The sequence below is a fragment of the Uloborus diversus genome, chromosome 2 (genome assembly GCF_026930045.1).
Source record: "Uloborus diversus isolate 005 chromosome 2, Udiv.v.3.1, whole genome shotgun sequence".
Taxonomy (NCBI): Eukaryota; Metazoa; Arthropoda; class Arachnida; order Araneae; family Uloboridae; genus Uloborus; species Uloborus diversus.
In genome coordinates, this window is record NC_072732.1 from 19,747,334 (window position 1) to 19,819,422 (window position 72,089).

At 35.0% G+C, this 72,089-nt stretch overlaps 1 protein-coding gene across 1 annotated transcript; it reads right to left on the reverse strand.

Annotated features, from left to right (window-relative positions):
• Positions 1–8,852: 8,852 nt before the first annotated feature.
• LOC129235099 (uncharacterized) lies at positions 8,853–50,862 on the reverse strand. The gene is given in 9 exon segments (XM_054868784.1): positions 8,853–8,956; positions 18,307–18,421; positions 22,769–24,795; positions 28,357–28,462; positions 28,464–28,539; positions 29,453–29,592; positions 30,104–30,502; positions 37,211–37,342; positions 47,470–50,862. Coding segments are annotated over 9 exon segments (6,492 nt in total).
• Between the last annotated feature and the right edge of the window lie 21,227 nt (positions 50,863–72,089).

A 72,089-nucleotide genomic window follows, 5' to 3' on the forward strand; every position in this document is an offset into this window, starting at 1 on the left:
AGTTTCAAATTATCTCTTTTGTCTGTTGATTATCATTCCTAGTCTTCTTAGCTTCAGAAAAAATCATTCAAGTTAAGTAGATTGATTTTTTACTTTTTTTCTCGATCACATTGTTAAAACGAAAATCCTCTCATGTTGCGATCAAGTTGAATTGCCGAAGAATATGAAGATGTATGGTTGGCGTAAAAATGTAATTTCTGTTAATTTTTTAATCATCAACTTTCATTTAATCCAATGCTTGTATAAATTATAAATTGGGTTTCATACACGAAAATTAGCTTTTATTTTAATGTTTTAGGATACTTTTATGAAAAAATAAGATCGTTTCCATGTATCGAAATTTCTATATATCGAATTTTTTTCCGGCAATTTGCTACTTCGATATATGGAGGTCCGACTGTATTTAAGGAGGGTGCCGAAGGGGCCTGGCCCCCTTTGAAATAAACTACTCATTGTAAGGATTTTAAAACAGTTGGCTCTCTGTTTAACGACTTTCAAGGGGCCACAAAAAATCGTCCTTAAGTAGAAAGCGTCCTTAAATAGAATGCTTTTAACACTACAGTGGACCATCTGGGACCGTGAAAAGCCGTCATTAAATAGAGAATGTCGTTAGATAACAAGGGTATATTTAAGGAGGGTGCCGAAGGGGCCTAGCCCCCCTTGAAATAAATTAAAAACTACTCACTGTAAGGATTTTAATACAGTTGGGTCTCTGTTTAACGACTTTCAAGGGGCCACAAAAAATCGTCCTTAAGTAGAAAGCGTCCTTAAATAGAATGCTTTTAACACTACAGTGGACCATCTGGGACCGTGAAAAGCCGTCATTAAATAGAGGATGTCGTTAAATAGAGTGTCGTTAAACAGAGAGCCAACTGCATTTTCAAACTTAAATTTGACAATTCTTATAACATTTGGCTCTTCCCCAAATAATTTTCTATATACACTCCTGAGTAAGAAAACATTACAATTTGAACTGCAAGCTAGTTCAGTTGGATCCTATTTTATCATGTGAGCTTAATACAAAAAGTGGATATTTATGTTGTATAGAATAAGGGCATGTAATATCTCGTCAAATACGGCAATACAACAATTTTTAATGATAGTTTCCTACCCACATGAAGCAACTTTCATAAAGGACTCAAACTTAACAAATGACAGATTTTTACACTTGTAATTTCTCAGTGTAAAGCTGAGATGCTGAATCACTAAATAATTGTTTTAAAAATAACCAGTGCAATAACAAAATTTGCTTTCTCTCCACTTCATATGTATCAACAGTTTTTTTACATGGAAATTTTTTAACAAGTACACAAAATTTATCGAGGTACTGGTTGCCTTTAAAATAAAGATGAAATTTTAAAATCAATCTTGAGGTACTATGTAATAGTCAATTCCATAACTTGAACCAACGTGAATGAATATGTATAAAATAAAAAGAAAATATTAAAAGGTCTAACTGTACTATTTTGCAGGTTACTGCAGACAAAGTTACTTTACTTCTGATTTTAAAATTAATTTATGTGGTTGAGTCACTTTTCCCTGATCTTTTAGTCTCATGCTTCTGAACCAAATATTTTTTGGAATCAGTTTTGGGTAAATAGTTATTTATAATTCAAAAATATTTTTACAGTACATTTTTATTACGTATAGGGGAAAAGGGGGTACATGTGAACATTTTTTTTCATTTCTTAATATCTCAAACAATATTATCAACTAGCGGTACCCGCACGGCTTTGCCCGTAATAGAAAAATCAAAAGGTCTTTTGGTTCGCCTGTATATTTACAAATAATGTATGGTGAATTTTCTCGCCAATTGGCTTGTGCCCATGTGACGGTTCCACGTTATGATGATTTCGTAATTTACTCGTCCATCTTGTGATAGTTTTGTTCTTAAAATTGGAATAGAAAAAGAACCACATCGAATTTTCGAAAACTCGCTTCGAGGTGCACACTCCCGTGCTACAAACTAACTTTGTGCCAAATGTCATGAAAATCGGCCGAACGGTCTAGGCGCTATGCACGTCACAGAGATCCTGACAGACAGAGAGACTTTCAGCTTTATTATTAGTAAAGATAAAGATTTATCAGAGCAAAAGTGTCTCTTTGATTAAATAGCCTTTTCTTTGAACTCTGGAATTTTTTCAGAAAAATATTTTATTACCTTATGTAATTTAAAAGATATACATATTCAATTGTTCACATGGGCTCCTATAAGTGGGCACAAATGAACACGAATGAAAAATACAGGACAGGCATCCAGTTTCAACGAAAGACTCTTTAATATGAAACATATACATATATACCAATTACACTGAAGGGTTTGTAACCAAGTATCAGTTTAAATTAATCAGTTGTGTCAGTTTAAATTGAACAGCAACTGGCAATAAAAAAAAATGTTTTCAAAATATATATAACTCTGCTTACTATCAATTTTTAAAGTTTTGTAGCATGTTCTTAATTACAGGATCGACAGGAAAGAAACTTATAAAACTAAGCAATACAAAGAAGACTGGATTATGTAAAGTTCATTCTGTTTAAGGTTCATACAGAATATGATGATGAGTAGCGATTGCAATATAGGTATACCAAATTTCGTGCTGTTTTGCAATTTCCTCATACCGGTATTAGCCGAGGTGAAATACCGATATTTTCGGTATTAGCCGAAAATGTTTTTAATTTAAGAATTTTCAGTTTCACTTATTAAATATCTGCTCTTATTTTTAACGAATATTTCTCTTTTGATGAGACAGTACCATAATCAATCCATTGATGTACAGATTTCGCTTCAAAAGCATGGACTTGTAGAATATCCATTTAAAAAAGTAGTGGAAAGATTACTAAATGATGATTTCATCACTGAATGCCAATGGTGTGATGCATCGAATTAAAATATGTTTTCACTTGAAGAAGACAGCAATAAAATTACATACAACACCAGCTAAAACAAAGAAGTTGTCAGCACAAAAACATAAACTGAGTCATTGTTCCAAAAGTTTTACCAAGAATTATGACTAGTACTGCCATTACTTGAGAATTTTTCAAGATTTTTTGCTTGACGTTGTCCTGGTAAAACATACCATGTTCACATGGTGTCCCCTTTTCCCCTACAACTTAATTCACACTATTACATAACGTTTTCTCTTAACATAATAACTATTATTCAAGAAATAGATTAAAGCAAAAAGAAATTTGTTTGATTTCATATTTTCACTACCACAAATATGAGCTTAAAATTTAAAAAAATAAAAAGGAATGATTTTTTTTTTTCAAATCTAATTTATTTTTACAAAAACTAAAGATTCTACCAGAGTTGTAGTTCTCGAAATTCCATGCTTTTTTCTTTGATCAATGGACACCTTGAATTTTTGAAGTGCTATTTTAAAGTTCAATTAAAAGCAATAAATGTTTCTCCAATTTTACTCTAATGACAACCAGAACCCAGATAAATCACGCATGAAATTGTAAAATGGAAACAGTCCTACACAGTGTAATGTTGTTAGTCTAACAGAGAGGCTAAATCTAGAACAGGAAGTAACAATAAGAACAGTGATAAAGTATGGTAAAATGATCCTAGTTTGTAGTTTGTAAAAACATGTTCTCTTTATTCTTTGAAAGAAACAATATGACATCAATAATTTAAAAAGTTTTTTCTGACATAGAACAGAACAACTAAAGCTCTCACTTTTAAATTCTTACAGACACAATATGCTGGTGCTTCACAGTTTCGTATTACCTAAGTTGATCTAATCCAATGTTTAATCTTCTTTTAAGGAAGGAGTTTTATTTTTTCATTAATTTTTTTAATGCCTTAAATCCAATCTAGTTGATAATCAAGATTAAACTGAATAAATGTCAAATTTCCTTTTTTTTAAAATGATTAAACCTAATGCCAGTGGCATATCCAGGAGGGAGGGATTTAAGGACGTTTTCCTCTGCAAAACCAAGAAATTTTCCTTTTTATGAAAGAAAAGGACTAAAACTAGCCATCTCCTTTCAGAGATTTAATCATGTCCCACCTTGGAAAAAAAAAAAAGAAAAAGAAAATTGTAAAAATAATGAATTGAAAAGTAAGAAATTTTCCTTTTTTGAAAGGAAAGGGACTAAAACTAGCCAATCCCCCTTCAGAGATTTAATCATGTCCCACTTTGAAAAAAAAAAAATGAAAATTGTAGAAATTTTTCTTTTTTGAAAGGAAAGGACTAAAACTAGCCATCTCCCTTTAGAGATTTAATCATGTCCCACTTTGAAAAAAAAAAAAAAATGAAAATTGTAGAAATTTTCCTTTTTTGAAAGGAAAGGACTAAAACTAGCCATCTCCCTTTAGAGATTTAATCATGTCCCACCTTGGAAAAAAAAAAAAAATGAAAATTGTAAAAAGAATGAATTGAAAAGTAAGAAATTTTCCTTTTTTGAAAGGAAAGGACTAAAACTAGCCATCTCCCTTCAGAGATTTAATCATGTCCCACTTTGAAAAAAAAAAAAAAAATGAAAATTGTAGAAATTTTTCTTTTTTGAAAGGAAAGGACTAAAACTAGCCATCTCCCTTTAGAGATTTAATCATGTCCCACTTTGAAAAAAAAAAAAAAAAAATGAAAATTGTAGAAATTTTCCTTTTTTGAAAGGAAAGGACTAAAACTAGCCATCTCCCTTTAGAGATTTAATCATGTCCCACCTTGGAAAAAAAAAAATGAAAATTGTAAAAAGAATGAATTGAAAAGTAAGAAATTTTCCTTTTTTGAAAGGAAAGGACTAAAACTAGCCATCTCCCTTCAGAGATTTAATCATGTCCCACTTTAAAAAAAATATAAAAATAAAAATTGTAGAAATTTTCCCTTTTTGAAAGGAAAGGACTAAAACTAGCCCTCTGAAATTTAACCATGTTCCGCATTGAATAAATATTCTGGCTATGCCACTGCCTAATGCAAGTTTTAACATCCTTTTGAAAAAGTAATCTTTCTTTTTGTGTTTTGATTCATTTTAATTGATAATCAAAGCATAAGACCGAATTAAAAGCCCAAGTTATGCTGATTAGCGATTCAAAATACTGGGGCATTTGGTATGATAAATAATTTCCCTGCTATTGTTAACCAGAATTGCAATCAACTACAATACAGCTTCTTGTTGTTTGGCTCCAAAAACTGCAATGTTTTGGGCTCATCAGTCTGAAATAGCCCATAACAAAGCTGAAGGTAAAAAAAAAAAAAAAACCCTCATATGGAAGCTGAGTATCTTCACACTGGTAGCTATAAAAATATTTCAGTGCAACAATCACTTAAACTGTAACAAGCTGTTGGGTAGTTGCCTGCACCTCTAGCAGACTTTAGAGAGGGAAAACAATGTTAACATAAGCTTGAGACTGCTGCTGAATTAGAAACCAGATTCCACAGTTTTGGTTTCACAATTTGTACCTTAAGTGAAACTGTGGTTGAAAATTTTATCAGTACAAATTTTGAAAAAGCTACAAAAATTGTCAAAACGAGAAGTAACAAATATCTTGGTATTTTTTTCTTAAAAAGAAATAATCCCCTTTCATATTTTAAAGTATTAAAACAATTGATTAACATTATTTTCTTCTCATAACAGATGAAAATGTTAATTTACAATCCTCATATATATAATAGCGAATTCACTGATTGAGTAACGCTCCTGACGTCATCAACAATGAAACTCGCGCCACAGCATGATAATTTGATAACATTTTCTTTCAATGTTCGACAATCAGGGAAAATGCTTTATTTTGACAAGGGCTGAACTAGATCCGAGATTTTACTGAGAGGACTAATTTTAGGAGAATGAAGAAACTAAGAAGTGGTAATGTGACCAGATTTTTCAAGCTAAAAATCAGGACACATGACGGGGGGGGGGGGGGGGGGGGGTAGAGTAGTTTTTTTTTTCTCCACAGGCTTAATATTTTATGTAACAGAAAAACAACTCAAATGTACCAATAAATAATTCAAGTAGAAAGTAATTTAATAGTATTGATGTAAAGAATATTGCATCTCACAACAAATTTATTAATCAAAATTATTATTTTCAGTTGTACTTGCTGTTAGAAGAAATTTTAAGAAGCAAATTCTTGTTGCCTTTCAGAAAATCAAGGAATTCTTTGCATGAATAAGAAAAGTTAATTTTAGTTAAAAGAAGACTTTTTAAAGTGGCAACTGATAATTGCGTTTTTCAGATGTCCCAAATTTTATTCACCAAGGAAAACGTTCTTTCGGGGGACTGTCCCGCCAAAATGTGGGACGTCTGGTCACATTAATTAAAGGATAACATTTTACATGGTGTTCTTACGTTTAGAGACGTACCGAGTAGCACTTTGGCCGAGTAGCCGAGTACCGAGTACTCGGCCTTTTACTACTCGGCCGAGTACCGAGTTACCGAGTAACTCGGCCTTTCACTACTCGGCCCGAGTTTCCCAGTACCAATTATGTTGAAAGAAGGACCACCGACATACACCGATGAATTTTGAACTTATTGAAATAGTAGTATAGGCCTCCTTGTCCATATAATAGTTTTTTAAACTAAATTCCTGCTGAAATTTACTACAAAATTTTGCAAAAATAATATTTTTTTAAATTAAAAATTAATAAATAAAAGGTATGACTTATCAAGTTGGAATTCAAACAAATTATACAAATTTATTCATTATTGGTCTAGTTCGCTAAACAAATAATATTTAAAAGCAGAAAAACAAATGTGCAGGAACACTGCAGACACGTTTTTCTGTGTTACAAGGATCGTCTTTTCAGTGCATAACATGTGAACTAAAGAATGTAAAGGCATACGACAAAAAATTCGACTTTTGCCGGATGCCTTTAAATCAACGAGCTCACATTTTGTGCATTGAAAAAGAAATTCCTCGTAACGCCAAAACACGTGTCTGCAGTGATCCTGCACTGTGCTTCTAACCTTGTTTTATTTCCTTTTATTTCTAAAGCTAAGGTATTTTTATATATCTTATTACTAATTTTAGTTTGTGTAGTAAAAATTCCATATTTGCAACAATTTTTAACAAAAAAGTTTTATTAACTTTCGAGACATTCGAACCAAGATTTATTCCATTAAAGTATTTCAAACTTCATTATTCTCAAAATTTAAATTTGAATTGTAAATGGTTGCAGAAAATTATATATGCTTGAGCTTTTTTGTAAATTTAATTATATATTCAATTTTTTGCAACTACTCGGTATTGGCCGAGTATCTTATCAAAATTTGGCCGAGTTCCGAGTACTCGGCATATTGGCCGAGTACCGAGTAGTTACCGAGTACTCGGTACGTCTCTACTTACGTTTACTGACAGCAATAAATCGAAAAAGCATTTAAAAAATCTAGATTGTATGTTGTATTTCTTGTGTGACGGAATTTAAACAAAACAGCGGGACTTTTTCGACAAAGCGGGACACTTTGGCAGGACATTCCTGCAGCGGGACAGTAAGACAAAAAGCGGGATGTCTGGTCACATTAAGAAGTGGTCAACAATTAACGCTATCTACCGGATTTTAGGGTTCATCCACTGGAGTTAGGATTAAAATTTCAACTATCAAAATATCACCAAACAGAGAATTGCTTCGTTCAAATGTAGTAGCAATTTTTACCCCGTCATACTTTGACGGCCGATTTTATAGTGTGACTAGCTGCGTTGCCCGGCTTTGCACAGTCCACCTTGCAAATAAAAGTTGGTGTCAAGTGACGTATATTCAACAATCAGTCGAAAAAAAAAACATCATGATTTCCCTTCCAAACAATGACGACAGATATTAAAATACTTTTAAGAAATTAAATCCAGAAAGATGGATTTAAAACGCGTAACCATGGGAACACAAAATAAAATAAGTTTAAGGAATTTAAATGCGAAAGAAAATGGTTCACAATTTGAATGGAATCGAGATTTCTTAAACTTGATTAAAAAAGGCTTGTAACTTTTTTTCCTTTTGAGATAAAAGCTTATTTTTTGGACCCATAGGTCGTGTTAGATCTGGAGTAAAAAAGGTCGCTTTTTCCAATGGAGTCAAAAAGAAAGCTGTGAGACAATTCCTTCACTTTTTATTGATTTATTCAATGAAGAAAGTAATGCCTAAATTTCAGCTAAGCCTAAAAAAATTCGAGCTAAAAACGCAAATAACTCCTGCCGTGATAAAGTTAGAGCATTGAAACAAATTGCGTAGAACGCGGAAAATTCATTCCTTTCTAACGATATGTAATATTAATATGTGCAAGTAATTTTTCACCCACTTATTTGAGAATTTATGTGAGAATTGGACGTAAATTGGAATAAAAAAAGAACTATTCATCGAACTTTATTCGAACTGGTCTGCAAACCTTCTCAGGACTTAAAGGAACAAAACTGTGAAAATTTCAGCGCAATCGGCCGGGTAGTTCTCCAGTTTTGCGAGTTCAAACACACAGACGCTTTTCGGGAACTTCATTTATACTATGCAGAGAAGTGGTTCTGAAATCGCCACTTTAAGTCCTTTGGCAGTACGAAACTTTTGAAGCACCCATTCACACAAACACAGCCATTCATCTTTAAAATGTAACTCAACACCGAGAAGTCTACTCTCATAAAAGTATAAAATTTGCTCAAGCAGTTGTATGGATAACAGTGGAGTCTATCTGAAATGTACATGTATAATCTCCCAAAAAAGAGACGAGTTAAAAATTCAACTTGGAATTTAAACTATGACAGGGTTTAAGAAAAACATAAAAACTCAGTAGTAGAACTTGTCCAGAAAAACGATTAAAATTGTGCGTTCTACTTTTGGCATCAGCCATAACAACATCCAACAATAGGTTTATAACTTTGGCGATGCAGATTGGACTTGCAACAGTTTAAACAATTTGACACGTTTTTATCGCAAGGTCCGATTGTCCCATCCTAGATGTGCAAGTCTCTCACCCAAATCAGACCACGGAGTGATAGTCCCGAAATTGAACTCCCAACGGTTGTCTTTCCCTGAAAAGAAAAAAAAAACTTAATTTGAATTTTGACATCTTGAATTCAAATTTTGTTTTTCGCAATCACGAGTGTGTGTATGTAGGCGTGTGTGTTTGTGTGTGAGGGGGGGGGGTGTTTGTGTGTACGGGGTATGTGTATGTGTGTGTGTGGGGGGGGGTATTTGTATGTGTGTGTAGGCATATGTGTTTGTGTCTGTGTGCAGGCAGGAATGTGTGGGTAGTTGTGTGTATATGTGTGTATGTATGCGTATGTGTATGTCGGCATATGTGTTTGTCTGTGTGCAGGCATGAATGTGTGGGTAGTTGTGTGTATATGTGTGTATGTATGCATATGTGTATGTCGGCATATGTGTTTGTGTCTGTGCTCAGGCAGGAATGTGTGGGTAGTTGTGTGTGTGTGTGTATGTATGCGTATGTGTATGTCCGCATATGTGTTTGTGTCTTGTGTGCAGGCATGAATGTGTGGGTAGTTGTGTGTGTATGTGTGTGTATGTATGCGTGTGTGTCATGGGTGCAAGTTTGGTGATGTGTTCAAGACGGAAAAATATTTCCAGCCTCTCCCCCCCCCCCCCCATCATGTGTGCCTAAGGAAAAATTTATGTGTATAAATGTTGGACATTTTAAATATGCCAGTTTTGGAATCTGTTTGATTTTAAAAATTAAGCTTTTGACTTTTATAACAACATGAACTTAGTTTAAATTGTAATATTTATGTTTTCTGATATCGTAACTCCAAAAACGTAAAACCTGCCAATAACGGGGGTCTGGGGGCTCTCCCCCAGATTTTTTTTTAAATTGAAATCCAAAAAACGCAATGATAGGCCATTTGGTAAAGTTCAGGGAAAAGAGGGATTCAAGGACTCTCTTAGATCAATTTTTTCAAACTGATAGTCCCAAAATCACAATATTGGGCAAACCTTCAAAAGTATTAGAAAAAGAGGTGGGGGGGAGGGGCGCTCTGAACTCTCCCGAAATTGAACCTTTAATAACGACATTGTACTCCATCTTCCATAACGTTTATACGCTTTTTGACTGCATTATTGAAGGGATGAAGTTCAGGAACTCTCCTTCGGCAATATTTCGAAACTGAAGTTACAAAAACGCAATTTTAGACGATAATGGATAATGTTAGTTGTAAAAGCATTCGGGGCTTCCGCCATTAGTCTATTGCCGATCGTAAACATATTTTTTGCAGCGATAAAATCGCTTGGGACATAAGATTTTCACTTTTTGCAACATAAATCAGATATGATCGGAAAGCCTACCCAAGGTAGCGCCAACAAACCAGAAAAGAAGGAAAGGGGGAGGGGGAAGGGTATAGGCGACTACTGGCACCATTCCCCCATACAGTCTTCATTTGAAAAAGAAGTCTTTATAAGATAGCAGGTGGTGAAATTAGCCATAAAAAACCACTTCAGTGAAGTAGATACATTTTTTAAACGAGGTACACTTTCCAGTATTCATTAATTTAAAAAAAAGCAATAGGGGAACTGAATGCTCACCCCCAGGGAGGGCCTTGAATCAAATCCCTCTTAAGGCACTCAAATATAGCCTAAAGTTACCTTTTAAATATTTCATCTTCGAAAATTTATCGGAAGAGAACTCCCAAACCCTTCTTCTGAATTCACCACAAATATTCTAAATTTGAGTTTTAATGCTTCAGTTTTCTAAATTTCTTTCTAGGAGCAATAACCCCCTTACCTACATACATGACTTATGACCGCCTAAAAGTTTTAATATTTTAATTTCGGAAACTTTTGAAAGAAGCTTCCTACTTCCTTCCCCTTAAGTCATCCAAAGATAGCCAAAACAAAGCTCTTAAAATTTCAGAAACGGAAATATTTCGATCTGGGCGACGGAATACCCACCCCCACCCCCTCCTCTTTGTGTTTATTAAAGGCACTGTAAGTTTGTGTTTAAGATTTATTTTTCTACTGAAAGACTTCAATTTCCAAAAAGTTCCGAGAAAGACCTCCGAATCCCCTAACTCTAAACTCACTCAACAATAGCCAAAACAGCATTTTAAAATTCAGCATGGAGAAATTTTCGGGGGAGAGAGCCTCCCCCCTCCTTGAACTCCTTCCCTTAAGTTCACTAAATTTAACTTAAATTTACGGTTCCCCCTTTTAATCACTGAAATTTTAAGAATTTAAGTTCTTAACTTTATTGAGAGAAAGTCTTTGAATTCCATCCTCTTAAGTCTCTCAAAGATTACTCAAAGCTGAGTTTCTGAATGCTTCAGCTTTGAATTTTTTTCTGGGAAGGGGACAACGGAACCCCAAGATGGTCTACAGTCTAAAGGTTCGCTTTTACAACTCCAGTTTCGGAATTTCGCCTAAAGAGATTCCCCCCCTCCCCTCTTGAGATTGCCAACGACAGCCTGAAAGTTTTAAGGCTTCAATTGCAAACACCTTTCAGGAGAGGATCTCAAATTCCCTCTCTCTTAAGAAATTTAAGTGTAGCCTTAAATAGTTTTTAATACTTCAGCTACAAAACATTTTCAGGTTAGAACACCAAAACCATCTCTCATCAATTCGCTAAATATTGCCTAAATTACTATTTTTAAGACTCCAGTTTCTGATTTTTTTTTTAAATTTCCCCCCTCCCCACTTTTACATCATTAAGGATAGTCTAAACATTTTTGACTTTTAAATTTTAAAGAGTTTGCAGAGGAAAAATCCCAAACCACTCCTAACTTCAAAAATGACTTTGAATTCAGTTTTTTGATATTTTTTTATGGAGACCTTGAGTAGCTTCCCGCCTCCTCTTAGAATATCCAAGATATTAAACGTTTTAGGACCTCAGTATCGTGGGTTAATTTCCGAACTTTTCCTCTTTGCAAGAGCTAGCTTTTTTTTCAAATTCGTGATGCCGTTAGTTTTTCTCGTTTCCTTTTCTCTCCCCCCCCCCCCCTCCTTCCATATTGAAAGACATTGGAATTTAGTAATTCCTCCAGTCTTAGAATATTTTACCAGCAACATGTCAAACATTCAGGAACAGTTGCTCATCGGTGTTTCAAACCAGCTTGAAATCCCTAACCCCCCCCCCCCCCCGATTCTTTTCAAAATTCCCATTTTCATTAAAATCTTTGAAGTCCCTGATAGTTTCCGTTTTGCCTGGGGCATGTGGACGCCCTTTGCTGTGGCGTAAACATTTCATCCCGTCAGCAATCACTCTCAATCGGTGATTCAGATTTAACTCTTAAGACATTTTTTGCAAAAAAAAAAAACCCACAAATGAAAAAAACGAAAGGATGATCAAGAGAAAAGGCTAAATTTTCAAATAGAGACGATAAATCAGGGAGAATAGTGAGCAACTCCGCGGTCTGCAATGCAGTGAGTTGGAACTAACAAAGCAACCTAAAGCAAGTCAAACGGCGCGAGTCTAAAGCCACTCCTCCAAAAGCACGTTGCAAACAAAACAAAAACAAGCCCATGGCGGAAAATCGAGAGAATGTAGATGTAAATTCGTGGTTATGGAACGGTACAGTAATTAAAGTATATTTTTCAAATACTCAATTTTTCTTTTTTAAGTAACTTTTTAAAACTGCAGGAAAGTCATCGAAGTTCTTTCCGTCCCGACCTCCGTCTCGGAAATTTTGTCCAAGACGGAAATCCGTCCTGAGACGGAAGGTCTTGCACCCATGGTGTGTGTTTGTGTGTGTATGTGTTTGTGTGTGTATCTGTTTGAGTGTGTAGGTGTATGTGTGTATAGGTGTATGTGTTTGTGCGCGTGTGTGTGTGTACGTGTGTGTATGTATGCGCGTGTGTGTAGGACATGGATGCAACCTGGAGACGGCTTTCGCTGTAGGAGCAGCATCGTGAGGAGCCGGTCGACGGGGACAGGGTGCGGAGGGTGGCGGTGGGAAAATAAAATGATAGGACATCAAAACAGTCAAATGAGAACAATAAGCAATCGTGATTGCTCAAAAAATCTAAGAACATAGGGGAAAAACACATTATAAAAATGATAAAAGTAATTCAATGTAAGAATCGGGCAGTTTTGCAAAAATGTAAATAATTCAATGTAGGAAATTTTAAAAAGTTCTGACAAATAGTTATTTAAATTTTAAGAAAATTAATCCAGTAATTTCTCTAGTGATTAATAAATACAAAAGTTTTTTAAAAGATAATTTGAAGGACATATATAAAAATGCAACAACATTTGCTTTTAAAAAGTTCACTTTTAATATAATTAAATACACCAAACTTCATTGTTTTTTACTTTCTTCTATATCTAATATATAGAAGAAAGTATTGGATTCGTGCAAATTTTTGAATTTTGAGGGATTCGAACGTTTTGAGGTGTGCCGAGTCCATTTCAACCATTTTTGGAAAATGTCTGTCTGTCTGTGTGTGTGTGTCACGTATGTGTGTGACCGGTTTTTTGTGGCCGCGCTACAGTAAAAACTACCGCATGAAATTGAACCAAATTCGGTACACATGTGTGTCCCTATGTGAACTTGTGCCCATTGGTTTTTGGCACAAATTCCTCCAAGGGAGGTGGAGCAATGAGATGTTCTTGAGTTTTGCGTGCCTGCTATTCCCCAGGAAGTAACTGGAGGAATCAAACAAAATTTGGTCTATATGTTGCCCTTAACAGGTACAGGCGCTGATTTGGTCAAATTGGTGTGACCAAATTTTTGTGTCAATAGCTCAAATGGGGGGTGAACTACAAAACGTTTTTTGTCATCAATTGTGACTGCTGTATCTCAAGAAATAATGAACAGAATCAAACAAAAATTCATCGACAAGTAGCCATTAGAGGGTATAAGAGCTGATTCCATTTTTGTGTCAACAGCTGAAAAGGGGGTGGCACAATCAAACATTCTTTTTTTTCCATTGTGAGTGCTATATCTCAAGAAATAATGTTACGTTGTGGATGAAATTTGGAATAAATGTGAATCCATATGTAAACAGGCATTGGTTCAATTTTTGCGCCAATTGCTCCATGGGGCTGTTTTTTTTTTATTTTTCTGTGAATTAAAATAGCTTTATAATTGCAACAATAAGAAAGATAAATCGCAATAGACTGTCGTCTGCGTATTTCACGTGATTTTAACTGTTGGAAAATGACCAGAAAATTGTGATGATTTGAACTTTTTAACTGGTTGCCATCTTTTGTTTGTTAACAAATAAATTTTTGTAATTATTTTAAGCAAGGCTTTCGAAATAATTTTCAATTTTCATTCTTTGCTTTGCTTTTGAGATAAATTGGGAATTGGGATGGTCATCAAGTTTTGGCATGTGTCATTTTGTTTTTTTGAGAATATTGCTTCCTTATCAAGCATGGGGAGGGATTAGAATTATAAGAAAAATGTAGAAGAAAATTTGATGATGGCCACAACATACTAGTTTACTTTTACTGTAAATATAAAACAAATATAATAAAACCTATTGAAGTACCTTAACTTGAAGTTGTGACCTGGATTTTAAATCAAGCTAACTATTGGCAAATTAACCTAACAACATTGGGATATAGTGTATGAAATGAAATGAAAGAAAGGGGGGACTCAACAAAACCAAGCACTCTGCGACCAGAAGTCTATTGTACTAGTCCCCAAACAGAAGTCTTAAAACATACTCGTAGCCAGGCGTGGTTCTTGTTGTAGGTGGCCGCCTAGGGCAGCAGATTTTAGGGGCAGAAAATTTCGAAGTTAAAACAATTTTTTTTTTAAAGGATAAATACCTGTTTTAGCTGTTATAAGATTCTTAGCTTCAATGCTAAAAATAATTTAATTTATAGAGTGTGTACCAGTGTTGGGATTTTCAAGACATAGTTGTAAATTTAACTAGAAATTCAATTTAATTTTAGAGGCGGCAAGTTGCATGATTTAAAGATCTTTTGAAAATACAGTCGGACCTCCATATATCGAAGTAGCGAATTGGCGGAAAAAAATTCAATTTATAGAAATTTCGATATATAGAAACGATCTTATTTTATCATAAAAATCTCGGAAAGCATTAAAATTAAAGCTAATTTTCGTGCATGAAACCCAATTTTTTAATTTATACGAACACAGCATTAAACAAAAGTTAATAACTGAAAAATTAACAGAAATTACAGTTTTGTGCCTTCATACATCTTCATTCTTTGGCAATTCAGCTTGATTCGCAACATGAGGGGATTTTCGTTTTGACAATGTAATCGAGAGAAAAGTAAAAAATCAATCTACTTAACTCTTGAATGATTTTTACTGAAGCTAAAAAGACTAGGAACGATAATCAACAGACAAAAGAGATAACTTGAAACTGATTTTACAGTGTTACTGGTTACAACTAAGATTTGAAACAAACTTGAGGGAATTTAAGAACTCCAGAACGGAACAACGACTTAACTACAAACCCCTCAACCCCAGATTCCTTATGAGTTCCGTAGCAACCTTTAGTGAACGTAATTTTCTCCCCTAACCTTCATTTTTCATGAGACAAGCAGTCTAAAGTGGAAAAACAAATCTACGAATGTCTCGAAAAAAAATTCGATATATAGAGATTTTTTCGATATGTAGAAACAATTTTTCTATGCAATGAACATGTAAATTTGCTGGGATTTCGATACATAGAAAATTTCGATATGTGGAAGTTCGATATATGGAGGCTCGACTGTACTGATATCTGTTTCAATGCTATAAGATGCACGACTTTAATGCTAAAAAAGATAACTTAAAGTGAGTATCAGTGCTTGGATATGCAAAACCCATTTTGGAATTTAAATAAAACTCACTTTAATTTTAAGCACTTTACTATTATTTTTATTTATATACTATTCAATGGGGGTGGGGTCACTTGTCAATGTCGCCTAGGGTGGCAAAACTACTCGAGCTGGCCCTGCCCATAGCTGAAGCAAAATTTAGCAAACACTTAATAGGAATGTTATGAACCTCCCACCGTGAGAAGACCAATAGCCCTCCTAATACTATTTCTGTTAAGAAGCCTTTTGAATTTTCGGTATTCATGTACTATAATAGCATTTATTTTCATGAGGCTTTAGTTTTCGGTATTTTCGCGAGCCTGTCATACTAGTGAAAGTTTAAGCCTTGAGAAATATTTTTGTGATTCATATAGCATTCACAAAAATTTCAGCTTCCGAAATTACTGATATTTTCATTTCCGTGAAATTTACGGCTCACAAAAATAAATGCGTTAATAGTGATTTATTTTTTAATATGCATCTCAAAAAATTGCTTCCAATATTCATGAAAATTTATACGCATGTTTAAGTCAAAAAAGTTATATTAAATTTTACATCTTACTATACAAAAATCATTATTTAAGTAGCAATTTTATTTCTTAGAAGATGTTGCCAAGAACTCAGCAAAAAAAAAGACATTCAATTTTATCCAATGGGGTTGTTTCTTTCAGTCAAACTTAGTACTTTTTGTCACTGAAAGTGATAGAATAAGCAAAAAAATAATAACATGGACTCGGGAAAATACTTTCATTTTCCCAACAGTTATATTTTAATTAATTTTTTAAATTGTCTGATTTTTCAAACAAGGGGTGGTCCTGATGACGTCACAAATGATGCACTTTGCCGCATCTTTCTACTACGTTTCCACGTTATGATAATCAAGCAGCGAATTACAATTGCGCTCTACGCTTGCTATCAACCATATTGTTGCCAAAACACGTGAGTAAAGATGCGAATTAAATATTTTGGACCATGAATGGCATTTCATCATTTGTGATGTCATCCGCAGAAGCCTTAAACGATGAAAGAGCACCGATTTAAGAAATTTTTTTAAAATATTAAACTTAAAGAAATTATCTAAAAAATGCTCAGATTCTATGTTTTAAAACATGCTCTTTCACAAAAAAATACTTTTAAAATTTTGGAAACGACCCCATTGTCACCAGACAGCAATTTCTAGTGTGCTTTAAAGTTGTCATATTTTGACTTTCATTAACAGTTCTGGAGCTTGGATACACAACCATATAGTGATTCAAAAAATTAGCCGAAGAGGCAAAACATTTCAACTTCGCAGGGATAAGGCCGATATCTCAATGGACAAGTATAAGGGGGCATGGCTTTGTTTTGCCTCTTTCAGCAGCCAATAGCCAGAGACTGCAGCTCCTTCTATAGTTTATTTGAACTGTGAATTATAACAATGCTGGAATTTTTTGTTTATAATTCGTGAAAATTAAATATTTCACTCATATTTAGTTAACTTTACCGATCCACTAGGTTTTCTTATGCATCAAAAATTATAAATGTTCAAATTTTAAATCATTCAAATTTACGAAACAGAACTACATTAAATGAATGTGATCTTATCTTCATAACAAAATATATGCTATGTATTTTACTTACGGTTGGTTGTTATTAAAAGCATATAACAATAACGGCACAAGGTATGAACAAAGTTAATTTAAAAAAAAAAACTAAAAATTACCAGGTGGCAATCAGCTAAGTTTTATCAAGAAAATCAGCATTTACCATGGTCAACTCTCGATAACTCCAACAGTCGCATCATTTAGGGGAGTCAGGAGGGGGCAATTGACCCCCCCCCCCCCTCTCTTGGCTTTGGGAAATCAACACTATATTTCCTTGTATGTGGGTGTGGTTTTTGCTGTTTTTCGATAGAATATGTGTTGAGTATACCCTCGACCCCCCCCCCCTTCCCAGAAAAAATTTGAAATGATGGGCCTGCAAGGGACTGGCTAAAAGCTTCAAGTTATGGGAAGTTCCCACAGCCTCCTCAAGAGTTTGGTACCCGGTAAAATCTTCCAAAACAAAGAAATATTCAAGTTACAAGGCTGCTAGTTATCGAGAGTCGACTACATTTCAGGGAAAATTCATAATAGTACATTACAGCCATTTGTCCTCTGTTGAATAAAGCTGAAAAACAAAGTTTTACTTGTGCATTGTGTAATGTGACCAGATTTTTCAAGCTAAAAATCAGGACACATGACGGGGGGGGGGGGGGTAGAGTAGTTTTTTTTTCTTCCACAGGCTTAATATTTTACGTAACAGAAAAATGCAATGAATGAAAAGAATTTATTTTCCCCCGTTCGCCGTCAACACCTGATGCTTAACAGTTCCTCCTCTTCAATCCAAATCATGGTGGAGGTAGTTCAGCGTATTAAACATTAAAGAACAACATATTTTACATGGCGTTCTGACGTTTACTGACAGCAAAAAATCGAAAAAGCGTTTAAAAAATCTAGATTGTATGTTATATTTATTGTGCGACGGAATTTAAACAAAAAAAGCGGGACTTTTTCGACAAGGCGGGATAGTAAGACAAAAAGCAGGACGTCTGGTCAGATTAGCATTGTGTTATGTAGTTTAAATACTTACAGACCTTTTATTTTAATTGCACTACTCTTGCTTTTGCTATCGAAGAACTGGATGAACTGGCTTGATGAGTTGATTGATGTGAAATGAGAGAAGAAGATGAAGTGAAACCAGCATCACAGATCTCACATACGAATGGCCGAGGCTGAGCATGGGTCAAGACATGCTGAAATTAAAAAACGAAAACAATTTTTTAGAACACATACCCAAAAACTATCATTTCAGTGGCTAGAGTTTTGAATTACTCTAGTTCAGGGGTTCTCAAACTTTTTTTACTTGCGGCATTCTTCAAAGAATTGGAATTTTTCCCTAGTCTGTCCCCATCATGTACATACATATCGAAATTCCCCTCCGGGGTTTGAAAGCCTTATCTTATATCTTTAAACGAGCAATTCTTGTGGGTATTTATATATTTCGTATCTCGAAAACGGCTCTAACGATTTGGATGAAATTTTGGATTTAATTATAGCTTTGCATTCTAAGTTCATCTACATCAGTGTTTTTTCAGTGAAAACGCGATTTTTTTTACAAAAAACAGTTTTTAATATAAAGTCTAATTAAGTTAAGCCTTGAAGTAAACTGAATTGATGCATCAGGCAGACGATTTGCAACCATAACAATGAAAGTTTGTCTCTTCTCGCTTTAAAATTTTAATCTTGCTTAGGGTTGCCACGCTTGGCATATATTGGCCACTTTGGCTAATTTCAAACACACTTGGCCGAAAACAAATTCAAAAGCATTATGTAAGGCTTTTTTCTTTTTTAAGTGAAACTATTGCTTGACTGTCCTATTTTATTTTATTTATTTATTTTCTTTTTACACTTCAAATAGTGCAACATGTTTTTTAAAGCGCGCATCTAAATTTTATTTCGAAGAAACGTATGTCTTGAGACTTTATGTTTTGTTAAGACAGTTGTTATCATTTGTTAGAATGGTTTGTGGATCATCAGTTTGGATGGATACCATGCTGTATGTAGCATTTTCTGACCAACTAAACTAAAAGTACTTATTCAAAAAGAAAATCTCGATTGGGATAAAATCGTGAAACGCATCATAGTATGAAAGGAAGTATTCGGTTAAAAACCGATTTCACCATAGCAAAACTAAGGTCAAAATATTTTAATTACTGACAAGAAAATTGTATAGTGGAAACAAATGTAACAGATAGTTTAAAGCAAAATGTTGATTTAATTACATTCAGAATCTTCTTTGTTTGGTATTTTAATGTTATAAGAAGGTCGAGTGCTTAATATTTCGTTAACGTGAAGCTTTTCAAGTATATTTGGAAAAGTATTGAACCTTAAACACGAGTTGACAAAAAATAGTTCTTTTAAAGCCGAGCGAGGCTCGGTCGTCCAAGTACTTGAAATTAATGTATTACCAATACAGCAACAATGCTAACTTTGCGGGAGAGTGGAACTGTAAGTTTTGTTTTTGAAATGTTCGATAAATTGACCTTTCGTATTGCGGCAGGTATCAAGTCTTAAGCCTAATTTTTGTTTCACTCTCTGTAACATGACACGATCAATCTTAGAAAATGCAAATGTGATCTTCTGGTGCAAATCTTGCAAAACTCGTTGCCCCTTGGGGCACAAACTCCTGATTTTCGATGTAACACCATAAAAAAATCGCTTGGAGATAGGCCAGGAGAGTTCAGTGGCCACGGAAGAATGTGGTTGTTGGCAGCAGAATCTTGTCAAATCCAACGACTATGAGTCTGGTTGCTGAGGAAAGGTAGTGTTTTTTTTTTTTAAAATAAGTTAATTAAAAAACACAAACTTAATTTTTCAATCAATAGTTTACAGAAGTAGAACTCATGTCACAGTAAAATGTATTTATTGGCATAATTATTTCTCAGGCAATCAGAGTAAAAAGAATTTGTTTAATAGTGATTTGACTTGCACAGAAAAAAAAAATCACACTCAGAAACAAGTAATTGAATTGAATACGAGTTTATAAGGTTATTTTCAATAAAATCTATTATTACTTTTTTTTTTAAACTTTATAAATAACCCTTTACTGCCCAATGTGACTCTGAGGTCACATCAAATTTCATCTTTATTTCCCTATAGGAGCGTTATCACTTTGTTGACCAATATGAAACTTTATTGGTACAATATACAGTAAAACCTCGTTAAGTCGTCAGTCAAGGGACCAAAAATTTTTGACCACTTATGCGGAGTGACTACTTATGTGGAGTGGGAAATTAAGGAAGAAAAAAAAAGCCTTACAAATATCAATGAATAGTAGTAGAACTCTGAGAAAAACAATAACTTATCTAATCAATTTCTATAAATTAGTGGAAATTTTAAAAAGGGGGAAAAATACTAATAATAGTTACTTTTTTATTTTCTCTTACTTATACATTACTTAATAACAACAACTTATTTTAATGTAGTTACGTGCATTACTACAATCCTTCAATGTTGACTGATGAAGTTGTTGCTTACGGAAAAGAATCATCTCTTCTAACATACATCAAGCTTTAAATCCTGTGTTGTAGCTCCTTGAACGGATGCAGTGGCACCGACTCCATAGGGCTTGAGGGGGCCCAAGCCCCCTCAATAGTTTGTTTTGGGGGCAGAGCCCCCTCAATAATTTAAGAACATTATTTGTCATATTATGGTTTCTGAAATCACAAAAATTATGTTGGTATTTTTTACTTTCCTTGTTTGAAGATAAAATACATTCAGTAATGAATTAAAACAAATAACTATTGCGGTAGTAAGCAGGTTAATTGAAAACGAGTGGTGTGAATAATGATAGTGTTACGGTGCTGAGAGCACTCATAGAATTTGTCAAAGTGCGCGAACCTTCGGGTGAAGTCTGTCACTGGCGGCGGCGCTTTCATCTGATCTGGAAAAAATATATCAGGATTTGATTTGTACATTAAATGGAAGGCGTGATAGTTTTCTTCAATTATAAGAGTTTGTAAAGTAATCTGTATTAACTTTTTTAACTCTATTAAAGCAATAATTTTGAGACATTATTTTTATTTAATGAACTCTGAGCCTTATTCAAAGCAAGCTTAAATTAGATATTTCACTTATAGTAGTCAAAGTGCGACAGCAATCTTTTATGCTTTATTCTTTTAATGATAGTTTAGATTTATTTAAATATCATTTCAATCTTTTCAGAGCTATATATTCACTGTTTTGTAGTAGACTAAAAGCATAATTATTACTGTAAATTAAATTAGCTTTTTACGAAAATACCATGCGGGTTTTTTTTCTTTTTTCAAAGCCAAAAAATGTTTTGGCTTGTCGAGTTTCTCAAAGTATCGATTTATTGAGAGTCTAGTTTTTGGGGTTCTAATGTTGATCATATATGACTCTGAAATGCTTAAAAAACTTTAAAACTCGCTATTTTTGTATCTCAAAGTTAGAAATTTTCTCCTGGCAAGACCTCCATTATGGCACTCTCCTTCCAATAGTTGTTATAAATCAGTGCCACTGGGAGTGCCTTTCCATGCAAGTCAAGTGCACTACCTTGTATAGTGCCGTAACCTAGCTATGGCACTGCATGGCTCCCCACAAAATGGAACTGTAAAATTGTCCCTCACTTAAGGCAAGTGACATGATCTAATTGAAGCAGAAAATTTGTGTTCCAATTTTTAGATTGTTTTACTTTGAAAACGCAATGTCACATATTGTTTGTTTGTATAAATTATACACACCCAGAAAATATGTAAGTTGGCATTTTCAAGGCACAAAAATCTGAATTTTTTTCGGAGGGGGGGGGGGGACTCTGCGTGTTAACATACCCGGTGACATCCGGCCCCCCCAATAATTTTTCCAAGTCGGCGCCCCTGAACGGATGTTAAATACTGACTAACTTTCTCCAGGTATTAGATTTTGTCTGTCATGCTGGAAAGAGTATGATTCATATTCTCGGCACTCGGCAGAGTCACAGCAAGAACCAAGGTGCTTTGAATGACCAGAACCGAGGATCGAGATTTCAAGGAAAAATGACTATCAAACAGCCTTTCAACTATTTTCTAAGATCCGATAAGGAAAAGGAATTTTAGAAAACAATTTTTGAGTGACTAGTTAACCGGGTAAAATTAAATTTGGTGACCAGTAAAGGAGGATCATTTTACATTACTGTGAATGAGACCTTGTCGGGACCAAAGAAAAACGACCACTTAAACGGAATGACCACTTAACCGGTCGACTACTTAATGAGGTTTCACTATAGCTGCTTTACATTTAAGTTGTAGATACAAACACAAGATATTATTTCAATCACCAAATCACAAAATTGTTTTGAAAACACAAAAAAAAAATTTTAAACAAAAATCCATCTTATATGCGTTAAATACATTATTTTTTAACACTATGTGCATGTAAATATTTTTCCTCACAGGAAATACTTTGAGGAGTAAATGGTTAAAACTGTATTTTACAATAATTCATAATAATTACTATGTTTCACTTAAATTTATTTAATCAGCTGCATATATTTTACATTATTTTAAATGTTGATGCATAAATATATTGTGAAAAGATCTTACTTGTTGCATCAGTTTTTGATTTGTGAACTGCTTCCCACAGAGATCACAAACAAATTGCATTGGCGTGGTACTCTGAGTTGAACTGCTAGTTGGAGCAACCTCACCAACAGATGAAGGGTTCCAAGTTGGATGATCACAGTACAAGTGAACTTGAAGAAATTTCGCACTTTTGAAGAGCCGACCACATATATGGCATGTACCCGAACGATGCAAAGACACAGAGGACTCGGTCTCTTGTCCTTCTATTCGATGTTGAACATCTGAATTCACGTAAGAGGGAACATTTTTCAATGTTGGCGAGACCACTGTTTTTTCTTCCGGATGCGAAATGGCAGGCACACGAAGTGCTTCAGATTCTGGAGGTTCTTGTTTCACTTCACCAGAATCAGTAACTTGCTTTGAACTTATTATGGCAGGTGTTGGAATACTGAGTGCGTTGAGAGTGGGATTGAAATTTGCAGCAACAGGCGCACTGATGGCCATGCCAGGGGGACTGAGTGCTGCAGATACTGCAGAGTCACTTTCCACACCTATGTGTTCCGGTCCTTGCCACCTCATTCTCCGCGGGTCTCTCTGGTACAGCTTTTGAGCCATGACTTGAAGGCTTTCCAGAGAGTTGTTACAATCCGTCGTGTCAATCTCGTTCAAGCTTACTCCAGAACGTTCCATTTCGGCATACATTCCAAACGGTAACTTCCCCAGACACTCCAGCTTCATGATGTGCATCTTCGACCGCAAGTGCTTTGCCAGGTGGCCGTGGATACGGAAAGCAATCTTGCAATCTGCACACTTGAATGGCCTGGGATTGTCAACAGTTGGAGTACCGAAAGTCAAGTTCATGTTGACTTTGTTATAGTGACTTACGGAACGCTTGTGCTTCTGAAGGTGACCTTTAGTACGGAAAGACACAGCACAATTATCACAGCGGAAGGGTCTTTCGAAATAGTGTATGTTCACGTGCAATCTGAGGTGACTGGATTTGGCAAAAATTTTGTTGCATATTCGACAAACGCATTTACCCTCCTCCATGTTGGAAGATGCACTTGGAACTATGAATTCGGCATGAAAGCGAGCTGAGGGATTGTCTTCTGGGGCAGTTATACTTTGTCTTATACCCTCCTGCGAGAAGAAGTAAGAATGATCCTCCAATGATGGTGGAGATACAGGATAATCTATATCAGGACTAGGTGGATCTTCAGAAACATCAGCTTCTTTTCGACCTAAAGTCTGCTCTGAAGCAACGGAATCTTGTACAAAGTACATTGATCTTGGAGCATTTCCAGACTCGTATGATGATTGATCTTCCATTGCAGGAATCAAAGGGTTTTCAGAGTTTCCATCTACAGTCGTATCATAGTCTACTAGCATTTGTGGTGACAAAGCAGGAAGAGTTTTCATCTGAAAGGGCTCAGCCAAGCAGGGATCTAAAGTTACCAGGGCTGAACCAATATCAACTGGTGGAGTGTCTTCATCAACAACAGCAGCTGTTTCATATTGAATCTTTGAAGGTAGCCTTAAACCGTACAAAGATTTACACTTGCCAAGATCTCGGGATATACTTAAATCCATAGGCTGGTCCAAATTTTCCGCATTGGGCCACTTATGGGAGCTTGAAGATGGAAAACCGAGGCCATCCCATTCTGGTGGATTTAGGATACGTGGTTTACGAGCTTCCCTTGCCACAGAAATAGAATATCGCCTTCCATACTGTTCCCTGTTGCCAAATTCCAAAGATTCGTCCATTTTCATGGAAGCTCCAGAAGTAATTTCTTTGGTCAGTCGATATTTAGACAGGAGTTCCTTCCCTCCACCCATAGGTATGTCAGCGGAATAAGATCTTGGCCTGTGTCCAAGACTTTCTGTAGATAGCCACTGATCAGAAACTAACTTTGAACGCATGGAGGGTGAAAGTGTTGGAGACATTGTTAGTGGTGCATATTGCAGAGGAGAAAGAAGAGGCTGGTCCTGACGTGATGACAAAGATCCAATTTCTGTTTCACCAGAGGAGGTTACATCTGTCACATCACCTTAAATGATAAAAAATAATTTTAATAATAAATTTAGTAATTTACTCACCATTAAAAAGTAAACTATTAAATAATGACTAAGAAAGTATCAGCAATCTAGACAAATAAAAAGTTATCTAGCTAGTGAGTAGTATGATTTTCCAAAATTTCATTTTTCAAATCATTACATACAAAAGGACATGATGATTTAAATTTAGTAACATATAAAAGAAAAGACCAAAAGGTAATTCAAAGTTCTTGAGCTTAAATACGCCACTTTGCCGTGATTTAAAAAATTAGCCAAAAAGGTGAAACATTTCAATTTTCCATTGAACAGGTTAAAATAACCTATGCAGGTCGGTCGGTTGGTTTTGGTTTTACTTCTTTCTGCGAGACTGTAGCACATCCTATCAGGTCCGTGCTTTAGGGGTCAGGAGCAGGCAATTGACACCCCCCTTCCAGCTTTGAGAAATTAATAGATTTACATCAGGGTTGGCAAGGTTTTGGACACTACGGTAAAAACCCTGGTTTTTACCGTTCTGTCCAAAACTATACGGAAGTGTTCAAAACTATATTTTTAGAAAATTGTATTTTGTAAGAAAAACATCAAAAAACAGAATAAAATGCATCAAAGTAATGTTTAATATTGAACATTTATCCAATGTGAACATTCAACTTACTTATGCAGATGATTTTAATTTAGTTACCTAGAAGCTGAATTCTTGATTAAAATTTCAATTTCTATGCACAATTTTTCTATATTTATACATGCGTGCAAATGAAAGCAGAGTTGACAAGGTTTTAACCATCCTGTTAAAAACCCTCGTGTCCAAAACTGTCCGAAAGTATCCAAAACTATTTTTTCAAAAACTATATTTTGTGAGAAAATCTCAAAAACGAAACGTGTCAAAATTAGTTTTTTCTTCCTTTTTTTTTTGACTAATATATTTATTTAATGTTGACATTCAAGTATAAATATTATTTGTAAACAGCTTTTAATCTAGTTATGTGGAAATTAATTTCTTCATTAAAAATTTCCTTTTTGTATGCATGAGTTTTCCTTTTTTTTTTCATAAACCAAATTTTTCGACATTTATGCATGTGTGCAAAAAGAAAGTGTTCAAAATATAGTGCAATAATTGACTTAAATGCAATAAATTACATTTTTTTGTGTAGTTACAAAATATATTATTTAAATACAGTAGAGAACCAATTATCCGGGAAGTTCGGGACCATCGCTGTACCGGATATCTGAATTTCCCGGTTTTCTGGATCGCTAAAAAGTGCTATTGGCCGTTTGTTTATGAAACTTAAATTACTATAATAAATAGTAATACATATTAAAATAAGAAGAAAACAGTTCAGAAATGCTTATTATTGAAAGTTATCCATTAGACCTGTGACCCTCACATTCATTTTGAAAAGGGGAAAAAAACAATTCTTCCATTTTTTAAAACAAAAGAAAATGAAGGGCAAGCAACAAGTTTTTGAACATAAATGTGCGATTTTTCTACTATAGTGTATGAAAGAATTTGTTTTCTTGAAGGCGCTTCTTTGTTTTCGTTTTTTTTATTTCTTGTAAAGGTTTGATATTTGCGATTACGGTAGTTATTGATAACTATTGCTTTTGAAATTAAGTTCATATCAATAGAAATTTGATTTATGAGTCTTGCGTTTAACGATTTCTAGATTCCACCATCAACTATCGAAAAAATTTGCAAATGTGGTTTTCGGTGTTTCCCGCGCTTTTCAGACGTCACTTACGCTCAAAATGGCTTTAATTAAAGACTATTCAATAAAATATTGCATTAGAATGTGACAATATTCATTTCTTTAGTATTCAGTTGGAATAAAACACGAAAATTTCAGACTTACGAGTGTACTTTTTAATGCAAGAAAATATTCCGGAAATGTTTGCCCCGCGTTAAGGATAACCCTCTGAAGTTCGTTTTTGTAAACATTTTCCCGAATTATAGATGAGTAATATGGTATTTATTAAGAAACTGCTCCTTTTCTTTTAGGTATTTCAAAAAAAATGCTTAGTTTTTCAAAAATTGCCCAAAATGCGCATTTTTTAAAAATGGCGAGAAAATTGGCAAAAGGTTGCCGGTTTTCTGGTTTCCCGGTTTTTTTGGTTCAGGGATAAAAGGTTCTGCACTGTATATGAACAAAAAAAAAGAATAGCACAAGTTTTGAAATTTTTTTTGTTTTTTTTGTGTTTAATCATCAATTTCTTGTTTTTAATCTGTGATTTTAAAAATTAATTTTCATTCAAACATCATGTAAAACTTGTTTATAAAAGCCATTAAAAATATTAAGACTTTTTTTTTTTTGGACCTAAATATTACACATTTAATAACATTTCTTTGAGTTATAAATGAAACTGAAATTAGTTGTCTTGGTAGTGTTGTGAATTTCCTTTCATAACTTTACCAACTGTTACATAAGGAAGTTTTTATATAACAGAGTTATTGGCAATTTTTTTAAGTAAAATATTTTTTTAATGAACTGGAGAAAAATATTATCAAATACTCATTAATTAAACCTCATTAATATCTATATTTATGCATTTAGAATATTGCAGTAAATATCAATTGATTAGATTACGCCCCTTTAGCTTTAGCATACTTTTGGACAGTTTAAGACAGCTTCGGACACTTTTGGACAGTTAAAACCACCTGTCCTGTCCTAAACCAGTTTCGGACAGTCCAAAACCCAACCCTGATTTAGATATAAATGAGAGTGTTATTTGTTGGTTTTCGAAAGAACATACATTGAGCCCCCCCCCCCCCCCCCCCCTTGATACATTGATACCCTTGTACGCCCCTCGAAATAATTTGAAATGATAGGTCTGCCTTCTACACAATAGAGGGATGAAAGTTGCAAAAAGTCTCAGGACAGAAAATTTCTAAAAAATGGGCATGTAACAAATTTAATTTTCAAGAAAAAAGAGGATTGAATATAGAGCTTTATAATTAAAAATTAAACACCCATTTTCGACAAAAAGTGTTCCAAAATAGAAAACGTAAGTAGTGAGCACACTAATCATCTGTAATGATTTCTTAAGAAATAAAATTATAACTAATTGTCTCACTTTTGCCAAGAATAATTTATTTTTTATCGTTAAATAATGAATAGTGTTTCTCTATCATAATCATATATACTGAATAAAAATACTCAACTATCTGAATTTTCGCCATATTTAATGCAGTCAGATTATTTATTACTTTTGAACTTATATTTTGTTCCATCTCACACCGGTTCAAAATTTTTCTTTTGAAAACCGCAACCTGTCAAAGGGCTGAAAACTTTCACCGCTGATACAATATTTACATTGTTAATTAACTGAAAATAACCTCGTAAGAGAGAGCTAAAAAATGAGCCTAGAATAAAATATTATGAATGATACACTTAAGTACGTGTTGACCCAACATAAAAATTGAAATACAATTCCTGCATTGATATTTACTTCCTATCTTTTCCCTAATGAAACATATTTCTTCATGTGAAAGACAGAAAAAGAGGCAATTATTTTTAAATTAAAATCACAGTGTTGAAAGAAAGATTACAAAGAAAATGTACCTGTGCTATTGGACCACTGACTAGGTTCTCCGATTGCCGACAAATGAAGTAAACTTCTTGCAGCCTCTTGCTCCACAGAGTGTTGTGAGACAGAGTCGTTGCCTCGGGGTGCTGTCGTCGAAGCTGTCGGCACACGGCTTCTCGTGGGATTCAGATTTTTTGCTGTGACCGTTTGTCAGCATTCTAGGGCAAGAGAGAAAAATGAATTTATATCTAGAAAAAGGGGGAAGTTGTCTCTCAAACATTTCATTTACATTTCAATTTTGAGCTTGAAGCTTTTAATCTTACTTATAAACATTTTGTTATCATTACAGCCTGTCACAGATTGCTGCTGGTTTTTTTTTTTTTTTTTTTGAATCAAGCTTGATAACTTTTTTTTTTGTTTAAATAGATGAAGAACTGCACTGAATGAAAGGTTTAACCCTTAGGTTTGTTGTCAAGCTTCAGAAAGGATGCAAACTAACATTTGAAAAGTGGGCAAATTCATCCTATATACAACAAAGAAACCCCTGTTGACTGTATTTCAAAATATCAGTTCCACTCAGGGGTGAATTTTCATTAGCGCTCTGCCCAATAAAATAAAAGAAAGTTATTAGCTTAACTGTTGTTTCAAGTACTTTGTCTATAAGTAAGTTCACCAGAATAACGATCAGAAGTTCAACAAATTATAGTAGTATGAGTGTTAAAACTAGACAAATTAAAAGACAGACTTTAAGAGAGAAATACAGAAAAGAAAATAGCAAGCAACTCCAAAGTCTGTGATTGTTTTTAAAAAGTAGGAAATTTATTTGAAAAGGCAGCTTTGAATCTTACCAACAAAAATAATATGCATAGAAATGTAATATATAAAGTTAGATTTGAAATACAGTTGTTAAACTCTAAAACTTTTAATGTAAGTAAAGATTCAAAAATTATGACTGAATATAAAAATATGATTATTTTGACAAACTGAAAATTTCAGTGCAAAATACAACTAATGACAGCTAGTTTTGAACCTACATAAAAAGGAGAGAGGAGGGCCTTGTTTTGTACTATAAAAAGTTATTTATTACATTACAGAAGTTACTCTCATGCAATATTTGGAATATAGTAATACCTGGACTTCTGATTTGATATAATCATACTACTAGTATCACTTTCACATTCATCATCACTTTCATCAGAATCATCATCGTCGTCATCATCATCAGCATCTTCACCATCAGAAAATTGTGGTTTTTTCTTCTCAATCCGTTCCTTTACAAAAAAAATATATACATATAATATATATATATAACAAATGAAGAAAATAATAATAATAATATAAACCATATAAAGATAAAAGACAATATATATAGTTAAAAGTTGAGATTTTCATGGAATGAATATGCAAGACTTTTGCTGCACTTCTTTTATAGAAGAGTCTTCTAATTAAAATGGATCACAGAGTGGAAGTAACAATTCCAAAACATGGTGGATATGCAGTAAACTTCCAATTATTTGCAAATAGTTCTGTAAGGTTTTTTGCTTAAAAATTACTCAGAACAAGAAAGAACAGATTCGTTTAACTTTTCCACAGAATGACACATAAAATGTTGCTCAAAGGATGCAGATGTGCAGAGTCCACACCTTCCTGAGAAGTCGACAACCAAATAATTAGGGTAAACCTAACTTGGCAAAGTCCTAATGCAGTGATTAAGGTCTGCGTAACCTTCACAACGCTGCCAGGTTAGGTTTGCCCCAACTGCAAGACAGCGTAAGATCTCACCTGTTTAGCTAACGCTTCTTCATCAATCTGTGAATCGTCAGTAGTGGTAGGAACGGGGACAATGCCGAGCTCTGTACATTTCTTGTGGTGAGCTTTTGATTTCATATGCTTGGTGAGATTCCCCTTGGTCTTGAAAGCGAAGGAGCAGTGCTTGCACTTGTATGGTCGCAAATCAGTATGAGTCCTGATGTGCTTTTTTAGCATGCTGGGCTTCTTGCAGCGGATGCCACACTCCTCACACACATACTTGCCCCTCCCCCTCCCCCGCACATACGTGTAGTCCTCGTTAGACTTGAAACCGCCTTCGAAGATCTTCACCCTCTTTGGCGGGACTGCTTGACTGGAATCGGTGCCATCATCTTGGCAATCCTCGTCATCGTCTTCATCCGAGTTGTTTACCTACGGGAAGAAATGGAGCACTACTTATGGGATACAAATACAGTACAACCTTGATATCTCGAATCTCTCGGGACGGGAAAAAATTTTGAGATATCGAGGTTTCGAGTTAACAAGGTTTTCAAAAAATTACACTACTAACTCTCACATTCACACACACGTACGCTATATGCATTTATATATGAACTACTGGACCACATTGAATTACGACCAATAAAGTAGTCTTCAATATTTCACTAGATTTGAAATTTTCTAATTGTCGAAAGTTTAACAGGATGAGATTCTGAAATGTACAAAAATTTCAACTTGGTTTTTTTCACCTAAAAGTTTAAAAATTCTAATTTTATCTTCAACCAGTAACGTCGCATTCAAAAAGCTCTCAGCAGCCATTTTGTAGGAGTTAAAAAAGCTGAATGAAGAAAACGAGGAACGCATTTTCCATTTTCACTTGAAAACTGACAGACGAAAAATCGAACCCCTTTCCTCAAAGTGGACAACATGTTCGAGAAAAATGCACAAAGATTCTAAATTCTGGGGAAAACACTGCACCCCCTTCATGCCAACACTCCCCTATTATCTTGCCCCAATTCTCTATTCACAAAATTTCCAAGAAAAGGGATGAAAAACGTTAAGCAATTGTCCCTGGAACTGGTTTTACTACAAAAATTGCCGAAGCAAAACGACAATTGAAACTTGCTTCTGTGCAAAAAATTTCGACATATCAAAGGTTTTGAAAAATAAATTGCGAGATAACTATGGAAAATACATAGGAGTTTTTATAGAAAATGCTGGGGAAAATTTTTGTTTCGAGACATCAAGGGTTTCGAGATAAGGAGGTTCGAGATATCAAGGTTTGACTGTACTAAAGTGACGATCAGCAACATGCTCTGGGCCCAGCTAGGCTCATTCTGGTCAATTCATCAATCTTCAATGATGATTAAGAGCCCTTTTAAAGCTACCCACCCCATTGCAAGTGACAGCTGCTTCCGGCAAACTAGTCCAAGTGCATACAACCCTATTGAAATAGCATTTTTTCTTAATTTCAAGATTAGCTTGGGATTTGTAAAGGTCAAAACAAGAACTTCTGATTTTGCTGTCTGTGCAGAAATTTTGCCTAACAACTTCCTCCATTTTATTTAACTTACAAACTGGATCTTGTCCTTTCTTTCCCATTGTCTTTCTCTCTCCTCGTGAAAAATTCCTCGCTATATCACTTCACTGGTAACTCACATAAAAGTAAGCTTAAAATGTATGGTAACAATAGACCATTTTGTCCAGCACCGTGTCCAAGGGGAGGGTTTTAGGGGTTAAACCCCTCCCTTGAGGAAAAAATAAGCAAAATGAAGAAAATGTATATTTGACTTAAATTTACCTTAATGAGAAAGTTTGCGTTCAGCGTTTTTATTTTATTTTAATTTTCTCTCTGAAGTTTTTTGCGATTTACAACTGCTAAAGCCTTACAAACTGATGTAATAGTTCGGAACGAACCGCTGAATGATCTACCAATGCAAAGAAAGAATATTGCTTATTGTAAGGAGCTTATGGTGAATTTGGCATGTGTTACATCTATGAAGATGCATTAGTGATTGTGCTTGGCTATGTAATTTGCATCTGCAAAGAGCTCTTTCTTGTTTAGTTTATTAAGCATTATTTCAGAACATAACAACCTGATATACATTCTACATTATAAAAGAATTTGTGAAGAGTTTTTAATACTCATTGCAATATACTACATAGTAAACAGATTTAATTAAAAAGAAGCAAGCAAAGTTTGATTAAAGCGAATCTGTGAAACGAAGGAATATTTTGGTAACTTTTACAGCTAGAGGTATTCTTCAAGAATACAGCAGTCCTTACATGTGAATAAACGCCATACTGGGATCGCAATTTGTCGTAAAACTAAAAGCTGTAAGGGGGTTGAATTCTCCCCCCCCCTACTGGTAAGATTAAACCCCTCCCTTTATGAGAGTCTGGACACGGGCCTGATTTTGTCAATTGAATTCATTTTTGAACTAGACAAATCCAAACTAAATTAATGACTAATATTTAGAATGGGTGTCATGACATTAAAATGTACACTTAAGACATCTATGGCAATCGCCAGCAATTTCTTTTTTTTACAGTATACAGTCAAGTCCCGACTTACGAGAGGGATGCGTACCAAGACCCCTCCCGTAAGTTGAAATTTCGCGTTGTGGAAAAGGGTATGTGTAAAATCTTTTATAAACGTACCCAATCATTTTAGACGCTTGTAAACCTCCCCTGAACTGTTAAAAATCATTTCTTAACTATACATTACTGTTTCTTACAAATACAAATATGACGACCAGCAACAGGCTCTGGGCCCAGCTAGACTGGTCCTAGTTAATTTACAATAACCAGTGAAGATCAATGGCCCTCTTAAAACTATCTACTCCCTTGCTCATTACCATATCTTCCGGTGAACTTGTTCCAAGGTTCCACTACCCTGCTATAATAATAATTTTTCCTAATATCCATGTTAGCCTGATATTTAAATAGTTTAAAACAATGACCCCTTGTCCTGTTTTCAGTGCTAAACTTCAGCCCCGTAACATCTTTCATTTTAATAAATTTAAACAACTGAATCATGTCCCCTCGGTCTCTTCTTTGCTCAAGACTACATTTTTAACCTTCTAAGCCTGGAATCATAGTCTAAGTGAGAAAGTCCATTTATTAGCCTTGTAGCTCGCCTTTGAACCCTTTCCAATACATTAGTGTCTTTCTTAAGATAAGGAGACCAAAACTGAACAGCATACTCCAAATGAGGTCTTACCAAACTTCTATATAAGGGCAGAAGAACTTCTTTAGATTTGTTTGAAATAGATCTATTGATAAACCCAAGCATCTTATTGGCCTTGCTACTAGCAATGCTGCACTGTTGGCTAAACTTTAAATCCTGACTTATTAAGACCCCCAGATCAGTAACTTTGTCTGCCTGACTAATGACTGAACCTTGCAAATAATAACTTGTACACTTATTTCCATGCCCTAAATGTAGCACTTGACATTTCCCAACATTAACAGCCATACCCCATTTATCAGCCCACTCCGTAATATGATCTACATCCTCTTGCAGCTGCTTTGCTTGTTCTTCATTATCTACAGTCCACATAACTTTTGACATCATCAGCAAAACAATTCATGTTCCCAGAAATATTTTTGTTAATATTGTTACATAAAGAACTGAATGGTTACTTATATTTAATGGTTACTATTATTAAAAAAAAAACTTTATTCAACATTAATGCTGCTACGATGCACAAAATCAATGATCAATGGGGAAGAAATACATAAAATAAACCAGTATACGGTATGTACAGTATACAGCAAGAAAAACAAATGCACTGTAGTAGTACTGTACAATAGATCCAGTAATGATATTTGAAACTTAAAAAAAGTGAAGATGATAATGATTTATGCTGCGTGATCAAACTGTTATTCTACCGAGTCAAATGAAAGTGAGCCAACCTACCCTGCGCAATAATGGCTCAGTCCATCAACCGCGACGCATGCGCGCAGCACACAGGCAACCCTCATTTACAAAAGTGATACGTAAGTGTGAGGATAATAGTTCTTTAATGTTCCCATAATCCGGGTTGAAATCGGTTCGTGACATAATGGACGCTCCAAGAGATGAACAGCGTGGTGTGGTCAGGTTTTTGACTGCTGAAGGTGTTTCCCAACACGAAATTAGTCGCCGTATGGCTGCCGTGTACGGTGAACATTGCATTTCATTGGCCACTGTGAAGCGTTGGTGCAAACGGTTCAAAGAAGGACGTGAAAGTTGCAAAGACGATCCAAGACCGGGCCAAAGCCACCGTGCAATCACCCCCAACACAATTGCACAGGTTGATGAGCTGATTAGACAAGAACGGAGGACAAGCATCGATGAACTGGCAGAGCATGTGAACATCAGTCACGGTTCGGTTCACACCATAATTCATGACCATCTCGGTTATCGGCTCTTGTGTGCTGAATGGATGCCCAAGATTTTGAACGACCGCCAGAAGACAGGGAGGTTCGGCGCTGCCTTGACTCATCTGATCCGGTATCACAATGAGGGTAACGACTTCTTGACTGCAATTGTGACAGGGGACGAATCATGGTGCCACCACTACGAGCCTGAAACACGCCGGCAGAGCTTACAGTGGAAACATTTGAATTCGCCACCCCCAAAGAAAGCAAAGGCCGTCATCTCCGCAGGTAAGGTGCTGTTGACTTTTTTTTTCGATCGTCAGGGGCCATTACTGATCGAATTTGCTAAACCTAGAGAGACTATCAATAGTGCCCGATATTGCGAAACGCTGGATCGCCTGCGTGTCTCTATCAAGAACAAACGACCCGGAAGATTGACGAATGGGGTCATCTTGCTGCATGACAATGCCCGTCCCCACGTCGCTGATGTGGTTAAGACAAAACTGGCGAAGTTCAAGTGGGAAACGCTGCATCATCCGCCCTACAGCCCCGACCTGTCGCCTTGCGACTTTCACATTTTCGGGCAATTGAAAAAACACCTAAAGGGAACCAGATTCGTGTCGGACGATGCCGTGAAGGAGTCAGTTTCAGAATTTTTGAAGCAGCAACCCAAGGAGTTTTATGAGAATGGAATCACGCGACTCGTTAGTCAATGGGACAAATGTTTAAATGCCCATGGTGATTACTTTTAAATAAAGTACTCCTTTTGTCATATATTCGCATTGGCTCACTTTCATTTGACTCGCCCTCGTATATTTAAACAGTTGCTTCACCAATTATTTTATAACATTTCCATCTATGGCAACACCTCTCGTCCTGGTTTCTTTAATTCACAATACAAGAGCAGCTTCTATTTTCAAAAATTTTTGCATTTTACTAAGATATTACTCGGTAAACGTTTACAGGTTTCCTTTCCCTGACTTTTAATTGTATGTATGGAATATAGAAGATTCACTCATACCTAATTGTCCTCCTACCTTCCACGCATTTTTTAGTCGAGATTCAGCTTTTCAGGAAGCTTTAGCTTTCCTTTATTTGTAAAAAACTTTCTCTTTTTCTTGCTATCTTCACCAACTTTAGATGAAACAGCGCTCTTAGGTGTCATTATATTTCATCAACTTTCTCATTTAGAATGAAAAAAAATAAAGAGAAATAAGGAGTAGTTATTTGTATAAGCAATGTTCAGACTAGTACGGTGTGAGAACTTCCGCGCTCAGGGATGCGAAAGTGATGAAGGTCACGAAAAAAATATATACAGTGGAGCATCAAAAATCCGCCACTCTGAAATCCACCAACATCCAAAATCCGCTTCGATTTTCCCCAAAACTTAATTTTTTAAATGATGAGGATGAAGGAGAGGCAGAATCTAAAAAAATTCTAATCTCGGAGGGTGTGCAGCTAGGAGAACACTACGTGGAATTTTTAAAACAACAAGATATTGTGTCGGAGCAAGAACTCCTAATGCTGTACAGCTTACAAAAAAGACTTAAGCTTAAACTATCAAAAAATATGAAACAAGCTACAATTTCTGAAATGTTTTCAAAATGTAAATAGCTAATGATTTGTAAACTTGTACATCTTTATACATAAAGGGCTAATCTCTGTCCGGATGTCCGGGGTAAACTTCAAAACTACTGGACGGATTTTAACCATTTTTTCACCATTGATAGCTATATTATCAGGGAACAACTTAGGCTATAATTTATTGCTAAGAATCTTAGTTTAAAAACGGCGTCATCGAAAACTGTGAATGTCATGTAATTTCCACATCAAATGATTAAAGATTAAACCCATTGTTTCGAAAATTCGTTGCCTAACAACAGCAATATTAAAAGTAATCATAATGTAAATTTTGAATCAAGGCTTCTCCGGAGCAAACATGAGTCTAAAGTCATTTAAACATTTGGAAACTCACTTTTTGCACACTTAAGTAAACATAGTAGAGAGCTTTTTTTTTTTTTTTGTGTACTATTTAAGTAAATAAAGCGCACAGTTTTTTTTAGTGATATTTGTTTTTGTTAGATTTATTTTGGAAATTCTTCAAATTTTTATATGCTTTACTTTGCGCTTCCGTTTCTAAATGAATACTCGTTCGTTCTTTATACTTATTGCTGTTTTACTTTTATGGGTAAGGATAAAGCTCAATTTTTAATGACGTCAAAGCGGTGTGTTTTGAGTTCTTTCAGTTAAAACAGAAAACAAAAGAAAGTAGCGATTGTTTCTCACAATTATTACTGACCCAGGCAACGCCAGGTATTTTTGCTAGTATTAAATAATGTAAATAACTGTAACTATTATATTTTTATTCCTTGTTGTTTTTATTTTTCCAATTTAAAGGTACAACTCCCACCTATTTCCTTAGTGACCTGAAATCCGCAAAATCAAAAATCCACACAACCACTTCTCCCAATTTGTGCGGGTTTTTGATGCTCCACTGTATATATAGTAGCAAATTACAAAGCCAATACTTACACACCACGATTCCCCACTGAGAAAATTTTCGCGTTGCAGGTCAGGAATTCGCGTCAGGCCTAAAATTCTTTACTGGTGAAAAAATCGCGTTATAGCGGGAGTCGACTGTATTCTCACATACACCAACAAGAGATAGTTTGGCCACAGAAATAAGCATTCATCACTGGTTTCATATATAAAAATCATATGTGTATAAATATATATGTAAGTAAACAAGATGTAAGATGGTGGACTATTACTTACATCTCCATCTGATATCGTGTTATCAGTGTCTGGACGAGCACTTGAGTCGTCTGTGGAGAGCACCTGACTTTCAGAAGTATTATTTAACGATGAAAGGACTGCTTCTTTTTGTGATGGTGGTTCAGAAGTCTCCTAAAAAGAAAAAACAATATAAAGACATTGAAAAAGCAAAAGATAACACATCAGTCTCTTCAAAGGAAGAACCAACATTAGTTAACACACACTTCACTAAAATAGCAAAATGCTTGACAATACTACCAAGTTGTAGCACTGCATTAGGAGGGCTTTCTGTTAGACTCTCACTAAGTTCCACAGAAGAATTTGCCTGTTTTCTTTCAAAATGTAAGGAAGCAAGGAGTCAACATCAGATGCTCTCCATGAAAATACTTCTCTTTAAATGTTCTTTTTTAAATATTAAATACTTACCTTTAGAGCAACAGCTGTTTTAATTTTTAGTGGGAGTTTTATTTGATATTTTAGGATAAATGTTTATTATATTTTACATTTCCTAATTCTTTTGAAGATGTGGAAACAGGATTTGCAGCTCTAGACAATGCAAATAAGTAAATTTAAAACGATGTCATGCATAAAACATTTTTTTAAATAGTGCATAGCATATTTTGTACTTTCTTTGCTGCTCTCAAGATCAAAACAGCATGCAGATGGACTTGCACAGAAGAGGTCTAATTTCATTTATAGAGGTAACAATCGAATTTCTGCTCAAGTATTAGTTCTGAATATTTTCAAATAGCTTTATCTATATTGTGCCTACAACTACTTTCTCTTTTATTCTTCTACATCCAAAGTATATCTGCCAATGCCAACTGCTTGGGAAAATCTCAAAATACTTTTCAAGTTTCAATAATAATACTTGCCAACCTCCATAGAAAGAAAAATCAGGAGATATCACTACAGGTAAATAGATGACACTATGACTGACCAATAACATATTTTCTTTCAAAATTATTCTAGTACACTCAAAATATGAAACTTAAAATGAAATGGGGATTTTTATGAGATATAAGCTAATTTTTAGCAGCTATAAAAATATAAACCACTGCAAGTGAAAAATTGAAAAAATATGAGTGAATTCGGTTGAAATTTAGAAGTGTTCGCCAAAAAAAAAAGTGATTACAAGAAGTAAATAAAACTAAAATCAAGTATTTTAAAAATGTGAAAATAAAAAAGAAAATAAGTAGATATAAGGTAGTATATGTTGAAATAACTTTCAACTCTCAAAATAATTTACATATTTACAAGATGCAAAAGGATTGAAAACTCAAACACTGCATGAAATTTTTGGTGAAGCACGTGCTTCGCGGGACATGAACATGTGGAAAGTTTTTGAGTAAACAAGTAAGTAAATGTTAAAATTCATAAGCATACATCTGAAAAAAATCCATTCCTTCAATACACACGTGTTGAATATTGTGCCCGCTGTTCGAAAAAAAAACCAAAGATTTATTTCAGAAAAATTCGGATATTTTGAAAAATCGCATTTTTGCAGCTTGCAAATAAAAATGGAGTTATGGAGTACGTACTATTTGAAATTCTTATCCCCCCGTGTCATTGGTGGATGACTAGAAACTATGGTGCCATCTACTGAGAAGAAAGTGAAACTTTTTGATGGTAGATCGAAAAACTTTTTTTCTTTTTTTCCCATATTTTCAAAAAAAAAAAAAAGCTTCTAAAAACTGGAGAAAATTGACAAAACTGGAAATTGAGAGATGGGTGTAAAAAATAGTAGTACCCCGTTAAAAACTGTAGATTCGGCAAGAATGTAATATACACATAAAACAATTTTAAAATTATTTTAAGTACGTGTAACACAACTTGTATTTTTAATTTTCAAAAATTTTTCCTTTTTTCAGGGGCGGAGAGAAGGGTTGGAGAAGTAATGTTTAACAATTTCAACTAATTTACAGAATTATCAACAAAATAAGATGCATATCCATCGCCCGAAAAGACATACTGTCTGAGCAAAGTATTTTCAGAACAAGTGTGTGTGTATAACTATTCTGTAACTATTAAATGAGATGACGGTCAAAACATGAAAAAGAAAGGTTCTTCAGCTTGAGAAACTCACTAAACTTCTAACTAATTTTTCTGAGAGCATTAAAATTCTCCGATTTTCGGAAACTATCGTCACTTTGAACGTCCTTACTACTTATTAGATTAATTTAATTTTCTTAAGATCTGTTTAAAACAAAGATATAGCTTTGTAAAAACGAATGCTAAGTTTAGAATTGTTTTGGCTAGTGGCTACTCAAATGCTATTGAACTGAAATTTTTGAATTGGCAAAATGTTGAATATAGAAGTCCGCTACATAAAATGAAGCATAAGACAGGTTGAAAATAACAGGCAATACAAAATTTTTGACATCCAAGATGTGGGATTGCATAGAAAACAAAAAACAGCGAGTTTTGCAGAAGCGGATGCAAACGGATCACTTACGGTAAATTAACGTTAAATATAATTTTTTTAACGCTCAATTCCAGAAAGGTTAAGAAAATACGGATTTAGCGTTTTCCTCACTTTCTGAACATTCTAGCTTTCACTGCATACTGTTGTGTGACGATAACTAGATTCAAACGAATCATTCTTAAAACACTTTTTAAAAAAATATTCACAACAACGAATAATTATTAATTAAACTTATTTATTCAGATAAAAGCACAGCACTGCTCAACTTACATTAACACTGCATCATATACTAACAACATGAATACAGAAAAACCACCCAGAACCAAGATATATTGCTAAACCTTTTTTTCAAGGCATGAAAATTCTCCTTGACATTTTTTGGAGGAATGAAATTCATTTTGGAGAATACTAATTATATGAAAACAGTAATAGTGAGGAAATCCATAAAAAAAATTTAAATTTGCTAAGACTGAGAGGAAAATAAAAGATATTAGATTTTTTTAACCTTTTGAATGTTTAGCATTTCAAATTAAAACATATTCAAATTTAATTCGCAACGCCAGTAAACTATAGGGGGCGCTGCAGCCAGTCTAATGGCAGATGAAAAAGGTAAAACAAACAAGTGCTGTAACTTATAACTTGCTTTGAAACTTAATGAATGACAGTAATTTTTCATCGTGTTTGCGGGAAGCTTTCTTTTCTATTCCTGTGAAATTACATTACACCACAAACTGTCTGAAGCCTGTAATTTACCCCAAAGAAAACACGTAGAACGGAATGTTTCTTTTTCGGTAGTATTGTTAATCACCACAAGTTACGTATTCGAGTTCTGGAGTTGCGAATAGTTTTTCAATTCAATTTGCTTTTTTCTCACGATGTTAAAATTGTTATAGACACAAGATGGGAAAATACACTTGACTCCATTTTTGAGGTATAATTTTGATTTTTAATGGGTGAAATCGTTAAATACATTTGTAAAGGCGCTAAAAATTTAAACTGCGTGTGTAAATTATCAGTTGAAAAAAAAACGAATTCTGTAGAAGGTTTTTTTTTTTTTTTTTTTTTTTTCGCTACCATGCGTTAATGCAGAGAAAAATTCTGTAAAAGTTCTTTCTGTGCTAGCACAGTGTCAATGCAGAGAAAAGTTCTGTAAAAGTCTTTTCTCTGCTAGCAGTGTAAATCCAGAGAAAAATTCTGTAAAAGTTGTTTCTCTGCTAGCACAGTGTCAATGCACAGAAAAATTCTACAAAAGACTTTTCTCGGCTACAGTGAACTTGGGGTGCGGCATCGATATCGATGTTTTGGAAACATCGATATTTTCGTTAAAATATCAATGCTTTTAACATCGATGTTTTACTTTCGATGTTTTTGGAACATCAATGTTTAGGGTTCGATGTTTTTTCGATGTTGATGTTTTAGTATTTTAATTGAAAATTTTCACAAAATTTGCTCCGATTTGCTAGCTAGGTAATGAGGTTGTTTCCTTCAGTCAAAAGTAATACTTTTTTTAGTCACTGAAATTGATAAAATGAATTAAAAAAAAATAACATGACCCAGAAAATACTTTCATTTTCCCAACAGTCATTTTTTAATTAATTTTTTAAAATGTCTGATTTTTAAAACAAGGCGTGGTCTTTATGACGTCACAAATGATGTCCTTTGGCGCATTTTTCACTGCGTTTCCACGTTATGATAATCAATAAACGAATTAAAATTGCGCTCTACGCTTGCTATCAACCCTATCGTTGCCAATACACGTGAGTAAAGATGCGAATTAAATATTTTGAGCTGTGAATGGCAACATTGAACGGCATTTCATCATTTGTGACGTCACACGACAGAAGCGTAAACAATGAAAGAGCACCGATTTAAGTAATTTTTTAAAAATATTAAACTTAAACAAATTATTTAAAAAATGGTCAGATCCTATGTTTTTAAGCATGCTCTTTCAGAAAAAATACTTTTAAAATTTTGGAAACGACCCCATTAAGTACTTATGGAATTACTCAAAAAAATTCATTTATTTGCACATTTTATAAGATCAATTTTTCTGTGTAGAGGATGATTTTTGGGAAGATTGCTACGAGATGGTAAGAGATAACTGCAGTGTGAGGAAGAGGTCAAAGCTGTTGGAAGGACTCGACACAGCTAGTCTGGTGCGGATACTTGCGGTCTGTTTCAAGGCTCCAGTTCTTAAACTAAAGGAAAATCTTATAAAGGGTGTCCCAAAATTAACGCAAGATTTGAATTTGCCACCATTTTTTCCATAAATTGTTGGCAGCCATGAAAAAAGAACAATTTGACAGTTGAGAGTTTAGGGTTAGTAAAAATGGGGTGTTATTGTACCATACAGCTAGAGAGAGTGAAACATTTCAATGACTGCATAAGGCATTTCCTCGTCGCGTAATCTCTCATTTCGGTGATCAGAATTGGCACCCTAGATCGTGTGATTTCACATTTTTAAATTTCTTCTTACGGGGTTACTTGAATTCAAAGGTCTATGTCAACAAGCCCACAACCACCCGTGCATTACCGTGTTGCGATACCGAGCGCCAATAACAGTAACTGCTTGACCAGCCTCAACTTTCATTATTTTTGAAACAATTGTTCAATAATGAAAGCGCGTTATTGTATCGTATAACGCTCCATTTTTGATTACCCTAAACTCTCAGCTGTCAAATTGTTCTTTTTTCAGGGTTGCCAACCATTTATTGCAAAAATGGCGGCAAATTCAAATCTTGCGTTAATTTTGGGACACCCTTTACATTACTACGGTAAAAATTATAACTTTAAAAATTCAGAACTGGTAATAGTTGCGTTAAAGTATTTGACAGTGATGGTAACTTCTGTCCCACCGGAAAGAGTTTTTTCTCTGACTGGTCAGCAAAAACAGAAATGCGCTTCTGGGGGGACAAAGTAAACAAACTTATTTTTCTCCAAACTGTCAGCATCAAATATTATTGGAGGTTATAATACTTATCGACTTCCCCAAGTCGTCCCTCTATTACTTACAATTTGTGTTTAACTGTGTAGTACTTACAGTACAAAACATATTTCTAGCTCTTAATAATAATTCTTAGAGTTAATTTTGAATTTTTAGTATGATTTTCACAACTCTTTCTCATCATTTAACTGACGGTAAGTGCTATGATACATTTTTTCTTGGATTCTTTTTTGGTGTTGATTTATTTTTAGTTTCATTCAGTTTGAAAATATTTCCTTACTGCTATAACTAGTTTGTATTAATCGTTGTATGTCTTATTATCATTTTTTGTAATATTATAGCACCAAAATGTTGCGAAATGATTCCTATTAAATTGTGTTCATGATTTGAGGTTCAGTATTTTTCCACTAAGAAACATTCCTTAGAAATTATCACATGAGTAAGTCTGTAGTGTAGTGTATACAAAAATGTATGTTATGTATTGATAAAAAGATCGATGTTTTAAAACATCGATGCTTTTTGGTCGACGTATCAATATCATCGATAATTTTAATTTCTTATATGGATGTTTTGCCATCGATGTCGCACCTCTAAGTGTGAATGCTGAGAAAAATTCTGTAAAAGTTGTTTCTCTGCTAGCACAGTGTCAATGCAGAGAAAACAACCTTTCCTTTACTCACAACATAAGAACAGCAAATCTCGGTAAGCATTCTTCTTTGGGAAAGCTGTTTTAAGGGGGGGATCTCTCCAATTCTTCGTTTAAAACAAAACCTGCTTTAGACGGTTTTTGTTTGATGACGTTTTTAAAATGGAAGTTTTGAAAATTGATCAATTTTAAATACGAGCATGTAAAATGTACTGAGCTTGAAAACATACTGCGATCAGTGCGATCAGCTTATAACATACTGTCCAACCACGGATTGCATGGAATTTTCAAACGTTCAGATAAGACGAATCTATCTGAATGAGGGGAAAAGTAAAAATTTGATGCGCGTATTTCGCTCATTTGAATGAGACTCTGATTCTGCAAAAGCTGACATCGGTAAAAAAAATAATAGATTCGTCAATTTCCGGCTGTAAAACGGATGTCTGTCTTTCCATACAATCCGTGGTCAGACGTAGCAAGGAAGTTTTCCCATAAGCAGCGTGTCAATGTAGGCATATTTCTTTTAAAAAAAATAATTAAAAAAATAAATAATTTAAAAAAAACCTGTGACCCCCCACTTCCCTCAATCAACGCTAATTTGAATTCTGAAACTTTGAATTCAAATTATGTTTTTCGCAATCATGAGTTGCGACAAGGCCCTACTCATTTGGGGGCTATTGTTTCTAGAAACGGCTCCTCTCCCCCCAAGCCTACCCTTCATCCTGGGCCGTTACGTGTGTATAGTTGCGTGTGTGTGTGCAGGCGTGCGTGCATGTGTAGGCTTGTGTGCGTGCGTAGACCTGTGTGTATGTGTAAAAGCTTGTGTGTGTGTGTGTGTATGTATGTGTGTGTACATGTGTGTGTATGAGCATGTGTGTGTGTAGGGCATGGACGCCATCGGCCAGGAGAAACGGATTCTAGGAGGCAGTGCTCGGAGCCGCGCCTGCAGAGGCCGGTGGGCGGTGGTGCTGGTGTCCCTGGTCCAAGCTGAAAAAGGAATCGTGTAAAAAAAAAAAAAACGATTTTTACCATACCCGATCCAAAAATTCCTTCAAAATATTTGAGGCGTAACTTTCATGAATTGGAATAACATTCGAATCTTCAAAATAAATCAAATTTTCTGAAGTGAAAAACATTAAATTAGCAGAAAACGTACTTTCGTGTCAATACATTTAAAATTGGTCTAAAAACATTAATAGCTCTTCTCTGTTCCACAATTATTGAATGCTTTAGGAATTAAAGTGCAAAACCGGAAATCAACAGGTGTGGCGTTTTTAAGCAATTGTACTCAAGGGTTCGCGCTAGGGAATAGGATTACGCGATTCCCGTAACTTTTTCTAAAATCCTTTGGCAACAAATGGCGGACGTACGTTAAAAAGATTGCGAAATTTCTTATCTATGATTTTTCTATTTTTCATACAGATATTTTAAGAAGACAGCCTGCACAAATGGAATGGCTTACTATAATTTTCAACTGCCATCTTAATTTAGACTTCGTAGTGGCTTTGAAAAAAAAAATCAGAATACAATATTACAAATACATCAGGACAAAAATAAGGGCACTTATACTATTTTTTAACGTGTGAAGTGTACATTTTTTTACAAATACATATTGGAGTTTATATTGTATCCATATATCAATGTAAGCTACATGTATTGCTTTCTATTTCATCATCACATGTTGTAATCAAGTTTACCGATGCGTGTTTTAATTTTTATTATTAAACTGAAAGCACTAACGGAAAAAAAAATTAAAAATTGAAAAAATTAAAAAGAAAAAACAATGCAGTTTGATAAAACTTAAAACTGGCAGGTTCTGACTCAAAGAACTATATTACTAATATAATCCTATATGAAATTGGGAAGCACAACTGCGACAAACTTATGCTTTTATTTTAGATGGAAGTTTGTATTTCCAAGTACTGTTGCGATTTACGTACATAAAGGTGCCCCTCTTAAAAAATCCTGTTTTGTAAAATATATCACTGCAGTATAAAATTTAGCAGACATTAAAATCAAGTTAATATACGAACCGAAACAGCAGTAATATTCAATATTAAAAATAAATTAATTATTTAAATAGAAAATAAAATAAGTTTATGTGAGACAGCATGTATTAAAATATAGCTTGTAACTTCTAAAATAATTGAAAAAATTATTGAATGCAAAAAGACTGAAAGCTAACATGGTATGTAGTTTTCAGCAAAACACTTCGACATCGGAACCCCCCCCCCCCCCCGGGCAAAAAAGAACGTTTTTATAGATACGTCTTGTAGACATTATCGAAATTCAATTTTAAGTATTGAAGATTTAGTTTAAGAATTCCTGGAAATTGTTCAGATTTACAATTAAAAATTTTGAAAAATGATAATGATTGAGACATTAGTTAGAAAGTAATTAGGAGCACAGAACTTGTTTAGTTCACTGAACAGTGATTTCTGATGTATTAATAGGTCATCTCTTATTTCATTTTAATAGTGGATCGTTTAAAAAGTAACATAAAAAAGAAAAAGCGAACACCAATCGCGAACTTTCATGAACAACTTGAATTTCTGTTCTCACAGGGGTGCCCACCTAGGGGGACTGTCATAACGCAGACTGCGCCATTGAAATTTTTAGGGGAGAGGGTGTTTTGAGGGGTATTTTTTCACTTTTTGGCGGGAGTCTTTGCGGTATTTAGGGGGATGCACCCTTGCTCTTAGGGGGGGGGGGGCACTCCTGAATTCTCGAAAACCTAAGCTCACGCATTAGGATTTGACGTCGGCATTGTGGGGAGAAAACAAGGAGCGGGAGCATAATCCTAGTCAAATGCATTTTATTAAGTAAACAACAACTGCATAACATTAAAAAAAAAAAACAATTGCATAGCAGAATATTTTAGACATGAATGCACTTCAGCATAATCGAAAATTGGTGCTTGCATGGAACCAATTCTGGGCGGTCATTCCAAGCTCGTCAGCTTGCGAGATCGAGATTCTCGCTCACGTGATCGGTTGTGACGTAGAAATGTCGCAAAGTAGTATTCTAATCTACTCGAACTTAGCTTGCGGCTAGGTTCGAGTAGATTAGAATACTACTTTGCGACATTTCTACGTCACAACCGATCACGTGAGCGAAAAGCTCGATCTCGCAAGCTGACGAGCTTGGAATTACCGACCTAAGATAATTAATTGCTTTATTTATTTTTTTTTTTTTTTTGGCGAAAAGGTTATTTTTGATTCAGAATCGGCACTATGTGTTCTAGTTGAGAAAGCAATGAAACAAATATATATTTTAAAAAAAATTAGTAAAACAGGAATGTCAAGAAACTAAAAATTTGGAACAAAATAATTTTCAGCCGGAAAATCAGGAATATCGGGTCAACTACGAATTCTGTTATTATTATCAGTGAACAGAAAGCAGAAGAATTTAATTTAGCCCCAAGTAAGAGAGGAAGAAAAAGTTGGGAATACAGTAAAGACGAAAAAGTGGAGGGGGGTACAAAAATCTGCAAAACGTGAACATTATAACAGAGCCGTGACCAACGAAAATATTTTAAAAAGTTTTCCCTAGGAAGATACCAGCGGAAATACGAGGAGAAAATAAAGTGCGGAGGAAAGGGGTGGCTTGTTTTGAAAAAATGAAACTATTACACAGGAAAGGATTAGTTTCGGTACAAACAAAGATAACAGGGAAAAGATCGGCAGATAATTTACTCATTTCAAAAAGAAGACGAGAGGAGTATAAAAAAAGGGGGGGGGGATCAAGAAAGCACAATTGGAAGATTTTTATTTTAGTCGGAAAATCGGTCCGAAATTCCAAAGGCTCCCGCTAAAATCGGAACAGTTTATGAAAATTAATTCCGAAAAAAAAATTTTTTTTTTTTTTTTTTGGAGCATACTTTTTTAATTTTTTCTACGGGTGAAGCAGCAGGTTTTTTTTTTTTTTTTCTTTTTTTCTGCCACTGTATCCAATTTTTAAACCTCAAGTAAGGACCCGGTGACCACTCGCTTTCCAACACCACCCCCGTCCTCAGAGTCCCCCGCCCCCCCCCCCCCCCCCCATTTCACGTTCTCAGAATGATGTAAATCTATTTTAACCGTTCTTCAAAAAGTTATTAAGGACATTTCATTAATAATATATAAGATACTGTGGAATTTTAAGAAAGAGAAAACTAATTAATACACTTCTGAAAAGTATTTTAAATAGTTTTCAGTCGGAAAATGTTTATTTACTATTTATGTATTTTTTCCGAATCAAATTACCTGCGGATGTTCTGTAGAATCTTCTTCAGCTTCAGCTTGACTAGTATCAGCGGTTGCACAGAGTCTATTTTTCTCTGACTGATCTTTGGATCGGAAAGTCCAATAACTGGAGTGCGTGAAAATTAATGGCTCGCCTAATTTGGCCGATGTCATAACAGATTTCATGTTACTTTTCTGCTTGGAGCAATACAAAGAAATCATCTGTCCTGGTGTAGATCCTGACAGTTCTTCCTTTGCGGGAACTACCTGCCAATTTGAATACATAGAAAGTTTGGGATTGGTCTCTTGTAGAATGAACATGGGTTGTGGACGGTAAATGCAACAATAGGTTGATCTGGTGGAACACTTTAATCCCAAATAGGTGTAAGCATGGCCGTTGAGATAGAGTTGGATGCAACTTTTCTTCGGCCTGGGTGTCTCTGGGCTAATTAAAGTAGATCCCACCATCGTGAAGGGTTTTTCTTTTAAAGATAGTGATGTTGGTCTAGCTGGGGAAAGGAATTTTTTCATGGGCTGTGATATGCTTTCAGAAGATGGCGCTTCATTTTCGTTTTTCGAATGCGTTGGACTGCTCGGGGTAAAGATGACAGTCGGTACAACAGGACTGCTTTCCGATTCCTTCTCATTGCACGAAGAAAATGGCAACTCTAAGCATTTTGGTGCAGATGAAAAGATTGAAGAATAATAATTGGTTTTTGCAGTTTTGAAAGAAGATGAGATTTCACTGACCGAGTAATTTATTGTCGAAACACCTAACCCGTAAGGTTGAGACGTAGGAATTTCAAAACCTATCGTACCAGGACAAATACTATCAGGTCCAGGAAGAAATGAAAATGGTTGGCTTGGCGAAACAGTGGTTTCTTTTTTCTTGTTCGGAGATTTTACCAAGTCTAAATTCGAAGAGATGACTGAGAAGTCTGTTCGTAAAGAATTTTCCAACTTGGAAATATCTGAAAAGTTTGTAGGGATCGATACAACTGGTGATACGCTAGAAGATGATCTACTTGGCAAATGGACAGTACCTCCTGAGTTATGAACGGGTTGAGCAATTGTGACAATCACGCCTGGTAAACTTCTACCTCGTTTGTCCATTTCGAGTTCCTCGAGCGAAGTGGATTTTTTCGAGCCGTAACTTTCTGAAATCTTGTTAGACAAAGATGAAAAGGCACCAGGAATACTAGTTTTAATTTTAATTCTTTTAGTTTGAGAGCCATCTAGGACTTGCACTTCGCCACCAAACAAATGGACACTTTGCGATCGTCCCCTGTGGGGAGATAGTGTTAGATCACTAAAAGAGTTTGAGGAAATGCTCTTGTACATATCACTCTTCCCATTCATTGGCTCGGGAGACTTGTCATTGAAAAACGATGGCAATAATACGGAGTCAGAGACTTTTCTCTTCTTCAGAGGTGGACTTTTCGATAAAGGCAAGAGTAACTGTTTTTTCAAAATCGGACCGTCATTCGCGTTATCTAAAATAGATTCAAATCTGGATTCAGTAGTTTGTCCTTTCGTATCAAATTTGTACTGGAACTCAGTCGGCGACTGCTTGTTTTGTGCGTGTGTGGTTTTGATTCTTTTGTCAGCAGTATCCCTGAGAGTATGCAGCTGTGTTCCTGAATTTCTACAAAAAGAGAGATGTACATCAAGATTATACTTGTCTAAAAACTCTGAACTACAGTAAGAACATCTGAGATGAAAAAGTTTATCTGAATGACCTTCTACGTCTACTGTAAAAGAGGAGGTCATAGGGTTTGTGTCATTCACATCCAAAAGCAACTTTGATTCTTCTTTAGACTTGCTTTTTAAAAGCAAATCCTTAATAATGCTTCCTTCGGGATTTTGAGGACTTTGACTGTAAAAGGCCTGATCCAAAGTCGACGTATTTTTGCGTTTTGTATACCGACCTCGCTTCAAGCTTAAAAGACTTTTAATGGCACTTCCTTTCAATTCTTCTTCAGAAACAGAACAAACAATCTTTGAGTACATATTAACACTAGGAATAACAGTAGGAGGAGAGGCATTTAAAAGTGGGAATGACTTTTCGTTTGGCGAAGAGGTTTTGTTAGACAATAATCCTTTTGAAGTTGCGTGAAGCGACTCTGTTAAAGATCCACCTAACAGAGCTGATTGCAATTTAGAAGTAGTGGTGGTTCCCGACACATTAGTCGCTTTATCGTCACTACAGTTACTTAATTTTAAGGAAATACCTTGTTTTTTCGATTCACAATCAGAATTTGGAGAAGTATTTACACTATTTTGCTTAAAATAACGGCGCGACCACATAGGATCTAATGTTTCAACAATAGCTGCATTCTCCGAAATGATCTTGCTTATGTGCTGCTCTAAAATTTGAGGACTAGTAATTTTGGGACATTTCACAACTTTTTGCGACTCAGCAGACAAAACCGAAGAATTAGAATCATCAGTGCTCACGAATTCAGGAATATGTAATTTTAACTTATTGCAATTTGGCGTAATCACATTGGAGCGATCATCTTTTTGGAAAGACGTAATGAAAGAAAATTTTTCACACGAAGGGTTAAACTTTTGTTCCAACGACGGTTTTGACTTATCTACGCGAGGCTCTTCTTTGCACAGAGATTTATCAGGGCTCAAATCAGCCGTTTTGCTTTCACCGGATTTCTTTTCTAGCATTTCTTGCAGAAAGCTAACTTTTCCAAAGTCCAGCATCACAGACCCGTCCTTGCTCGTTTCTGGCACTTGGAGACCCGTGAGCACTTTTTCAATATTGGAAGCTGACGTACCGTAAACTGAGCTAGGCAAGTGGCATTTCTGTTCCTCCTCGATGATTGGCTGTTGCGAATCCTTCGAAGAGTTCCTGCTTTCGACAACAGAGGTGGAAACCCTGTAATTCAACTGCTGCGATTCTTTTTTGATGCCTGGAGCAGTCGGGGTTACACCGGACATTTGCGTGATGTACATTTCGGAATTGAGCTTCTCTTGAGCAGTGTCCGGCAATGAACTGCTTTCTTGCTTCGAGCCTTCGCTCTCTATCACAGATGAGTTGCTAACAAGAGGTGCAGATTTAACAAATGTAGAGGGGGCTGAAGTGGTGATGATGAAGGATGGATCAGATTTACTGCGCTTTTGTGGCGAGGAAGTACCAGAATGGAAAGGGGCATCTTTCGCTTCAGACTGTGGACAACTACCTGGAGACTTCAGCCTGTTTCCCGCCACTAATACTGAAACGTTGTTCGCAAAGGAAGCATTTTCGTTCGGTGATGATGAACCCTCTTCTTTCGAAATTGCATTAAAAAAGATCTTCATGGCTATATTTGTACTTATGTTTTCATCTGGAACCAACTTTACTGAATTGTTGTTCACCTCCGCCTGGAGAACCTTGTTAGTATCGTTGAGGGATTTTGACATTTCTACGTGTTCTCGTTCAGTTTCCTCATAAGCAGAATAAGAAACAGCGAAAGGCTCATTCTTTTGGATTTTGAAAACCAAATCATTGCTAGCTGAATTTTGTTTGAGGGGTTCATTTTGAGTAATTTCGATACCAGTGTCAAGTTTCTTCTTTAAGCAGCCACCAGTAGCTGAAAATGGTAATTAGAAAAAATTAAAAGTCTGTTAAAATAAACTGCAAAACAATTAACTGTTCCGACTGAATTCCAAAGAGCATAGCTGCCAAAATAGGAATATCTAAAAAAATCATAAAATACGCGACGATCACCAGAAACGGAAAGAAATATTTACTGTTTGCTAAAAAAATGTAAAATCAAATTATTCTATTAGGGAAAATTTTCAACCAAAATAAATTTAATATTATTATTTTAAAACGTTTTATAATGCTTCTGCGAGTATATTTTAGGCAAAATTATATTTTAAATTAAACAGTTTGAAAAACTATTATTAGAAAAGGGTTTTTTATACCTTTCCCATTTAGTACTTAATGCAGGCAGCTATGCGCATTAAAATTAGAACGGAACAATTTCAAAATTTTAAAATAATATTAGCAAAATAATCCATAGAAAAGGATATTTTGCTGCGTGGAGCAAAACATTTCAAAATCAAAATATCCATATTTTTATGCAGTTGTTTAAGAAATCATAAACAAAAATAAAGCTTAAAAAAAAAAAAAAATACGGGTCAGATGAAAGGCTATTGGTGATAATTTGGAGTTAAACTACCAATATGATCCAAAAAAGTGAACGATCAATTACACTCTACAAAATCCCTCAACGATTTCTTCAGCAGCTTTCAATTCCTTTACAATAAGCATGTATAGTACATAAAACACACATAAAAGTAACAGATCATTATAATAATTACATGAATCACTCTTTTCGATGATGCATAATAAATTACTCCTAACTCCATCATTCAACCCCACATTAATTTAATATTTATGATTATCATAAACACAACTTAAATGATATCAGTAGCGGATTTTGGGGGGAGCTCAGGGGGACCGTGACCCCCCCTCCAAAAGAATCAATTAATTTAAGTATTTTTTAAATTATTTTTTAATTGACTTCTGTATAGAATTTTTTTATATAATTATTTAAAAAGAACACAAAACACACAGCATATTTTGAATAAAAGTATTTTTGTTTGCAAAATCAGAAGCATTTGAGTCGTTGGTCAAAGTGGCAGAATACATTTAACTCGCTGGTTTTGAATTCAAGGGAACGTAATATCATGATTCGTCCATTATTTCTTCTATGATGAAATTAGTGATTAACATTTTTATTAAAAATGTTAATTATTGGTTGACTATGATTTTCTTTATCATATAATAGTAAAATGTAAATTAATTTAAAAAGCTCAAATGAGGTATGGGATTATGTAATAACCTTGCCCTCGTGCTATAAACATAATGACAATTTTCCTAATTAAAACCGCTCATTGCATAGCATCTCGGTGACATTATACACAGGGTTTAGTTCTTTATTGGCTTGAAACGTTTAAGAAGTTTTACATCCACATTCAAAGTATATTAGTGTATAATATTTATGTACTTGGAAAAGTATATTCATTGGCCTGAAGGGATCCAAAGAAAAAAAATTAAAAAATAAAGTCATAAAAACTTTCTTACGAAACATCGTATTTGGGGGGGGGGGTATTTAATTTCCAGGGCCCCCTCCAAAAGATTTTTCTGTAACCGCCCCTGAATGATATCACTTCTAAAGCACGGTAGGGCCGTGGTAGCCCGATCGGTAAAGTGTCGGATTCGGGGCCGAAGGGTCCTGAGTTCGAACCTCGATGGTCGAAGACCCACCGTCGTCATAAAGGGGACTGGGCGACGTTAAATATGCTCGTGGTCTCAATGTCCTCCAAGTGAAACGATACCTCTGGGGGTGCTAGCACCAGGTAGCTATTAGCTCCTGCACTAGTTCTAAATTCTCATGAACTGTTCGATCCGGTGATGGTGCTGCCATCTATCGGTATATAAAATAATGGAGGCAAGGCACTTAGTATGCAGTCCTCGACATAAATACAGTTGTAGTCAGTTGTGACTCTGAATAGGAATAGGAAAACACGGTATCAGTCATTCTCAACCACTATGCTTGAAGTGCGTCGCCATTGTGAAAGTCAGACAGGTTCAATAGATTCCAGTGGCCTGGCAAAATTTTCAAAGGGAGAGATTTGGAGATTCACTAACAAATACATAGAATGCATAGAATATGAATGCGTCGTTTCGTTTCTTCATGGTTGTATATGATCCCTCTCTCGATTCAATTCGAATGACTACTGTAGTTCCAACCATATATTTAATCCCCAAAGCTACAATACCAGTCGTTTCTTAACCCCTTCAGTCGGAATTATGAAATATTGGGTCAAAAATGTTGATATTCGGTACACAGTGTATTATAGTAAAGGGTATCTTATATACAAAATTTTGAGGTTGTAGGGGAAAAATTAAAAGAGTTATGGCACGTCCAATATTCCGGACTTATATTTTTGAAATCAATATTTCATAAACAAACACGATAAAGTACTGAACAATCTTCATTATAAAATGTTCTACAAATAATTATAAAACATAATATAAGCGTTTGAAACGATTAATTAAAGATTATATATATTTTTAAAAAAAACGGGAACAAAACCTCGCTTTTCAGATGAAAATCCAAGGTTGGAAAAATGAGTCACTCTCTATCTCTCAATCCTTATATGTCAGTGTTGTCAATCCCAAAACGAAAAATTATTTCACAGATTACAATAAGTAGAATGCAAAGAGTCAACTACAAAAAAAAATCAACTAATTAAATAAATTATTAAATGATTAGCAGCTGTTTAAAGTGTATGTCCGGTATGCCGGACATCAGGTCTGAAGGGGTTAATATCCCCCCTGCAGCTCTTTTATATTCGCCCCATTATGTGCGCATACGGGCAGGGGTAGTAACTAATGCATTTGGTAAACGCAAGCTACATAATTATATCATAAACCCTAAACATAAAGATATAATTGTCCGAGACCTACAAAAATTAAAAAAAACCTTAGCAGCAAGGAAAAATTTTTAGGCAGCAGACAAATTATTTCTTAGAATATATTGGAAAATTCAGAGAACAGAAGGTTCTTTTCGGAACGACTCTTATTCTGAAGAAACGATTGAGCGTTTTTCATGAGAAGACACTTCGCCACGCCTAGTCGAACGCAGAGTTCCATTTTACGCGGGGGTGATCGGCAAGCAATCCACGCGCTTCTATGAGACAACCAGACAGCCTCAACTTGGGCGTGCATTTTAAGGGGAGTCAGTACCCTAAATACTTTCAAAAAATTCGATTTTTTGATTTTTATATATTATGAAACTCCATTTCAATACCTTTTTAATGATGCAAACTTCTTGATTGTGCTCATATTAGAAGTAAGTTAAAATAAACTTAGAAAAAAAAATGTATGATTTCCCCCTTAAAATTGCAATACAGTAGAAGACCGTTATAACGCACACGTTGGGACCAGAGCTTTTGCGTTATACAGGTTATTGCGTTGTATAGATCATTTCACAAATTTTGAAACTAATATTCAGAATATATCTATATATTAGCACTTCAGAATGAGTTTATCTGCAATAAGTATTAAAGTACTGATATTACAATTAGTCATTCACAAATAAATATGTTTCACAATAAAAAGAAAGTGAAATATCCTGCACTTATGCTAGCTTTATGGTTTGCATAACAGCTGTATCTTCTTCAAAAGCCATCTGGTATTCTGCTTACTATGAATACTCATTTTCATTTAAAAGCTTTGAATTAAGATGGAAAGATGAAAAACTGTCTCAAAATTTAATTGGCCTAACAATTTTTCTGTTTACAAAGCAAAACAGAGGGATTTTTTAAACTTCAAAACCGATTGTTTACTCCTGAAAAGGCTTACCAAAGATTCTAATAAAATTAAATTTGTTTTTATTATATTTTGCTAGTTTATTATAACAAGCATGTAAATATGGGAAATTAAAGATGCTTACTCAAAGCATGACATAGTGTTTAAAGCTGTTTTATTAATTTACTAGTGTACCCGCACGGCTTTGCCTGTAATAGAAAAATTAAAAGTCTCTTGGTTCGCCTGTATATTTACAAATAATGTACGGTGAATTTTCTCGCCAATTGACTTGTACCCATGTTACGGTTCCACGTTATGATAATTTCGTATCTCGCCAATTGGCTTGTACCCATGTTACGGTTCCACATTATGATAAGTTCGTATCTCGCCATTTGGTTTGTGCCCATGTTACGGTTCCACGTTATGATAATTTCGTAATTTACTCGTCCACCTTATGATATTTTTGTTCTTAAAATTGGAATAGAGAAAGAATCGCATCGAATTTTCGAAAAATCGCTTCGAGGTGCTCACCCCCATGCTACAAACTAACTTTGTGCCAAATTTCATGAAAATCGGCCGAACGGTCTGGACGCTATGCGCGTCACAGAGATCCAGACAATCACAGATGCTCCTCAAATAGTTTCTCCATGGTCGGCAACCCTGCATCAATTCCTCATTCTAGTATTTTACACCCAATAGCACATACCCATTTATAATAGAGATCGTTTATAAATGATGTCAAACGTTGAGGGAGGAGGGGTCTATGAAATCGTGAGGGCTTGTGACAAGGCGGAGGAAGGGGTTGAAATGAAAGCATTTTTTCACAATATGTTTACGTCATTAGTGTCACATGTGGCAAGAGAAGGGGGTAAGGTGAAGTGTGACACATAGTGACAAGGGGGAAGGACAGGGTTCGTACGCTCCTTCAAAACTCCTCCAATACTCCTTCATTTAGGAATTCTTTCTTTGAAGGGCCCTTCAAACTCATTCATTTTGGTTTTAACTCTTTCAAAACTCCTTCTTTTTTAGTTCAAGACTTCGTAATCTTCCTGTATGACAGTAACTTATAATACTTTGATTGACAACTAACTTCGTCACAACAGCGATTTTAATGTTAATTTCGTGCATTTATTTATTTTAAATAAACATGTGATTTACAAATTCATCATAGTTAAGTCAAAAGTTGAAGGTGAAACTATGATTAGATGATGAAGACATTTCATAAGTGAAGTAAAACATGCTTAAATGGTGCTTGGCTATTTTTTCAATTTTTATGAATATTACTAGCTGCGTGCCCGGCGTTGCACGGACTACCTAAAAAATGTAAGAGCAGTCCAGTTGATGCTTTTATAGTACACTGACACTAGTTTCTAACGCGTTAAGGAATAAATAAATGCGCGTAAAGCAAGGTTTGCAAAACACCAGTAAAACATATTTTTGCCAAAACACCTCATCAACGTTAATAATCGTTATCAATGATACAAGTTATGAGTACATTTTCAGTCAGCACAAAAGGGGAAAATATATGCATTATCAACTATAATCTTTACTCAAGTTAAACTGAATTACATCTGATAGACTATATCGGAAATATTTATGCACAATAACAATCCGCTTTTTACATAAAATAGTCTACTACCCGGCGTTGCCCGGGTGTTTATTAATGCAACATACCACTCAGATAAATATTTGGATGGATTCTATCCACATGGTCGTACAAGAATTACATCAATCCGTTTTCCAGGTACAAACCCTCAAAGAACTCAAATAACTTGTAAATCACTCATTTACTTTACGACGTGCACGGTCCTCCTCGAAAATGAAAGTTATGTCATGTGACGCGTATTTAACAATCAGGCTTGAACAAAAAAAAAAAAAAAACAGCAAAATTTTGCTGCAGATTACGGCAAAATAATCGAAAAGTAAACAACTTAAACACCCTGATTACAGGAAAAGCCTTAAAACAAAAGCCTAATTTTATTTCTTTATATTCGAGAAAAAAAATTGCAACAGATGTTTCTTTTCAATGATTTTCTTCACGCTGTAAATTTTAATAAAAGCGTTCATCCGGAAAGTTGAGTTGAAGCACTGAATAATAATTTGAATGGAGGAAAGCCTTCGAAAAATAGTGATTTGATTTTGAAATCTAAGAGTCATAATTAAAAGTTTTTAATTGATATCTCCGCTAATTATTATCGGAGAATTATGTTAAATAGCCAAACATGAAGACGAGAGGATTACGAATCCATCGATACCTGGTTCGATGGTCAGTTCACTGTCGTTCGGGAGAAGAAGCTTGGACATAGATAGATAGATAGATACTCAGATTTTATGTGTATAAGACTAGCTGCGTGCCCGGCGTTGCACGGGCTACCTAAAAAATGTAAGAGCAGTCCAGTTGATGCTTTTGTAGTACACTGACACTAGTTTCTAACGCGTTAAGGAATAAATAAATGCGCGTAAAGCAAGGTTTGCAAAACACCAGTAAAACATATTTTTGCCAAAACACCTCATCAACGTTAATAATCGTTATCAATGATACAAGTTATGAGTACATTTTCAGTCAGCACGAAAGGGGAAAATATATGCATTATCAACTATAATCTTTACTCACGTTAAACTGAATTACATCTGATAGACTATATCGGAAATATTTATGCACAATAACAATCCGCTTTTTACATAAAATAGTCTACTACCCGGCGTTGCCCGGGTGTTTATTAATGCAACATACCACTCAGATAAATATTTGGATGGATTCTATCCACATGGTCGTACAAGAATTACATCAATCCGTTTTCCAGGTACAAACCCTCAAAGAACTCAAATAACTTGTAAATCACTCATTTACTTTACGACGTGCACGGTCCTCCTCGAAAATGAAAGTTATGTCATGTGACGCGTATTTAACAATCAGGCTTGAACAAAAAAAAAACAGCAAAATTTTGCTGCAGATTACGGCAAAATAATCGAAAAGTAAACAACTTAAACACCCTGATTACAGGAAAAGCCTCAAAACAAAAACAAGAATTTTACCTGAGCATATTCGAGAAAAAAAATGGCAACAGATCTTTCATCTCAATGATTTTCTTCACGCTCACATACATTTTAATAAAAGTATTGTTGCGGAAAGTTGAGATGAAGCACTGAATAATAATTTAAATGGAGGAAAGCCTTCGAAAAATAGGGATTTGATTTTGAAATCTAAGAGTCATAATTAATAGTTTTTAATTGATATCTCCGCTAATTATTATCGGAGGATTTTGTTAAATAGCCAAACATGAAGACGGGAAGATGACGAATCCATCGATACCTGGTTCGATGGTCAGTTCACTGTCGTTCGGGAGAAGAAGCTTGGACATAGATAGATAGATAGATAGATACTCAGATTTTATATGTATAAGACTAGCTGCGTGCCCGGCGTTGCACGGGCTACCTAAAAAATGTAAGAGCAGTCCAGTTGATGCTTTTGTAGTACACTGACACTAGTTTCTAACGCGTTAAGGAATAAATAAATGCGCGTAAAGCAAGGTTTGCAAAACACCAGTAAAACATATTTTTGCCAAAACACCTCATCAACGTTAATAATCGTTATCAATGATACAAGTTATGAGTACATTTTCAGTCAGCACAAAAGGGGAAAATATATGCATTATCAACTATAATCTTTACTCACGTTAAACTGAATTACATCTGATAGACTATATCGGAAATATTTATGCACAATAACAATCCGCTTTTTACATAAAATAGTCTACTACCCGGCGTTGCCCGGGTGTTTATTAATGCAACATACCACTCAGATAAATATTTGGATGGATTCTATCCACATGGTCGTACAAGAATTACATCAATCCGTTTTCCAGGTACAAACCCTCAAAGAACTCAAATAACTTGTAAATCACTCATTTACTTTACGACGTGCACGGTCCTCCTCGAAAATGAAAGTTATGTCATGTGACGCGTATTTAACAATCAGGCTTGAACCAAAAAAAAAAGTCACTGAAATTTTGCGGCAGATTGCGGAAAACCCCAAAAAGTAAACATTTTAAATCCCCTGATTACAGGAAAAGCCTCAAAATAAAAACAAGAATTTTACCTGTTCATATTCGAGAAAAAAAATGGCAACAGATCTTTCATCTCAATGATTTTCTTCACCCGCTATACATTTTAATGAAAGCATTGTTATGGAAAGTTGAGATGAAGCACTGAATAATAATTTGAATGGAGGAAAGCCTTCGAAAAATAGGGATTTGATTTTGAAATCTAAGAGTCATAATTAATAGTTTTTAATTGCTATCTCCGCTAATTATTATCGGAGGATTATGTTAAATAGCCAAACATGAAGACGGGAAGATGACGAATCCATCGATACCTGGTTCGATGGTCAGTTCACTGTCGTTCGGGAGAAGAAGCTTGGACATAGATAGATAGATAGATAGATAGATACTCAGATTTTATATGTATAAGATTTTTCTCTTCACCACACTCTCAGCAGCAAAAGTCAGGTTGTTTAATTGTTATTTGAATATTTAAAACTACATAAGTAGATGTACTATATTAAGTGATTGTGTTAAAAAAAACAATTGTTTAGTAAATAGCAGTAATGATATTGTAAAAAGGGTCATCCACGTGATGTCATGCCTTGAGGAGGAGACGGGTTCATGAAATTGTGACAAGGGGAAGAGAGAGGGTGACAAAAAGTGACATCACACGGTTATTGTAATAAGGTTTATTAAAAATAAAGGGTGTCCCAAAATTAACGCAAGATTTGAATTTGCCGCCATTTTTGCAATAAATGGTTGGCAAACCTGAAAAAAGAACAATTTGACAGCTGAGAGTTTAGGGTAATCAAAAATGGAGCGTTATACGATACAATAACGCGCTTTCATTATTGAACAATTGTTTCAAAAATAATGAAAGTTGAGGCTGGTCAAGCAGTTACTGTTATTGGCGCTCGGTATCGCAACACGTTAATGCACGGGCTTGTTGACATAGACCTTTGAATTCAAATAACCCCATAAGAAGAAATTTAAAAATGTTAAATCACACGATCTAGAGTGCCAATTCTGATGACCGAAATGAGAGAGTACGCGACCAGGAAATGCCTTATGCAGTCATTGAAATGTTTCACTCTCTCTAGCTGTATGGTACAATAACACACCATTTTTACTAACCCTAAACTCTCAACTGTCAAATTGTTCTTTTTTCATGGCTGCCAACAATTTATGGAAAAAATGGTGGCAGATTCAAATCTTGCGTTAATTTTGGGACACCCTTTATGACATGTGACAAGAGGAGGAATTGCGTGAAGTGTGACACTTTGTGATAAAGGGGGAAGTGGGTCAAATATGTTGAAAAAACTGTGACATCATTTAATGATAGCCCATTAGTACTCCTTCAAAATCTCATTTTACTCCTCCAAAACTCCTTCATTTTATTTCTGAAATTGAGTATGAACCCTGAAAGGGGGTCAAGTAAGCTGGAAAAAAATGTCACATCATTATGGACAGCTTAATCACGAGAAATCCTCAATGGTGTGCCCCTCCTCAGGGCCGTCCGAAGAGGGGGGCGATCGCCCCGGGCGCCAAGACATGAGAGGGCGCCACCGCCGTAAACTGAGCTTTTGCTGCATTACAATTCAGTTTTTTTTTTCACTTTTATTTTAGTTTTTTTTCACTTTTATTAAGTATTTTTCTTAAATAATTTTCAAAATGCTAACACACAAAATATTATTCCTGTCTTTTTTGATATACAAAGATAACATGTTCAATTATGTAATAATTTAAATCTTTACTTATCAACAATTAAAATATGAAAATATTGGGTACTTTTCCATTATGCGCACAGCAAACTGTTAACCTGAGTTTTTTTGACTTTAAGAGAAGCACACAATGGTCATCTTAGTACTGAAGTATTTTATAACCAACTTAATTTCTGCATGTGTGGGGGGGGGGGGCTGAAAGTATTTCCCCCGGGCGTCGTTGTCTCTTCGGACGGCCCTGCTCCTCCTCTGTCTCCATCTTGCCATCATGAATCACTGAATCTAAATTCAGTCTCATCATTGTGTCGAGGCGCCTGGCACGCCTCGCATCAAAAGATAATTCGTCACTGATAAAGGGAGAGCGTCTCGTATTTACCTCCTGCAGATTGATCCGATGGTGCGAAGTCCACGAGATTTGACGTAACAATCGAACTGCGCATTTTTTTCTTTCCGAAAACTTTTTTCCAGAATTACTATTTGATTTTTACATCTGCAGAGAAAGACTTCGTTATCTTTGCGGTCGGCATAAGCAGATATGAAAACTTGTTGACGGTTTTATCATCGCCAGCTGATACCCATCAGTGCAGGCATCATGCTGGGGGAGGGGAGAGGGGGTTAGAAGCAAATAATCTGAGTCGGGCGTTATGAAAAATAACCAGATTGTTGCAGTATCAGATATGTAGCTGAAACAAAGTGGAAGAAAATGCGACGGCAACGCCGGGTGACGTCATTTGAGGAAGAACTACATTTTGTTTTAAATGTTTGTAAAAAGTACCTAAATTTTAACCAATAATGATTTTCGCTTTTTTTCTCTCGTTTTCGAAGAATTTTTTTAAATACTTTAAATCAATAGAATCTTATTGTATGTCATTTAAAACATTATGCCCCACATTCCCACATATTTCCACTTCAAAATTAAAAGCCAAATACAAAAGTAACAACCAGCAACATACTAGGAGAAAACAATTTTGATTAGCTTATACGTTTCATATTCTCTAACCTTTGTATGTTAAAAAAAAAAAAACAAATGCTTAAAAATCTTTAAAACATTGAAAGAAATGACGAGTATATAGCTATATTTTACATTTATTTTACCTGTAGAGTATTTTTCTTTTTTTGAGCAATCACGATTGCTTATTGTTCTCACTTGACTGTTTTTGATGTCCAATCATTTTATTTTCCCACCGCCACCCTCCGCACCATCGCCGTCGACCGGCTCCTCACGATGCTGCACCTATAGCGAAAGCCGTCTCCAGGTTTCATCCATGTCCTACACACACGCGCATACATACACGCACACACACACACACATACACACACACATACACACACACAAACACAAACACATACACACACATACACACAGACACCTACATATACACACACAACAATTACCCACACATTCACGCCTGCATACAGACACAAACACATATGCCTACACACACATGCACATACCCCCTACACACAAACACACATACCCCACACACACAAACACACACGCCTACATACACACACTCGTGATTTCGAAAAACATAATTTGAATTCAAGATGTCAAAATTCAATTTTTTTTTTTTTTTTTTTTCTTTTTTGAGCAGTCACGATTGCTTATTGCTTTCATTTGCCTGTTTTGATATGCTATGATTTTATTATCGTCGACCGGCCGCCTCACGATGCTGCTTCTATAGCGAAAACCGTCTCCAGGTTGCGTCAATATCCTACACTTACACGCATACATACACACACACATACATACACCTATACACACATACATACACCTATACACACATACATGCACCTATACACACATACATACACCTATATACACATACATACACCTACACACATACATACACATACACACACAAACACATACACACACTCAAACACATACACACACACGCATACATACAGACTCCTACACATACATACAGACACCTTTACACAAGCATACATACAGACACCTACACATACACACACACTCGGAATTGCGAAAAACATAATTTGAATTCCAAATGTCAAAATTCAAATTCATTTTTTTTAATTTATTTTTTTTTAAAACTTTTATATGTAATACCGTTATAGTTTTATGAGTTGGTAGTTAGTAAATGTTTGCATACTATACATTTATATTTGAATACATGCTTTATCAATTTAAAATTCTTTGTTTTCCTTCGTACTTGACCTGTTTTTAATTTTTACAACTACTGACCATTGGCCAAATACACAGTTGAAATTCGGCCGAGTATTCGGTGAACTGACCGAATACCCGGAGACGGCCCGAATGAAGGTCATTGAAACTTCTCAAAAATTTTCTTTACACGGCAAATTCGTAGACAGCTTTGGAAGAGTTATTTTTTCCCTTCGTTTTGATGCCTAATGACTCTTCTCATTAAACGCGTGCATGTTTGTATCCTATCATTCGGTAAATTTAGAGTTTCATCCAGTTAAATATAAACTCTCCCCCTTCCAAAACAAATCGAGTTTGGGGTGCCTTGTTAAGTTGATAATGTAGGCCCGGCATTCATGGGCGCCCATATGCAACATTTTAAGCAGGGTTGGTAAAAAACCGGTTTTTTGGTTTAAACCAGGTTTTTTTGGTTTAAACCGGTTTTTTTTTTTTTTTTTTTTTTTTTTTTTTTTTTTTTTTTTGTTTATATACTATTTGCGAGAAAAACAATTAATTTTCGGAAGGTAATTAACGTTCCATGTAATTAACAGTTATTCAATAGTCACATTATACCTAATTTCTTGATTAATTAAAGAGACAAGAACAAAATCGTGTAACTAAATTAAATAATTAAAATAGCTTTCTGCAGGGAAATATTGATTGAAATGTTTGAATTGATTAACATATTAGTATGCATGTATATATAGACCCTTTATGATACGAAATACTTCAAGAAGTGGTTGTGATGCGGGTTAAGATAAAATATAATGAAGATCCAAGAAAAAAAACTTCATAAAACCAACATTAAACCATGGTTTAAACCAAACAACCCTGATTTTAAGGCGGGCTCAGATATTTTCCCCATAGAAACCAATTTCAGTACAGATTAGAATTTTTGAAGTTTGACATTTTTAATAAATTATTAATTAATGGCTGAAGAAGAAATGTTTTACATTTTTGCAAAGAAAAAAGTACTGAAAGCAAGGAAGTTTTAATTTCTTGGGGGGGGGGGGGGCTGGAGCCCTTATTTGCCCCCCCCCCCCTCCTACATGGGTGTCCTTGCAAGCATTTAAAAATTTTCTAAAAAGGGGGAAGGGGCAAAAGGTGCATACACTTACAAAATTCTACGAAAAAACATTTTCAAAAACCCGCTCAGAACATGCAAAAATGATAATTTCTCTAAGTCAAAATTAGAGGGCTCAGAGCATGTGAATAGTGTAGTAAAAAATATTGAAAAAATAACGAATTTAAAAAATTAAATTCTTCTCCCTCAAATGTAAATACATGTACCCACACGATAAACAAAAAAAAATTAAAAAATTGTAGGAAAATTTCATTACAGTAACCGGCAATTCTCACCCTCGCCCCTTGTCAACAACAGAAATGGGCGCCAACTTGGCGACGGATTCTAGTCTGTTTTCATTCCGCGCGATTCCAGTAACCATACTCAGGGAGGAATCACCGACTTCCCAGAAGGTGGGAGGTTATCTGGCTGGAGTCCAGGTTCTGACGACGATTTTAGAACTCGCACTAGACTCTTATACTCGGTCTCTTCCTTTTGATATTTTTTGGTTGTGTTTTTCTTCGCAAAAATAAAAGGATATCTTTTGTTCTGAAACCTTGATTTTGGAACAGTATCGTAGGGTACGTGATGTCCTCCTTATATCGGTTTCGGAAGAGGAAAAAAAAACTCTCGTCTTTCATGCTAGAGAATCGTCTAGGATAATTTGATAAAATAATAACATCAATAACAGTGCCGTGTCCAAGGGGAGGGTTTTAGGGGTTAAACCCCTCCCTTGGGGAAAAAATAAGCAAAATGAAGAAAATCCGTCGAGTATAATAAAAAATGTATGTTTGACTTAAATTTACTTTAATGAGAAAGTTTGCGTTCAGCGTTTTTATTTTATTTTAATTTTCTCTCTGAAGTTTTTTTGCGATTTACAACTGCTAAAGCCTTACAAACTGATGTAATATTTCGGAAAAAATATGGCGGACGAACCGCTGAATGATCTACTAATGCAAAGAAAGAATATTGCTTATTGTAAGGAGCTTATGGTGAATTTGGCATATGTTACATCTATGAAGATGCATTAGTGATTGTGCTTGGCTATGTAATTTGCATCTGCAAAGAGCTCTTTCTTGTTTAGTTTATTAAGCACTATTTCAGAACATAACAACCTGATATACATTCTACAAACATTATAAAAGAATTTGTGAAGAGTTTTTAATACTCATTGCCATATACTACATAGTAAACAGATTTAATTAAAAAGAAGCAAGCAAAGTTTGATTAAAGCGAATCTGTGAAACGAAGGAATACTTTGGTAACTTGTACAGCTAGAAGTATCCTTCAAGAATACAGCAGTCCTTACAAGTGAATAAACGCCGTACTGGGATCGGCAATTTCTCGTAAAACTAAAAGCTGTAAGGTGGTTGAATTCTCCCCCCCCCCCTCCACTGGTAAGATTAAAACCCCTCCCTTTATGAAAATCTGGACACGGGCCTGATCAATAATATTTGTGATTTATAGTAATGATAGGAAAAAAAACTCAGAACTTAGTAACATCTCAACGGTTAGAAAACGCGACATGAAAATTGTGCAACATCTCTACATAGTATAAAATGAAGTCTCCAAAAAGCGTCTGTGTGTTTGAACTCGCAAAACTCGAGAACTACCCGGCCGATTGCGCTGAAATTTTCACAGTTCGTCCCTTTAAGTCCTGAAAAGGTTTGCAGATCAGTTCGAATAAAATTCGATGAATAGTTCTTTTTTTATTCCATTTTACGTCCAATTTTCACATAAATTCTCAACTTTGGGGGTGAAAAATTACTTGCACATATTAATATTACATATCGTTAGAAAGGGTTGAATTTTCCGCGTTCTACGCAATTTGTTTCAATGTTCTAACTTTCTTACGGCGGGAGTTATTTGCGTTTTTAGTTCGAATTTTTTTAGGCTTAGCTGAAATTTAGACACTACTTTCTTCATTAAATAAATCAATAAAAAGTGAAGGAATTGTCCCACACCTTTCTTTTTGACGCCATTGGAAAAAGTGACCTATTTTACTCCAGATCTAACTCGACCTATGGTCGAAAAAATAAGCTTTTATCTCGAAAGGAAAAAAAGTTACAAGCCTTTTTAAATCAAGTTTAAGAAATATCGATTCAATTCAAATTGTGAACCATTTTCTTTCGCATTTTAAATCCTTAAACTTATTTTATTTTGTGTTTCCATGGTTACGCATTTTAAATTCATCTTTCTGGACTTAATTTCTTAAAAGTATTTTAATTTATGTCGTCATTGTTTGGAAGAGAAATCATGATGCTTATTTTTATTTATTTTTTACGCCTGATTGTTGAATATACATCACTTGACACAATTTTTATTTTCAAGGTAGACCGGGCAAAGCCTGGCAACGCAGCTAGTTTGTAGATGAAGTGGAAACATCGCTTCTTTCTCCGCTATTTTCCGCTTAATCCACCAAAAATAAAGGGTTCTTTTTTTTTTTTTTTTTGTTAGAATTGATTATTCTTGCGGTTTTCATTGTTTGCATGTATTTCAGTTTCAAAAGAATTTCACTCTTCTAAAAAAACGCCAAGGAGTATTTTTACACCTTGAAACGCTTGCCCACTTCCATTTTTTTAGTACATTTGACTTTAAAAAAAACTATTAGGCCCTGTGCGCTCTCTTTGGTAAGGTTATGAGATAAATTTTACTCAAAAAAAAAAAAGTTGTCTTTTTTTTCTATTCTTTAAGTTGTTGAAAGTATTCTTCTTTCATCATAAAATTCTATGCAATATTGCAAATGAAAGAAATCTTAAATACAAATGTGGAATTCAGGTCCGTCATTTCGAAATTTCTCAGTGAGGAGTTGCAAAGAGCATACCCAACTGTTGCCTCGTGTGAACACAGCAAAAAACACAACTTTTTAAAAAAGAGGCTTAAGTCATTATATTCCTATTCAGAGTCACAACTGACTACAACTGTATTTATGTCGAGGACTGCATACTAAGTGCCTTGCCTCCATTATTTTATATACCGATAGATGGCAGCACCATCACCGGATCGAACAGTTAATGAGAATTTAGAACTAGTTCAGGAGCTACGTCATTATATTTAAGAGGGCCTTCTTTCTTTCTTTTTTTAAAATTATAATTATCATAAATTTACTTATTTCTATATTTATTTTAAATAGTCTAGATCAGCGTTTCTTAATTTCTTTGATAAGTGGAACCCTTTTTACTATCCACTTTTTCACGGAACCCCTGGTTTATCTCCAGCAGTATATATGAATGCAACATTCAAAAATGGCTATCTTGCAATAAAAATGAGAAGTATTCCAAATAATTATAATTATGTCATCAAAACTAACACTTTGTTTTTTTAATTACTGGATGTCATTCCAAGAAACATTTCGCATACATTTGTAAGAATTGAGTTTATATCTCAAAATTCATTTTGATATTTTCTCTGCTGTTAACTGATTTTTTTAATTTACTATTTTGAATTCTAAAAAATAACGCGGAACTCTTGATTGATCTTCGTTTGACTCCGGGGTGTCGCGGAACACAATTCAAGAAACGTTGGTCTAGTAAGTATTTGTTCAATTTTGATATGCGTAATAAATCCAATTTTTAGAACTGTAATAAATTGTATTTTTTTCTTCAAAATTCAAAATGCATTAGGGAATATATTCAGTTCAGTCGTCAAGCAACTGTTCTAATTTTAAACTTTTCAACCGGTACAGTAAAAAATAGAACAGGTTCCATTACAATACAAGAAAAAAACTGTGGTCAAAGGTTCTGTCTTCAACCCAACTCTTTTTTCATCAAACTAAGAAAATTTTGAAACATTTGCAAATATTGTATGCTCTCCACTTCATATTTAGATCGTAATAATATATCAAGTATACAAGGACGGATCCAGAAATTCTTCAAGCGGGGGGGGGGGGGGAGATTGTTCTTTACCTGATCTCTCACTACCAAGGGCGCCCATATAGGGGGGAAAGGAGGGCTCGACCCCCCCCCCTTTGGAAATTAGGACTTCCTTGCTTTTAGTACTTGTTTCTTTGCAAAAATATAAAAATATTTCTTCTCCAGCCATCTTCTTTACTAATAATAAAGCTGGAAGTCTTTCTGTCCGGAGGATGTCTGGAGGATGTCTGTGACGCGCATAGCACCTAGACCGTTCGGCCGATTTTCATGAAATTTGGCACAAAGTTAGTTTGCAGCATGGGGGTGTGCACCTCGAAGCGATTTTTCGAAAATTCGATGTGGTTCTTTTTCTATTTCAATTTTAAGAACAAAAATATCGTAAGATGGACGAGTAAATTACGAAATTATCATAACGTGGAACCGTAACATGGGCACAAGCCAATTGGCGAGATACGAAATTATCATAACGTGGAACCGTAACATGGGTACAAGCCAATTGGCGAGAAAATTCACCATACATAATTTGTAAATATACAGGCGAACCAAAAGACCTTTTAATTTTTCTATTACGGGCAAAGTCGTGCGGGTACTACTAGTTACTAATAATAAAGCAGAAAGTCTCTCTGTACGGAGGATGTCTGGATGTCTGTAGGATGTCTGTGACGCGCATAGCGCCTAAACCGTTCTGCCGATTTTCATGAAATTTAGCACAAAGTTAGTATGTAGCATGGGGGTGTGCACCTCGAAGCGATTTTTCGAAAATTCGATGTGGTTCTTTTTCTATTCCAATTTTAAGAAAAAAAACTATGATAAATTACGAAATTATCATAACGTGGAACCGTAACGTGGGTACAAGCCAATTGGCGAGAAAATTCACCATGCATTATTTGTAAATATACAGGCGAACCAAAAGACCTTTTAATTTTTCTATTACGGGCAAAGCCGTGCGGGTGCCACTAGTTACTAATAATAAAGCTGAAAGTCTCTCTGTCTGGATGTCAGGAGGATGTCTGGTGTCCGGAGGATGTCGGGATGTCTGGATCTCTGTGACGCGCATAGCGCCTAGACCGTTCGGCCGATTTTCATGAAATTTGGCACAAAGTTAGTTTGTAGCATGGGGGTGTGCACTAGGGTGGGCCGGAAAAACTTTTTTTGGAAATCTGTTTTTGGATAGTGCGGAAAAGTTGCTATAGGGGCCTGTTATTACCCATAAAAAATTTCGCTAAATTTGTTTAATATTTAGCCGGCGCTATTTGACCTCGAAAAACTGAAAAAAAAGGACAAAAATGCACCTTTTTCAAAAAAAAAAAAGGGGGGGGGGGTCGAAAATAAAAGTTTGAAGCTATTTTCAGCAAACATTAGAAGTATCTGTCAGTGAATTAGTTGAAATCCTCAAAGACTTTTATACATTTCGTAGAATATTTAGCTACGCTCCTTTAAGACTGAAGCATTGGAAAAATGAAAAAAAAAAAAATTAAAAGTAGTTTCGAAATACGTAAGTACTGAAATGTTACGCAATACGTTACTTAGAAAAAACAGTGAAAATTCAATCAATTTTATGCGACATTTGTACGCCAATTTTTAAAAATGCACACACTCAAAAAAAAATAGTTACATAAGATGCTAATTTTTTAATCTTCGGGTCCAATTGTTTCTCCTGGATAATAAACGGCGCTCAACTACTTCTATTATTCCTAAGATTATTTTATAACTATTTTATATATATTTGACAAATAGAGCCCTTGAGTATTAAAAAAAATGTGAATCCTCTGAAGTCCTTTAAACTGATTAATGAATTGAACGCAAGTATTCTTTTTCTCAAGCAATTTCTTCCTCTCGACTTTATGACCCACTTAAGAGACAAAACCCCCCGACAAGAAATGCTGTAATTCTACACCACCACAGCTGGGAATTAAGCAATTAAAGGGGTCTTCTCTATTGTCCAATGTCCACAATGAGTTGCCATTTATGCATCTTATACTGGAATTGGACGGTTGCACAAAGTGGCCACATTCATATTCTGGAGCTATCGAACAACTTTTTAGAGATTGTGAAAAAAATCCGGTGGTCAAATTTGATAAAATTGACTGCAATCAATTTTATCAACATATTCCATGGTTTTGGACATGGAAGATATAAAAAATTTAAGTACTGAACAACAATATTTGTATAGAATCTGTCTTGCCGTAAAAGATGGTAGTTGTCCTTCAAGCGTGGCTGACAGTAGCCCAGGCAAACTCAGTCAGTCATGCGCGATGGCTGACAACTACAAACCGTTTGTTACGCTTGTATATAGGCACTCCAACTCCATCAGAAAACTTTACAATGCTTGTAAAGTATGTAATTTTAGTTTATGCTCCAATGTGGTTTGAAATAAAAATGAAACCGAACTGCCAGTACCGCGCCCAACATTTTTGGAAAATGATTTCTCTTGCAAGGCAGTTTCCAGACAACGTTAAGGAGATAATTTTCAAAGTTCTCTCAAGTAATGCATATTTCGCTCATCCTGAACAGCTACTGTTGACAATGTTGTTTGACTCAAGAAAATTCATTCGGGAATTAGCTGTTAGGCGCATTCTGAACTCTAGAAATAAGAAGACGAAGAGCTCGGATGGTGTATGATTTTTTGAGCGTCCTAAACTCAATTTTGAAGCCGTTGATTATGTTGATTTAGTTGATGGGCAAACTGTGTTGTAACAGAGCAACCTCTTACAATGCATCTAAAAGACCAACAATGGAAAGAAATGTGCAAAGAACATTCTACAGAGTTTACTTTCGAGAAATTTCCCTGTCACACGCAAGCTGTGAAACATTGTGTGAAACTAATAACCGAAGCTGCAATAAAAGTTCGTGGTGAAACTGCACGAGATGGATACATTCGTGCTAAACTTCAAGCTAGGAAAGAATTTCCATCTTTGATAACAAGGGACAATATTGTTCCAAAAAATAATATTCATTATGCATGAGGTATTATAAATCAAATTTGAAGATTTCTTTTTTAAAATTTTATTATCTATATATGTAGTTCTCGAAAATGTATGATGCTATTGTGTGATAATAATTACTATGATTAATGGTGCTATTTAATTAATTAGTCTATGATTTAATTTTGAAAAATAATTTTCACATTGGTTTTTAAAGAAATTCAATATTTTTTCATTTCTCTCCAATTTTTGATGTCGGAAAGGAGCGGTTAAATGCTCATTAAAATTTAATGAAACATTTTATGGGCTCGAACTGGCTCATTATATAACATTTTCGGTGCATTCCAGCAAAATATTTGGAATTTAGTTTTTTTAAAAAAATTTCGACAAAAATTCATTTTTCTCTTTTTTTTCGGTTTTTCAGTGTCAAATAGCGCCGGCTAGATATTTTTTAATATCCAAGAAATTTTTTGTGAGTGCTAACTAGCTCACTACGCAACTTTTGCGCGCTATCCAAAAATTGATTTCGAAAAAAAAAAAATTTTCGGCTTATTTCGGCCCACCCTAGTGTGCACCTCGATGCGATTTTTCGAAAATTCGATGTGGCTCTTTTTCTATTCCAATTTTAAGAACAAAACTCTTATCATAGTTTTGTTCCTAAAATTGGAGTCTCATTTCGAGAAAATTACGAAATTATCATAACGTGGAACCGTAACATGGACACAAGCCAATTGGCGATATAAGAAATTATCATAACGTGCAACCGTAACGTGGGTACAAGCCAATTGGCGAGAAAATTCACCATACATTATTTGTAAATATACAGGCGAACCAAAATACATTTTAATTTTTCTATTACGGGCGAAGCCGTGCGAGTACCACTAGTTAATGAATAAATATTTAAAAATGTCAAATTTTAATGACTCTCATCTGTCCTGAAATCTGCCCCCATGGGGAAAATATTCTGCTAAACCCTGGTTAATATTTCTGAGCCCCCCCCCCTTACAATTTTGTATATGGGCGCCCATGCTCACTACGTATTTGATTTACTGCTGCAGGCGGGAGGGAGAGGCACATCATCTGTATTTAAAACAACTAAAATATAGAGATTTATGCTAAGAGGTCCCCGAAATTATTTCTTTCCTTTTCCATTGATAGCGGTATTCCAAAATTGCGTAACAATTATTCAATTTCGCGATATTTCGGAATGTTGTGAACCCCCTCCCCCTAACCTCATCAAAAGTTTTCGAAATTTGCGTACTTTGGGAAAAAAGTTCCAAAAATTACCGGAGAAAAGTCGCTGAACCCATTTTTTCTTCCAACACAGACAGATGTTGACAATCGCGTATTTAAGACTTAAGTTTTGAAAAATGCCGCGGGGAAGCCGGGGACACCTTCTCCTAATATCATCAAAGATCGTCAAAAATTGCCTTTTTGAAACTTCTATTTCAAAAAGTTTCTATGAAGAAGATTCGAGCCTGATTTCTTTCATTAACTTGATATCAGAGATTCGTTTTTAGGACCTCAATTCGG